General features: G+C 36.3%; 1 pseudogene; it reads left to right on the top strand.

The window, feature by feature from the left end:
- The first annotated feature begins 40,086 nt into the window (after positions 1 to 40,086).
- On the top strand, positions 40,087 to 41,221 carry LOC100756516 (annotated as a pseudogene).
- The last annotated feature ends 30,868 nt before the right edge of the window (positions 41,222 to 72,089 follow it).

Here is a 72,089-nt window from a genome sequence, read left to right as displayed (position 1 = left end):
CATCCAGCTCTCACTAGACAGGACCACCAGATGGAAACTTAACAAAGAAACAATTGGACAGGTAAATGGGAATCACTCTACCTCAATATCCAGCAATTCCTCTCTTGGACATATATCCAAAGAATACACACTCATACAATAAGGACATATGTTCAGTTATGTTCATAGCAACATTATTTGTAATAGCCAGAAACTGGAAACAACCTAGATGCCCCTCAATTGAATAATGGATATATAAAATGTCACAATGGATTACTACTCAGTGGGAAAAAAAACAATGGAATCTTGAAATTCACAGGCAAATGGATAGAACTAGAAGAATCCATCCTCAGTGAGGTAAGACAATCACAAAAAGGTAAACATGGTATGTAATCATTCATTTTTTTATTTTTGGACATAGAGCAAAGGATCACTAGTCTGCAATCCACACTTCAGATGAGCTAGGAAATAGGAGGTTTGCAAGAGACTGTTCCATAGTCCCTCCAAGAAGGGGATGGGGACAAGAAACCCTGACCAAAGTGGGAAACCAGGAGTTGGGAAGAGGAAGAAGGTAGGAAGGAAAGAAGGGGAGGGGGAAGGGGGAAGAGAACAAGAGTGTTGAGACAGAGCAGGAATAGAGGAGGGCAATAAAGGAGATGGCCTCCTTTTACAGGTTTGGAAAGAGGTCTGGCACAGGGAAAATATTAGGGCATTCAAAGGGATAACCCCAACTATGAAGCTAGGCAGTGGTGGAGAAGATGCCATTGAAGCCCTTCCCCTATAATGAGATTGATGCCTACCATGTTTACTATTCCTAGAGACTTCATCTAGTTGCTTTTTGAAGCAGAGACGGGCAACCACAGCTAAGCACTGAACCATACTACTGGATTTCAGTTGTGGAGAGGGAGGAGGGATGAGCAAAGGAGCCAAGACAGGGCTGGAGAGACCTGCAGAAACAGTGGACCTGACCTACTGATAGCATGGAGAACCTAGTGATAAACTTCGGGTACAGCATTGAACCAAACAAAGCCTTCTGAATGTGATTGCCATCTAGGAGGCCAAGACAGTCTATGGGACCTTTAACAGTGGAGCCAGTATTTATCCCTAGAGCACAAATGGACTTTGGGGGCACATTCCCTAAGGAGGGATACTATTGCAGCCCAGAAACAGCGAGGAGGGCCTAAGTCATCCCTCAAAAGATATGGCAGAATTTGAAGGTCCCTGCTGGAGGTTCTCACTATCCCTGTGGTGAAGTTGGGGGGTTACCTGGTAGGAGTTTGTTGTGGAACATGGAAGGATGGGAAGGTAAGGGAATGGAGGGATGAATATGTAAATATGAGTAGTAATTGAAAAATTTAAATAAAAAATTAAAAATTACCTATAAAAAGATACAAGATAACAGAAAGGATACAAAGACAGAATCCATCTTTCTGCTGCGAAAACTCAACCTCAAAGACAGAGGTTACCTCAGAGTAAAGTATTGCAAAAGATTTCCTAATCAAGAAACAAGCTGGTGTAGCAATCCTAATATCTAACAAATTAGATTCAAATGAAAATCAATCAAAAGACACAAAGAAGGGCATTTCATATTCTTCAGAAGAAAAGTACATCAGGGTGAAGTCAGGATTCTGTACATCTCTGCCAAAATACAAAGGCACCCACTTTCCTGAAAATAAAACAAATTATAAAGCTCCGATCAAACATAAAACCTCACAAACCCATATTAGGAGACTTCAACACCCCTCTCTTACAAATAGACAGAACCACCAGACAGAAACTTACCAAAGAAACAAAGGAACTAACACAAGTTATGACCCAATTGGGATAAACAGACATCTATAGAACATTCCATCCAAACACAAAATAATATTCCTGCTTCTAAGCACCATATGTACCTTCTCTAAAATTGCCCACATACTTGTCAGCATAGCAAACCTCAACAGATACAAAAAATGGAATAACCCCCTGTATCTTAACAGACCCACATGCTTTAAAGTTAGAATTCAACATCACAAAATACATAAAACCTCCATACTCATGGAAAACGAATAATGCCCAATTGTATCATTCCTGGGTCAAGGAAGAAATAAAAAAATAAATTAGGGACTTCTTAGAATGTAATGAGAATGAAGACATAGCATACTCAAACTTATGGGACAATTTGAAAGCAGTGCTAGGAGCAAAATTCATAGCAGTAAGTGCCCACATGACGAAACTGGAGACTAGATACACCAGAGAATTAACAGCACAACTAAAATCTCTAGGACAAAAAGAAGCAAATTCACCCCAGAGGGGTAGACACTAATCAAATTGAGAACTGAAATCAATAAAGTAGAAACAAGAAAAACATTACAAAGATTTAATGAAACAAAGAGTTGGTTCTTCATAAAATCAAGAAGATAGACAAACCTGTATCCAACATAACCAAAAGGCAGAGAGAGAGAGATCATCCTAATTAACAAAATCAGAGATGAAGAGGGGTATATAATAACAGACACTGGGGAAATCCAGAGAATCTACAGGTCATATTTTCAGAACCCATGGTCCACTAAATTTGAAAATCTAAGGGAAATTAAGTCAGGAACAGATAAGCAATTTAAATTCACCTATAACCCCTAATGAAATAAAAGCAGTCATCAAACTCCTCCAAACCAAAAACCCCAGGGCCAGATGTGTACAGTGGAGAATTATACCAGAAATTCAAAGAACAGCTAATACCAGTACTCCAAAAATTGTTCCACACAATAGTAGCTGAAGGGATTATGGCAAACTCTCTTTGCAATGCAACAATTACATTGGTACTCAAGCCACACCAGACACAATTAAAAAATATCCCTCATCAATATTGATGCAAATATACGCAACAAAATACTGGCAAAAGGGATTCTAGAACACATCAGTAAAACTCATGTACCATTATCAAGTAGGCTTCATCCCGGAGATGCAGGATTGGTTCAACATATGAAAATCCATCAATGTAATCCACCATATAAACAAACTGAAAAAGAAAAACCACATGAACATTTCACTAGATGCTGAAAAAGCCTTTGACAAAATCCAGCATCCCTTCATGATAAAGATCTTTGAGAGAACAGTAATAACAAGGACATATCTAAATATGATAAAAGCAATATATAGCAAACAAACAGCCAACATCAAACTAAATGGAAAGAAACTCAGGGCAATTCCTCTAAAATCAGGAACAAGATAAGGCTGTCAGTTCTCTCCATATTTCTTCAATATTGTATTTGAAGTTCTAGCTAGAGGAATAAGACAAAAAAAGGATATCAAGGAGATATAAATTGGAAAGGAAAAAGTCATCCTCTCACTATTTGCAGATGATATAATAGTTTAAATAAGTGACACAAAAATTCTACCACGGAACTAGTATAACTGATAAACATCTTCAGCAAAGTGGTAGGGTACAAAATTAATGCAAAAATTAGTAACACTGCTATATACAGATGATTAATGCTCTGATAAAGAAATCAGAGAAACATCACCCTTTCCATAGCCACAAACAACAAAAAAATATCATGGCATAATTCTAACCAAACATGTGAAAGACCTATATAGTAAGAATTTTGAGTCTTTAAAGAAAAAAATTAGAGAAGATATCAGAAAATGGAAAGATCTCCCATGCTCTTAGATAGGTAGGATTAACATAGGATAAATGGCAATCTTGCCAAAAGCAATCTGCAGATTCAATGCAATCCCCATCAAAATCCCAGCACAATTCTTCACAGACCTTGAAAAAAATATTCGCCTTAATATGGAAAATCAAAAAACCCAGCATAGCCAAAACAACCATTTACAATAAAAGAACTTCCAGAGGTATCACCATATATTCATGTTCTATTATAGAGCCGTAGTCCTGAAAGCAGCTTGTTATTGACACTAAAGTAGACAGGTAGAGCAATGAAATCAAGTTGGAAACACTGTTACTAACCAACACACCTTGGATCACCTGATTTTTGACAAATAATCTACAGTTATGTGATGAAAAAAGAAAGCATCTTCAACAAATGGTGTTGGAATAACTGGATTAAGATAGGTAGAAGATTGCAGATAGATCCATATCTATAGCCATACAAAATACTTAAGCCCAAATGGATCAAATACCTCAACATAAATCCATCCACATTGAACCTCTTAGAAGAGAAATTGGGAGGAACCCTTGAATGAAATGGTACAGGAGGCCACTACCTGAATATAACACCAGTAGCACAAACACCGAGATTGACAATTAATCAATATGATCTCTGGAACTGAGAATCTTAAGGCAAAAGGACACAGTCAGCAAGATAAAACAGCAGTGCACAGAATGGGAAAAGATATTCACCAACCCCGTGTCTGACAGGGGGTGATTTCAAAATATACAATGAACTCAAGAAGCCAGCCAGCAAAACAAGAAACAATGCAAATAAAAAGTGGAGTGCAGAACTAAATAGAGAATTCTCCATAGGGTAATCTAAAATGGCTGAAAGACACTTAAGAAAGTGCTCAAAATCCTTAGCCACCAGGGAAAAGCAAATTATAACAACTCTGTGATTCCATCTTACACTGGCCAGAGTAGCTAAAATCAAAACACCAATGACAGTCTATGCTGGAGAAGATGTGGAGAAAGAGTAACACTGCTGTGAGAGTGCAAACCTTTAAATCCACTTTGAAAATCAGTATGGTGGTTTTTCAGTACAATGGGGACCAGTCTTTCTCAAGATCTAGCAATTTCTTTCTTGGGCATATAACCAAAGAATGCATATCCTAACAACAAGGACATATTTTATACTTTGTTCATAGCAGCTTTGTTTGTAATAGCCAGAAACTTGAAGCAATCTAGATGCCCCTCAACTTTAGAATGGATTGAGAATATGTGGTACATTTGCACAATGGAATACTATTCATCAAAAACAAACAATAGATTCTTAAAATTCATATGCAAATGTATGTAACTAGAAGAAACCATCTGAGTGTGGTAACCAAGTCACAGAATTATAAACATGGTAGGTACTCATTCATATATGGATTTTAGACATAGAGCAATGGATTAGCAGCATGCAATCCACACAGCTAGAGGAGCTAGGAAAAAAGGAGGACCCCAATTTTATGGGGGATTGTATAGTCCCCTGAAGAAGGGGAGGAGGGATGAGTAACCCTGAGCAAACTGGAAGCATGGTGGGGTGGGAGAGAAAGGAGGTAGGAAGGGGAGAGGGAAGGAAGTGGAAGAGGGTGGAGAACAGAAGGACTGAGACAAGGGAGGATTAGAGGAGTGCAAGAAAGGAGATGCCTTGATAGAGCAAGATGTTACAGGTTTGGAGACATATCTGGCACAGGTAAAGAGTTAGAGGATCCAAAGGAATGACCCCAACTAAGAAACTGTGCGGTGGTGGAGAGACTGCCTTTGATGCATTTGCCCTTTATTGCGACTGATAACTACCTTGGTTACCATTCCTAGATCCTTCATCCACTAGCTGATCAAAGCAGAGAGGCACCCACAACTAAACACTTAGTCATACTCTTGGAATCCAGTTGTGGAGAGGGAGGAGGGATCAGCAAAGGAGCAAAGATGGGGCTGGAGAAACCACAGAAAAAGTTGACCTAATGAGAGCACTGGACCCTAGGCATAAAGCTGGGAAACCAGCATTGGACTAAACCAAGCCCTCTGAATGTGGGTGCCAGTCTATGATATCTCTTGCAGTGGAGCCAGTATATATTCCCCAGAGTACAAATGGACTGTGGGAGTCCATTGCCTTTGGCTTGATACTATTGCAGCCCAGATACAGGAAGGAGGGCTTAGGCCCTTCCACAAATGATTTGATGGATTTTGATGGCTGCCTATGGAGGGCCTCCTTATCCCTGGGAGAGGGTTGGGATTATGGGATTTGGTGGGGAGTATTCGAGGATGAAAGGGCAAGGGAATGTGGGAACAAATATGTAAATAAGGCTGCTTATAAAATAAAATAATAATAAAAGAAAACATGTTTATCTGCTTACTCTTTGTTTTTTTCTTTATCATATTTATTAATTTATAATAAAAATTGGTCAGTGGCCCAAAGATATATGATAGCTTGAAAATTCTCTGATAATTCCTGGTACTATCTGTAAAAAGCAAATGTGTGTGCTAAGTAATGTTGTTTTCAAAGTTTCTTTAAATCTCAGATAGTCATCAATTTGATGGGGAATGATCTTCTGTGTGTATGTTTGTCTTATTGGTTGATGAATAAAACACTGATTGGCCAGGCAGGTTGATAGGTAGGAATAAGTGTCAAGGAGGATTCTGGGAAGTGTAGGCAGAGCGGAGTCATCATGTAATCCCAGGAAGTGAGATAGCTAGGCAGAAACTGCCCCTAGCTAACCATGGAGGTCTCCAGGTCTGTATAGACAGGCAGGAAGAGACATAGCTGGGGCAGAATCACAATATAAAGAGGAACAAAAGAAAATCTTCCTCTTCTCTGGAGAGATGTCACAGCAAAGGAGTTGCAGGTGTATCGTTCCCATTAAGCCGAGACCATGTGGAAATAATTAGATTAATAGAAATGGGTTAATAATTAAGTCAGAGCTAGCCAAATAAGTAGCCATAGTCACCAATCAACAGTTTCATAGCTAATATAAGTCTTGGGTGTTCACTTGGGGCTGATGTGGCTGTGGTACCAGGCCAGTGGGAAGAGTTCACATTACGTTGTTTAAATATGTTAATACCCATATAAGACACTTATTGATTTATAAAATCTTAAGTAAATATGAAGCACTATCTGAAGTTAAAAATATGTCACTGGGAAAATTTTAGTTTCTAATGTGATGTTTAGTTGCAGGGACTAGGTGAATAAAAAGTTCTTTTGAATTCTTGCGTAGGCCTATAAAAATGTTTGTTATATAAGAGGAAATTGGTTTGTAAAATACTGTAACTTTGCAATCCATTTACTTGTCATTGTTCACAGATTTTAATGTAATTGTTTCTTGTTCAACTACTAATATCAACAAATACAAAACGAATTCTATAACCAGAAAAATTCTAGATTACTGAATTTGCAATTGTTAAACAAATGACCTGGCAGTAACATTAAATAGAAAAGAGATGAACTCATGTTTTAGTTATGGAAATACACAATTCATTCCAAGAATAAAGAACTGCTTTGTATAAGGCACAGATGCCTTCAAAATAGAAGGCTCAAATTATAATAACCTGGCTTTTCTCATTTCCACCATATACTTTTGGGAACTTTTGTAATATTAAAAATATAATAAATGTGGGAAATTCCTATATTATTGCCCTAAGTACTGTCATTGTAGCCTCTTGCTTTGATGTCTCCAAGGCTGCCCTTCTTTTGACTGTGAACAGAGAATATAGCATTCAGTAACCTACATTCACACTTCTCCCTCACAGTAGGATGTAGAGTCAAATAGCACAGAGCTTTCCATCACCACATGTAGCTGTACAAGGAGGGCGATGTGTGCAGAGATTGACAAACAAGGTTGAGTACGTTCTTATTTTTTGATGCAACAAGGTATACAGACCTATGCCCACCTTTCAAAGTGGCACCAGTGGCTGATTATTGTTGGAATTTTTATAACTTAGTTTCAGTTCATTGGGTTAGTTTATGCTCTATTCGGGAAAATGAAAAGCCTAACATCATTAGGCAGATGACCCATTTCTTTAATCCGATTACTGAGAAATTTGTTAATACATATTTCAGATGAATTAAACACAGTTATTGGCCTATTGTGTGAATCAGCTTTTATGTGTTCCAAACATCATCCTACATTATGATTTTATTATAATTGTACTGACCATGACAACCCACAAAACAGAATCTATTGTGTTGTATCAATCCTGGGATTCAAATGTTTTTTACAAATATGCATGGCATGACAAAAGAATTTCACACTAAGATAGTATCTTTGACCAAGGCTAAAGTATATCTGTGATCATATAAGGCTAATTAATCAGATTTTGTGATTGATGACACCAAAATTGGCTATTTAACATGAAACATTATTTAGGCATCATACATGGCTGGGATGTAGACATTACAATTTTTTATAATTATTATTCATTTTGGGTAATTAAGCTGATGGAAAGCAATGAAACTAGAACAAGTATATAAGCTAAAATGAATGATACTGCTTTCTATTCAGCACATTATCATAAATGTAACAGAAACAACAGCATTGACTAAAATCATTATTAAATATCATACTATAAATAACATAATTTCTGTCAAAATAATATATTTCATCTTTGTAACATGAATGATAATTTAGACAGCATGAAAGTTAATGAGTACAGTTATAATACAATAATATTTATTTCTAAATATTAGGCAGCTGATCTAAACAGTAGGTCAATTTATCTGGACAAATTACTGTGCCTATGAATTTCATTCTATTTTATGGGATGCATTTTCAAACCATGTTGTTTAAGAGCTTAGTTGTTCAAGATTTACTTAAAACAATGAAACAAATTCAAAATTAAAACCCATAGTAAAGTTTTTATCTAGTAGTAAATTCCAAAATCTTAAAATAACTTGCTTAATGTGCTGTGTAGACCAAATTGAAGATTGCTAAAATTGTTTCATAGTGACATGTTATATATGCATTCTAGTGTAATGCTTAAAAACTTCCTTTAGAACTTAAATTTTAAAGAAAAATAAAGCACACTTTTATTCCTTTGTATTGAAGTGAGTTGAAGATTTACCCATTAAGAATTTTTGTATTTAACATCATTGTAGGATTGTACAAAATCAAAAATCAAGGGCATATGTAATTAATTTGTATTATTGCTTCTATAATTATTCACATTATGCCTGACAAGATCAAACTGAGCTGCAAAGATATAAGTGAGCTGCTAAAAACAATTTCATATTTAAGCACATCTTTTTGTCATAACAAATCTTACAGCAGAGTACTTTAAAATGACAAATCAAGCCAGGAAGCAAATATAATTATAAGGCCATAAATAAATCAAATTTTGTAAAAAAAATAAGAAAAAAGTATACACTAAGTCTTATGAGTTAAATTCCAAGATACAAATGTACCTCTTATGTGCATTATTTATTTAAATTTTTAATTAACTTAGTACATTTAGAGCCTTCAACCATTTTGCTGACTCTGCCTTCTTTCTGTATCTCTCTGTTTGGATTTACTACCTATCTATTTTCTGCATGGCTATTTTCTAAATCATCTTCTTTTTAACCAATGGTAATAAAACATATTCATATCATATAGAGGGCATCCCATTTCACTAAATAGTTCATGGGCCTAGGGGAATATCTACTACTATTATTCTGAAAACAGAACATACTAAAAAAATGATTCCTAATGACACCATCTTATATCCATAAGTCAGTGGATCACTCAAATTTGATTGTTCTTAATGTAGTCTGTATGTCAGATGTTCTTCCAGGACAAATACTTTTGTAAACATGTAAAAACTCATTATGTAAACTATGAAGAGAGTGAATAACTGTACATATCACTTCTGTTTAAATTTGGGTAAATATCTATTCAAAATGCTAAGTATAAAGTTCTCAATGGTTTTAGTCAAAATAGAGAATAAAATTTACGTGTAGGAATTCATAGGTGATTTTTTTAAAGGCAGCATTCTCACATTCATTGTCCCGAAACATTAGAATAATCAGCTATTGATTTGTATTGATGTTGACCAGGATAAAGGTGATGGGGAAAGCATAAGCTAAATACTAAGGTATCTCTCAATACTGTTGGTGGATTATAAGAAGCTAGAATGCATGTATCACTGGTATATGTATATTATCCATATCATATCACAAGATAAGTTTCTCAGATAAAGGTCATGTTAAAAAAATCTGTGGTTTCCATATACTCAGGCACAGTCAGTGTCCAGTGTTGATAGAAACAAGACAGTAGGACAGTTAAAAAAGAGTTATGAGTTTTGCTTTTCCTAACCACATATGGCTATACATCAAAGCTTAAAGGTTATTGTCTAAAAATATACAGTATCTAGCAGAAAATAAGCATTTTATAGACATTAGTAAATCTCATTTCTGGACACTGATTAATAAACTTTATCATTACTTACATTAATATTTAGTGTTTATTTTTTAATTACTTCAAAATCAAAACAAGCCTGCTTCACATGCCAATCCCTGCTCCCTCTCCCTCTCCCTCTCCTCCTCTCCGGCCCCTCACCAATCCCCCATACCATCCCCCTTCTGCTCCCCAGGGAGAGTAAGGCCCTCCATGGGGATCCCCTAAGTCTGGTATATCATCTTGTATGGCCTAGGCCCTTCCCCATGTGTCCAGGCTGAGAGAGCTTCCAAAGTCTTTTCTTGCACCAGGGATAAATACTGATCTACTACCAGAGGCCCCATAGAGTGCCTAGGCCTTCTCAATGACATCCATGTTCAGGGGTCTGGGTCAGTCTCATGCTGGCCTCCCAGCCATCAGTCTGGGGTCCATGTGCTCCCCCTTGTTCAGGTCAGCTCTTTCTGTGGGTTTCACCAGCCTGGTCTTGACCTCTTTGCTAATCACTCCTACCTCTATATAACTGGGTTCCAGAGTTCAGTTCAGTGTTTAGCTGTGGGTGTCTGCCTCTGCTTCCATCATCCACTGGATGAAGGCTCTAGGATGGCATATAGTCAGGGATCAGTCTCATTATAGGGGAATGACATTTAGGATAGCCTCACCACTATTGCTTAGATTTAGTAGTTGTCATCTTTGTAGATCTTTGGAAATCTCCTTAGTGCCAAATCTCTCCTTGAACATATAATGGCTCCCTCTATTATGGTATCTCTCATCAATGTTTAGTGTTTATAATGTATTCTTTGTACAAATTTTATTTAAATTAGAATGTCTCTTCAGATTGTATAAATTTTTGCCTTTTTTAAAATTAGAAACAATCTTACTTTACATATCAATTCCAGTACCTTCTCCTTTCTTCTCATGCCCCTCACCTCCCACCTCAAATCCCCCATGCATTCCACAGGGAGGGTGAGGCCTTCCATGAGGGATCACCAAGTCATTTGTGACAGGGCCAACCCCGCCCCCATGTCTCTAGGATAAGAGAGTATCTCTCCATGGAGAATGGGCTCCAGAAGTCCACTCGTACACTAGGGATATATCCTGGTTCCACTGCCAAAGGCCCCATAGACTTCCCAGTGCTGCCAGATGACACCCACATCCAGGGGGCAAGTTTGGTCCTATGTTGGTTCTCCAGCTGTCACACTGGGGTCCATGAGTACCCACTTGCTCAGGAAACCTTTTTCTGTGGGATTTTCCATTGTGGTCTTAGCCCTGTTGTTCATCACTCCTCCCTCTCTGAAACTGGATTCCAGGATTTGACTCAGTGCTTAGTCATGGATCTCTGCTTCCTTAAAAATCAATTACTAGATGCAGGCGGTAGGACAGTATTTAAGGAAGTCATTATTTGCATTATAGGGGAAGGGCATTTAAGGTAGCCTCTCCAATATTGCTGAGTTTCCTAGTTTGGGGGCATCCTTGTTGATCTATGTATAATTCCCTAGTGCCAGATTTCTCTTTAAACCTATAGTGGTTCCCTCTATTGATTTATCTGTTACCTTGCTTTCCTTTATTTCTCTCACCACTCAATCTTCTTGATCCCTCATGTACTCTTCCCCACTTTTCTACTCCCCTCCTCTTTCTCTTACCTCCCTCCCCCTATCCCTAATGCTCCCAATTTGTTCAGGGGCTCTTCTCCCTTTCTCTCTGGAGGAGTGGATGGTAGGCTGGTAATCCTTTAATCTGTGTCTAATATCAATATATGAGTGAGAACATACCATGTTTGTCTTTCTGTGACTGGGTTACCTTATTAGGACAGTTTCTTCTAGTTCCATCCATTTGCCTGCAAATATGAAGATTTCATTGTTGTATTCCACTGAGTAGTACTCCATCATGTAAATGTACCACATTTTCTCTATGCATTCTTCAGTTGAGGGGCATCAAGGATGTTTCCAGCTTTTGGCTATTACAAATAAAGCTCCTATGAACATAGTTGAATAGATGTCCCAAATGTATGAATGTGCACCCTTTGGGTATATGCCTAAGAGTGGAATTACTGGATCTTGAGGTAGATGGATTCCCATTTTCCAGAGAAACTGCCATGCAGATTTACAAAGTGGCTGTACAAAATTGCACTTCCAACAGCAATGGAGAAGTGTTATCCTTTCTCCACAATCACTACAGCATAAGCTACCCTGGTGCTTTTGATTTTAGCCATTCTGAGGGGGTAAGATGATATCTCAGCATTGTTTTAATTTGCATTTCCTTGATAGATAAGAATGTTGAACACTTTCTTAAGTGTCTTTCAGCCATTTTAGATTCCTCTATTGAGAATAATCTGTGTAGTTCTGTACCCCACTTTTTAGCTGCATTATTTGGTGTATTGGTGACTAGCTTCTTGAATTCTTTGTATATATTGGAAATCAGCCTCTGTGTGATGTGGGGTTTGGGAAGAACTTTTCCCATTCTGTGTGCTGCCATTTTGTCTTGTTGACTCTCTGTTTTGACTCACAAAATCTTCTCAGTTTCAGGAGGTCCCATTTATTAATTGTCAATCTTAGTGTCTGTGCTACTGCATTATATTCAGGAAGTGCTCTCCTGTGCCAATTAGTTCAATGGTACCTCCCAATTTTTCTTCTAAGAGGTTCAGTGTGGCTGGATTTATGTTGAAGTATCTAATCTGGTTGGACTTCTGTCTTGTGTATGGCAATAAATATGGATCTATCTTCAGACATTTACACACAAGCATCCAGTTATGCCAGCACCATTTGTTGAAGATGCTTTCTTTTTTCCATTGAATAGTTTAATATTGTTTGTCAAAGATGATGTATTCATAAATGTGTTTGTTAATATCAGGGTCTTCAACTGAATTCTATTGGTCTACCTGTCTGTTTTTGTGCCAATACCAAGCAGTTTTCATTACTATAGCTCTCTATTGAAGCTTAAATTTAGGGATGGTGATGCCTCCTAATATTCCTTTACTGTACAAGATTGTTTTGGCTATCCTGGTTCCATTGTTTTTCCATATAAAGTTGAGTATTGTCCTTTTAAGATCTGTGAAGAATTGTACGGGGATTTTGATAGGGATTACATTGAATCTGTAGATTGCTTTTGGCAAGATTTCCATTTTTATGATGTTGATCCTACCTAAGAGATTGGAAGAGCTTTCCATTTTCTGCTATCTTCTTTAATTTCTTTTTTTAATTACAATATTCTTGTAATACAGTCCTTTCATGTGTTGGGTTAAAATTACCCCAAGATATTTTATGTTGTTTGTGGCTATTGTAAATGGTGGAGTTTCTCTGATTTGTTTCTCAGCCACTTTATTGTCTGTATATAGTAGGGCTACTGATATTTTGAGTTAATCTAGTCTCCTACCATTTGCTGAAGGTGTTTGTCAGCTGTAGGAGTTCATTGGTAGAATTCCTGGGATCAATTATATAAACTATCATATCCTTTGCAAATAGTGAGAGTTTGACTTTTTCTTTTCCAATTTGTAACCCCTCGATCTCCTTTTATTATCTTATTGCTCTAGTAAGAACTTCAAGTACAATATTGAAGAGGTATGGAGAAACTGGACAACCTTGTTTTGTTCCTGACCTTGAGTTTCTCTCCATTTAGTTTGATATTGGCTGTCAGTTTGCTGTATATTGCATTTATTTTGTTTAGGTATGTTTCTGTTATCCCTGACTTCTCCAAGTCCTTTATCATGAAAGTGTGTTGAATTTTGTCAAAGGCTTTTTCAGCATCTAGTGAGATGATGATGATGTTTTTCTTTTTCAATTTGTTTATTTGGTGAATTACAATGATGGGTTTTCACATGTTGAACCATCCCTGCATCCCTGAGATGAAGCCTACTTGATCATGGTGAATGATTTTTCTGATGTGTTCTTGGATTCGATTTGCCAGTATTTTATTGAGTATTTTTGCATCAATATCCATGAGATAAATTGGTCTCTAGCTTGCTATCTTAGTTGTTTCTTTGTGTGGTTTGCATATCAAGGTAATTGTAACCTCATAAAAAGATTTTGGCAATGATTCTATTGCTTATATTGTGTGGAACAATTAGAGGAGTATTAATATTAGCTCTTCTTTGAATTTCTGGTAGAATTCTGCACTGAAACCATCTTGCCCTGGGCTTTTTTTGGGGGGAAGATTTTTGATGACTGCTTCTATTTCTTAGGGGTTATAGGTTATAGGCCTATTTACATTGCTCATCTCTTCTTGATTTAAATTTGGTAAGTGACATAAATTCAGAAAATTGACCATTTCCTTTAAATTTTCCCATTTTGTGGAGTACAGACTTTCAAAGTATGACCTGAAGATTCTCTGTATTTCTGCAGTTTCTGTTGCTATGATCCCCTTCTCATTTATGATTTTGTTAATTTGCAATTTCTCTTTCTGCCTTTTGGTTAGATTGGATAAAGGCTTGTCTATTTTTTGGTTTTCTTAATGAACCAACTCTTTGTTTCATTGATTCTTAATATCATTTTCTTTTTTCTACTTTATTGATGTCAGCTCTCAATTTGATTATTTCCTGGTGTCTACTCATCTGTGGTGAGTTTGCTTCTTTTCGTTCTAGAGCTTCTGGGTATTCTGTTGATTCTCTTGTGGCTATTGTTCAGTTTCTTCATGTGAGCACTTAGTGTTCTGCACTTTCCTCTAAGCACTGCTTTCAGACTTTCCCATAGTTTTGGGTGTGTTATGTCTTCATTTTCATGGAACTCGTGGAAGTCTTTGATTTTTTTATTTATTTCTTACTTTACCAAGGAGTGATGCTGTTGAACATTTTCCAATTTTCCTGAGTTTGTAAGGTTTCTGCAATTTGTGATGTTGCTGAATTCTAATTTTAAGTCATGATTTCTGATAAGATAGAGGGGGATAAACCATTTCTCTTGTATCTGTTGAGGTTTGCTTTATTGCTGACTATATGGTTGATCTTAAAGAAGGTTCCATGTGGTACTGAGAAGGTATATTCCTTTTGTTTGGATGGGATGCTCTATAGCTCTCTCTTAAACCCAATTGGGTCACAATTTTGTTAGATCCTTTCTTTGTTAAGTATATGTCTGGTAGTCCTGTCTAGTGGTGAGAGTGGTGCTAAAGTCTCCCAGTATAAGTATATGGTGTTTACTGTGTGATTTGAGTGTTATTATTGTTTCTTTAACTAATGAGTGTGCATTTCTATCTAATGCATAGATGATAAGAATTGAGAGTACATCCTGCTGGATTTTTCTTGTGATGAATATGAAATGACCTTCCTCTCTTTTTATTAATTTTAGTTTGAAGTCTAATTTGTTAGATATTAGGATAACTACACCAGATTGTTTCTTAAGGCCATTTGATTGGAAAATGTTTTCCAAACCCTTAACAAAATCTGAGCTCTAATGTCTGTCTTTGAAGATGTGATGTTTCTTGTATGCATCAGAAGGATGGATGCTGTCTTAATATCCAATCTGTTAGTGTGTGTCTTTTTATAGGTGAGTAAAGACCATTGTTATTAACAGATATTTATGGCCATTGATTGTTGATTCTTGTTTGTTTTGTATTTGATTTTGGTGGTGGCATTGTGTGTGAGTTTTTTCCCTATTTGTTTCTTTTTGTAATGTGAGATTGTCTATTGCCCATATTTTTTTGGGTGTAGTTAACTTCCTTTGGTGGGAGTTTTCCTTCCAGAAGTTTCTGTAGGGATGGATTTGTGGATATGTATTGAATAAATCTGTTTTTTTATGGAATATTTATTTTCTCCATATACGGTAATTGAGATTTGTGCTGGGTATAGTAGTCTGGGCTGGCATCCATGTTCTCCTAGTCTTTACAGAACATCTAACCTGGACCTTTTAGCTCTCAGAGTTTCCATGGAACAGTCAGGTGTAATTCTCATAGATCTGCTTTTTTATGTTATTTGGCCTTTTTCCTTCACTCCTTTTAATATTCTTTCTTTATTCTGTGTATTTGTTGTTTTGATTATCATGTGGCAAGGAGCCGATTTTTTTTTTTTTTTGGTTCAGTCTTTTTTTGTTTGGTAGGCTTCTTATATTTTCATAGACATGTCCTTCTTCAGGTTGGGAAAGTTTTCTTCTATGACTTTGTTGAATATGTTTTCTGCATCTTTGAGTTTGGCTTCTTTGCTTTCTTCAATACCTATTACTCTTAGGTTTAGTCTTTTCATGGTGTCCCATATTTCCTAGATATTTTGTATTAAGCATTTGTTGGATTTAAGCTGGTTTGTTTTGTTTGTTTGTTTGTTTTGGCTGGGTTTTGGTTGTGCATGGCTTTAATCCCAGCACTTGGGAGGCAGAGGCAGGCAGATGGATTTCTGTGAGTTTGAGGCCAGCCTGGTCTACAAAGTGAGTTCCAGAACAACTTCCAAAACTACCGAATAACTCTGTCTTGAAAAAAAAAATTTTGGCCAATGAATCTATTTCCTCTAGCTTATCTTCAGCGCCCAAGATTCTGTCTTCCTTCTCTTGTATTCTGTTCATTATGCTTGCATCTGTAGTTCCTGGTTGTTTACCCAGCCTTTCTTTTCTAGCATTCACACAGTTTGTGCTTTCTTTATTTTCTCTATTTCAGTTTTCAGGTCTTGAAATGTTTGAATTGGTTCCTTCATCTGTTTGATTGTTTTCTCTTGACTTTCTGTAAGAGATTTGTTGGTTTCTTGCATTTTTTTGGTTTGTACTTTCTTCCATTTCTTAAGGGATTTCTTTATACCCTTTTTGAGGGCCTCTATCATTTTCATGAAGTTGATTTTAAGGTTATTCCTCTTCTGTTTTATCTGTATTTGGATGTTCAGATCTTGCTGGTGTGGAATCCCTAGACTCTGGTGGTGTCATATAATTCTTTCTGTTTTTGCATATGTTCCTTTACTGTCATCCTCCCATCTCTTCCCATCCCACCCGTCCAGTGGGTATAGGTGGTATCTCTACCTATTCTGTCTACTGAAGAGTGGAGTGGAAAGACAGGAATGGTGGCCAATGATACTGGCTGCTTTGTTTTGCCTATGGGTCCCTCTGGGGGTAATCAATGGTCCTCTAATATATTCTGTATGTGGCAAATATTGCATTGTTCATTACAAAAGGTAAATCTTGTAATAAATGTTTTATGACTTTAGGTATAAAGATTTGTCTATTTTTTGTTATTTTTGATCTGATTTTATTTGAAGTGATTGATGAAATTTATTTACCTATTCATGTAATAAGAAAATATGATTATCTTTATAATATTTCAAGTTAATTTTCTTTCAAAATTAAAATGAAATGCATGTATAATTACTTGACCTTGTACATATATAGATGGATAATTTTAGAGTTAAGTAGATGTTTCTCACTTTACAATGTATTTTAGTGAATTCCACATATCCATCATATTTTTAATTTTATTTGGTGTCAGATCTATTGGTGATAGTTTTGCTTTTTCTTTCTAACAAATAGAGAAACAATATTATGAAACATCCAGCTTCTTCAGACTGCCTGGAGAGTATCAACTTCCTGCAAGCTAACTTGAAGCACTAAGCAAGTAAACTAAACTGATATTAACATCTCTGTCCCTCCTTAAATTATACTATACAAATCAGGGCAATAAAACAGTAGAATTCCTATAATTGTATGGATAGTAAAAATGAAGTGTTTTTTCCAAATGCCATAGTAAAATAAGTATCTTTGGACCCATCCTTTCTTTACTTATCTAATGTTATTTTACTTATTTTATCCCCAGAATATTTTATTAATATATTTCTAAAGAGTGTATTGTTTAATTATATGTAAGATCAACTGTGAAAGAATAAGTTAGATTTAAATCTGATGTGAGCCAAAAGATGTGTTGCTCTGGGAAGAGATTTTCTGGTAATGTGGAATGAATAAGAGCCCACTTGAAAGATATATTGAAAAGAGATATACAAAATGATGATGAATGTTTATGTCCTACACTTATGGTGTCTTATCTACATGGATACAGTTTCTTAACTAGTCATATAAAGGAGACAGGACAAATAGAAATAATACCTCAAACTATCTTAAGTCCAGGATGCATTTCCCATATAATTATTCTTCTTGTCATGGTCCATATATTTAAATATGAAATTCTTTGATTTAAATATTAGGCTTCGGGATATGTGTCAAGCCTCTTGTTAATTCTCAGCACATACACTTGCCTTTTTATGTGTCCCTTACCCTGATTATTTTGAACAGCTGCCCTGCTCCCTATTCCTGTTTCTTTAACTTGACAAAAAGACAAATGTCAGGCACTGAGACCTTTATGCTTATGCATTTCCAGTGTTGAAATATGCATTCATATTTTTAAGAGAATGCAAGACACACAAAGCCACAAGAGGGTTTTCTTTCCAGATATCCTCTGAAGATAACATATGGTTTTCTCCCGAAAATCAAAGTAGCCACAACAAACGCAGTAGTGACACACCAAGTAAATGACATTTGGAAAAGTACTTAAGAATGACTTTGTTCTTCAAAAAAATTAAACTGTGGTCAGTACCTAAATATCTTACTGAGTATGTTATGTTTTCCTAATTGATACTTAGTGATGGTTATTAGTTAACATGTGTACTTATCAAAAATAATGATAAAAAGTTTTACAACATTATAATATTATCCATCAAGCTCTAGATTATGGGCCCAGCATGCTTCCGGTTTGCCACACCCAGAGCTAAACACTGAGCCAAACTCGTGGAATCCAGTTGCAGAGAGGGAGAATTGATGATCAAAGGGGTCAAGACCAATCTAGAGAAACCCACAGAAACAGCTGACCTGAACAAGGTGGAGCTCATGAACTCCAGACTCATAGCTAGGAAACTAGCATAAGACCTACCTAGACCCTCTGAATGTGGGTGGTAGTTAGGAAGCCTGAGCAATCTATAGGGCCACTGGTAGTGGATCAGTAATTATCCCTAGTATACAAATGGATTTTGGGAGCCCATTCCACATAGAGGGATACTCTCTCAGCTTAGACACATGGGAGAGGGCCTAGGCCCTGCTCCATATGATATGACAGACTTTGAAGACCCTCCTTGAGGAGCAGAAATGGAATGGGGTAGGGAAAAAGCAAGGGGCAGGGGAGGGAGAGGGAACTGGTATTGACATGTAAAACAAGATTGTTTCTAATTTAAATTTAAAAAGTTTATAATATAATGCCCTTAAAATTTTTCTTATTTAGAAGAGAAGTTATTCTAAAAGCACTGGCTGGTTTAATAATTTCCCATGTAAAACAGCGAGCTCATTCCAAGTGACTGTTCCAAGTAAGGTGTGTATTGTAGGAAATTACCAATATGGAGTCAGGTAGAAATATAAGGGTATTTAATAGGGAAAAGCCTTACTTACAGAGCGAACCAGCCAGCCGGTGGTAGTCTGTACAGCAAGAAGCAAAGAAAAACCGAAACCGAAAACCCAGTCCCCCTACTCACTCTGACCACGTCCTCACAAGCCTGCTCAGGTCCCCTGTAGCCAGCCCCTAAGAAGGCGTGGCTACAGCTTCCCCTACAAGTGTGTGTGTGTGTGTGTGTGTACAAAATAATCACATAGAATTACAATTAGAAAGCAAGAGATAAATATGAAAAAATAATTAAGCATGACTCATACTCATTTTGGATATATATATATATATATATATATATATATATATATATTCATGACTATCAGTTCGTCTTATATATTTTTTTTAATTTATTGCAGTGTTGTTTGTAACTTGTCCTCACCTCAACAGATTAATGGGGGTTTATGCATAGTATTTACAGCATAAAAGAAAAAACTAGCTGAATTTCTAAAACCCTATGCCCAAATCAATTTCAGTCTTTCTTGAACTGAATTTGTAAGTATTCTATTACAGAAAATTGGTTCACTTAAGTTATCTATTAAAATTCTGAAACTAATTTGAATAACAATTTTCAAATGAACATGGTTATAACTGTTTTCTGAGAAATTTTAATCTCAAATTTACAGGGATATCACTTCCAAATATTTAATACAATAGGGTTCAAACTATAAAGATTTTCAATCCCTTAAATGATAGAAGATTTCACAGCGACAAAACCAATGCTTGTACCATAGGCAATCTTCTTATAAATACTTTGACAAGTGATGTCACCCTGTAGATTTTCATGAAAGCTTGCTGTAAGAAATTTCATATAATTTTGATTACTGGACTCAGAATATTGATAATCAAGATCTTCCATGGGAGTTTATAGCATTTAAGACTTATGGTAGTCTCTGAACTATTTCAGACCCAGTATTCCTATTGAAAAGCATTTCACCAAGAGGTGCTCTATACTAATCCTCTTTTCTATCTCTGGTTTTCATCTAAACCCACCTTTCTGAAAGGAGAGAAGTGAGAACCTCAGCAACAAAACAGCTTCCCAGTGAAAGGAGAACTCTTACACTGTTGTATATTGCAGTCAGACTTTCTCTGTGTAAATAATTCTGACTCTATAGATATGTTTTAGAAATCCTAACATTCTATGTTTATGAACTATAGGCTTTTCTTGTTTTCATACTAATTATACTGAAACGTTCTAGAATTCATCCATTGCACATGTATTTGTAGCTCTCAAATGAAGCATATCTTTATAAAGCAAGAGAAAGATACTGAATGTATCCAATACCCTATGGTAATTAATTACATGCATGCACCTAATTTTAACAATAGAAAATCATTTAAATATATAGTTATACTTAAGAAATAATAACATTCCAGGCAGTGGTGACACACACCTTTAACCTTTAAATCCAGTACTTGGGAGGCAGATGCAGCATATCTATGTAAGTTACAGGACAGCCTGGTCTACAAAGTGAGTTCTTTGACATCCAGAGATACACAGTGAAACCATTTCTTGAAACTCTAAATAATAATAATAATAATAATAATAATAATAATAATAATAATAATGTATTTAATATGAAGCAATGAATTTGACCACAATCTTTTCAGGACTCTAGTATCTTTTCACCCAGTGTATTGAATGCCTTCCTCTGTAGCACTAGAGATAGCCAAAATGTAGTTGATTCTCTTTTCAATCCCATGGGAATTATAATTTTCCACTCGAACTAAGACTGACAAGACTGGTTCAATCTGTAGAGGGTAGTGGAGGTAATTTAAAGACAGATCTAGGTCAGACAATAAGAGGGATGGAAGCATTCTACTTGCTCTCAGGGATCCCTAACCTGTCATAGAAAAAAATGAATATCATAAGAGATGTCATGGGAAATATATAAAAATGATATGAGGATTGGATTCACCGAGTAACATCTGCTATGTCTTTGAAGTGATGCTGGGATTATGTATGATGAGTAAGTTGTCTTAGGCCTCCAAGCACAGTGTAGCCAATACATTAAATGTATATTGTACTCTACATCCAGCATCAATCACCCAGGAATATATAGCAAGAGAATGAATGAACTCCCCAAATCATACCATACACTAACAATTTTTAGATACATTTTTTTCAGATAAGATACTGTTACCCTAAGTATTACCAGAATAACTCCACAAAATATATGCAAAATAAATAATATGTAGGTATTTTAATATTACTGGGTCAGAAAATAAAATGTTTCTACATTTCAAAATACATGTCACATCAAGGGAAGTCTGGCCTGTTTCTCTTAAATGAGAACATTTCTAAAATTAAAAATTGATGTGAAAATGAGAAGCAAAACAACAAATGAAAAGCCTAGACATGGAAGGATAACATTCCATTTTGTTTTGATTCAGTGTCTGTCTTCATGTGCCATGCTCAGAACACAGGGTTGGAGATGTGGGCATTGCTGAGATATGGAACATTTGCCAAGAATATCTATTCCATTCTGAACATAATAGAAATCAGAAGAAACACTGAGTTTTCCATAATATTCTCTTGACCAATTTTTAAATTCATAATATTAATAAACTTTATAGATTATAAACATGTCATTAGTGGCTTTATTAATAGAGATATTTTGTATATTGTAACCTTATTAATTTATGATAGTTGTCTAAACATCTATTATACATGAATGCAAGGCAATTAAGCATCTATAAATTTGTGGTAAATTATCTGGGTGGTGATGCTGCACACCTTTAAACCCAACACTCTGAGGCAGAGGCAAGTGTTTCTCTGTGAGCCAGTCTGGTCTACAGAGTGAGATTCAGAACAAGATCCAAGTTACACTGAGAAACCCTGTCTTGAACAATTCTCCCCAAAATTGTGTAAATATATGGAATACCATTTATACCAAGTAAGTTATAACTTCTATCTAAAGCCTAAAAGAGGATAGCCATGCAATGATATGGCTTACAATATCATTTTATAATTCTCATAGTTTTTTGCTAGTATGAATCATAGAAATTCAACTAGCTATAAGATTACAAGTAATCCTTTATGAAAGAATATGTTAGCAAGAGGAGATCAGTGCTGCTATATGCTCATGGATCTGTGAACACCTGAAAGGTAAGAATCTACTCTTAGCTGGTCAGTGGTGGCACACACCTTTAATCTCAGCACTCAGGAGGCAGAGTCAGACAGATTTCTGTGAGTTCGAGACCAGCCTGGTTTACACAGTGAGTTCCAGGACAGCCTCCAAAGCCACAGAGAAACCCTGTTTTGAAAAGGACAAAAAATAAAAATGAGTCTATTCTTGCCAGCTTACACACATAACAAAGGAAAATGATAGAAATAACCATATTCAGTATTTCAAGGAGTTTGAAATCCAGTTTGGAAGAGGTCAAAGATAACTTGATTAATGAGTAAACTAGCACAGTTTCATTCTGACTTCTCCAAACATATGGGCCTGTAATGTGGCAAATGCAGCTGCCATAAAAGCAGGTTTTCATTATTTAAAAAGAAGAGCTACTTGGGAATGTTACAGAACTGAAATTATGAAAGCCTGTTTTTTAGAACCTAATTCTCTCTGGAAGCAAAGGCTGAATTAATGAGACAGTTAAACAAGCAGAGTTTGAAAAAGGGACTTCCATTTAAAAAGTGTCTATGCTAACAAGGAATGCAGAAAGTTCAAATAATGATCAATTGGCCACCTGTCATATGTCGTTATTGACTCCTAGAAGTGAAGTGGTTTTGAAAAGTTGCACCTGCATTAAAACTTAATTTTAATGTTTATCAGGCAGTTAGACTAAAGCAATCATTATAAACATGAATGGAACCGTAGCTAATGATCAAATTGAAGCTTCAGTATCAAGCCCAAGCATAGTAAAACCTATACTTATATCAAAGATTCTTACAATTATAATGAGAATTGTGACCCAGTTCCCTTTAATCTGTGTTGATTATTTTATTATTATTTGCCAGACTTTGAATGGGCTTTGTTTTAAAAGCTCATGCTATAATCACATGATAGCAATAACTACATTCTGACCAGAAGACAGCATCTCTGTAATAATCAATATAAGACCAAGACATCTGTATCCTTACTCAGAGGAGGTAAATGATCTCCAGACCCCATGACTTTCTGAGCAGATATTGGCAGTGGATACTTGCTGCATGGAGAGGAAACCTTCATACTGAGGATCTGCTACCTGATGGGCTTCCCATACCCCTGACAATGGTCACACATCTATGGGCATCCCAGGATCCCAGGAGCACTTAGTTATTAAGCAATCAGTTATTAAGGGAAAAAAGTGTTGGAGGAGTTGTGATCAGAAATAAAGGATAGAGTCGGAATGGGCCCTGCGGTTAATACATACATGAACCTCTTAAAGTTAAACTATATACAGATAATAATGTAATGGGGAAGAAATCAGAGAAACATCACCCTTTACAATATCCACAAACAACATAAAATATCTTGGGGTAACACTAACCAAATAAGTGAAAGACCTGTACAGCAAGAACTTTGAGTCTTTAAAGAAAGAAATTAAAGGAGAAAGCAGAAAATGGAAAGATCTCCCATGTTCTTTGATAAGTAGGATCAACAAAGTAAAAATGGCAGTCTTGCCAAAAGCAGTCTACAGATTTATCTCAATCCCCATAAAAATCCTAACACATTTCTTCACAGAACTTGAAAGAACAAGACTCAACTGCATATGGAAAAAACAAAAACCCAGGATAGCCAAAACAACCTTGTACAATAAAGGAACTTGTGGAGGCATCAACATCACTGACTTCAAGCTCTATTATAGAGCCATAGTCCTGAAAACAGCTTGGTATTGGGATGAAAATAGACAGACCACTGGAATCTAATTGAAAAGCCTGATATTAACCCACACACCTATGAACACCTGGTTTTTGACAAAGAAGCTAAATCTGTACAATGGAAAAAAGAAGCATCTTCAACAAATGTTGCTGGCACAACTGGATTCGGATATGCAGACGATTGCAGATAGATCCATATCTATCACCATGCACAAAACTTAAAGTTCAAAGATCTCAACATAAATCCAGCCACAATGAATCTTCTAAAAGAGAAAGTGGGATATACCCTTGAGTGCATTGGTACAGGAAACCACGTCCTGAACATAACACCAGTAGCACAGACATTGAGATCTACAATTAATACAAGGGTCCTTCTGAAACTGAGAAGCTTCTGTAAGGCAAAGGGCACAGTCAGTAAGACCAAATGCCAGCCCACAGAATGGGAAAAGATCTTCACCAACCTCACATTTAACAGAGGACTGATTTCCAAAATATACAAAGAACTCAAGAAGCTAGCCAACAAAACACCAATCAATGAAATTGAAAAGTAGGGTGATGGGGAAAGTACTTCTGTGTATGTTTATCTTATTGATTATTAAATAAAATACTGTTTGTCCAATGAAATGGCAAGTTAGGCAGGGCTTTGAGTCAAAGAGGATACTGGGAAATGTAGTTGATAAGTGATGATCCAGGCAGAAAGTGATATAGCAAGGAGAGTCAGATTTAAAGAAGGAGATACCAGAAGCGTCTCTCTTTTCCGCTTGGCTCCTGCTCCAGCGGCATGATGTGATCCACCGGCAAGGAGGGAGGCCAATAAGGTATCCGATAAGATAAGTCTTATAACATATATAGATTTATGATAGTTAAGACTGAGCTAGCAGATGAAGAATCCTAGTCATTGGCCAAGCAGCATTGAACCTAATATAAGTTTCTGTGTATTCGTTTGGCAGCTGGCGTAAAGCTCACATGTGGTGGTGGGGCTCAGGCAGCTTTTGGCAGAAACATTTATTGTAACAGTAGGGTGCAGAACTAAATAGAGAATTCTAAACAAATAATCTGAAATGACTGACAGACATTTAAGAAAGTGTTCAAAATCCTTAGTCATCAGAGAAATGCAACTCAAAACAACAGTGAGATCCCATCTTACACTGGCCAGAATGGCTAAAATCAAAAACACCAATAACAGTCTATGCTGGAGAGGATGTGGAGAAAGGGGAATGCTCCTCAACTGCCGGTGGAAGTGCCAACTCATACACCTGCTTTGGAAATCGGCATGGTGGTTGCTCAGAAAAATTGGAATGAGTCTACCAAAAGAACCAGCAATTCCTCTCTTGGGCACATACCCAAAAGAAGCACATTTACACAAAAAGGACATCTGTTCAGCCATGTTCATAGCAGCATTGCTTGTAAAAGCCAGAACCTGGAAGCAACCTAGATGCCCCTCAACTGAAGAATGGATAATAAAAATGTGGTACATTTACACAATGGAGTACTGCTCAGCAGAAAAAAAATTAATGGAATCTTGAAATTCACAGACAAATTGATGGAACTAGAATAAACTATCCTGAGTGAGGTAACCCAGTCACAAAAAAGGAAAACATGGTATGTACTCACTCTTATATTAATTTTAGACATTGAGCATAGAATTACCACCGTATCATCCTCATCACCAAAGGAACTAGGAAACAAGAAGGACTCTAAGAGAAAAATGCATGTACCCTTGAGAATGGGAAGGGACAGATCTCCTGAGCTAATTGGGAGCATGAGGGTAGGGAACAGGGAGCTGCCAGAATGAGAGGAGGAGAAGAGAAGGGGAGGGGAGGAAATAGAGGAGCTGAAAGGTTGAGTCAGGGAAGAATACAGGAGAGCAGGATAAAAGATAGAATAACAGAGGGCGACATTATGGGTATGGGGAGAGATCTGGCACTAGGGAGATATCCAGATGACACCAACTGACAAACTAGGCAATGGTGGAGAGTCTATTCTAAATGCCCTTCACCTATAATGAGACTGATGACTACTTTTTATGACATCCTATGGCCCTCATCCAGTGGTTGATGGAGGCAGAGGTAGACACCCACAGCTATACAATGAACTGAACTCTGGAACCCATTTGCTGAGAAGGAGAATTGAAGATCAAATGGGTTGGGACCAGGCTGGTGAAACCCACAGAAACAGCTGACCTGAACAAGGTGGAGCACATGGAACCCAGACTGCTGTCTGAGAGGCCAGCACTGGAATGATACTGACCCCTGAACATGGGTGTCAATTAAGAGGTCTTGGCACTCTATGGGGCCCTTGGTAGTGGATCAGTATTTTTCCCTGGTGTAAGAAGGGACTTTGAGAACCCATCCTACATGAAGGAATGCTCTCTAGACCTGGACACGTGGGTGAGGGCCCAGGCTCAGCCCATGATGATGTGCTGGGGATCCCCATGGAGGGCCATACCCTCCTTTGGTAGCATAGGGAAAATGGGGTGGGTAACAGTGGGGGTTGGGGGGAGGGTAGGTAGATGGAGAAGTGATTGACATGTGAAAGAATCTTGTTCCCAATTTTTACCAATATATTTTTTTAAAAAAATATGCTCATATTATCTGATCTTTTAGAAAAGGGAAAAAACACTCAGAGGGTATTATAGGATTCCACTTCGATTTAACTCGTTGCATACTAGATGAGACCACATTTAGGCAGTTGATGCTTGCCTACAAATCTAAAGTTAATAGAAACAGTAAGATCAGGAGTTTAAGCTTACTCTATTTTAACCCCCCCCCAAAATGGCTAAACCTTTAAGATCATGCAAAATTTAAATACTGTTTTCGTTATGTTAGTATTTCATTCTCTGTACATATATTGATATAGATATATAGATATAGATATAAATTATTTTTCATTATGGTTTAAAAATCATCCATGTTTATGGGCTGGTTTTACAAATGACTTTATGTGATTGAAAAGCTTGAAGACATCTAATCAATTTATTCCAATCCCTTTGATGAAAATGCAGTAATTATTAATTACCCTCTAATGCGAATATAACCCTTTTCATTAGTTTGCTAGAGAAGGCATAATTTGGTTCCTAATTCTTTGGCTGACTTAAAATATTTCTAAAATCAAAGTCCATAAAATTTTGATGCCAATAAACCAATAAGTGTTTTTCATATTAAAAATGAAATTAATAATTCTGATTCATTCCACAAATATAAAAATTCTAGATATTTTCCCCCAAACTGACATTTTGGTGCGTGTGTGTTTTGTGGTATCTGTAGTGTTTGTGTGTGTGTGTGTGTGTGTGTGTGTGTGTGTGTGTGTGTGTGTGTGTGTGTGTTTGTGAGAGAGAGAGAGAGAGAGAAAGAGAGAGAGAGAGAGAGAGAGACAGTGTGTGTCTGTGTGTGCACGCGCGCGCGTGCGTGCGTGCGTGCATGTGTGTGTGTGTGTGTGTGTGTGTATGTTCAGGACAGCACAGGAGTGCTTGGTGTGAATAGACAGGTGCACACACGTGCAGGCCAAAGCCAAGCACTGGGTGAGTTGCTTTCCATCTCATATGCTTGAGTTGAGATGAAACCTTTCATTAAACTTGCTTTTTAATTTGCTTAGATTAACTGGCTAGTGAGCACATGGGAGTTCCTTTCTCTGCCCTTCAGTGCTAGTGTTAAACAGCCACTCGCAACTACACTTCAGACTGCTGGAGTCTGACCTATTTCAGTCCCATTCAGTCCCCAACAGTAGACATAAAATGAAGGATCTAAGAAAATAGAATGACTATTTGTAGATTACTAATAGATTCCGCTGATTATCGTTAAAATGATTCCTTATTAATATTTGTATGAATAATTAAGTGATTGCAATTGAAATATTAAATAACATAAAACATAATAATGCTTCAAAATGCTCAATAATACCCCACAGTAATTATTTCACTGCCTTGAAAAATTAGCATAAGTTAAAATAACAATAGTCTATTTTTGTATATGTATATATTAGCTGTCAGCTTTTCTGTACTGGGTTCCATACTGTGGACACTCCAAGGCCAAAGTCAATGTGCTTTTTCTCTGGAGGTCTTTAGGAGAAGCTGTGTCCTTGTTCTCTTTGCCTGTGAAAAGGAATATTCATACAGTCTCACAGGACTCTGCCAGCTGTATTCTTCCTGTCCACTGCTTGGAAAATATTGTTTCTTACATGCTTCTGCATACCTTTGTTTTTTTTTTTACTTTTTCCATTCTCACTCAGCATCATGGTCAGCTTTTGCTCATATTTTGGTCCCTGACTTCCATCTCTTTCTGCTCTTTCCAGCCAATTGCCTTTGTGTTTATCAGTTCTCTTTGCTTCCTTTCCCAGCTCTTAGGGTATTGAGCCCACCTGGAAAATTCAAATTAAATTAATAATCTTTAGTGTATTGTTTTTGACTTTTTTTAAACAACAATGTCATAGGTCTCTGTTTATTAACTTTTATTGAATAAACCCAAGAGGGGAACTACAATTTTAGAACTTTATTGAAAGCACTGATCTCTTTAATTTTATTAAAATCTGTGATAAATGAAGGTAGATGAGGAGGCTAGTATATTACATATCAAATCAGAAATGCAAAACGTAAAACAAATATAGTAAAAGTATATTTTTGTAAAATAATCATGCTTTTTAAATGTATTCATTTAGTGTTTATGTGTGCTTCTATGTGTGTGTGCACATGTATGTGTGTGGGAATGTATGCAGGAAGAAATGCAAATATGCATATTATGGTATACCTGTGGAAATCAGAGGACAATCTGTAGAATTTTATGATTGACTTCATCCAACATGTAGGTTGAAAGGATTAAAAGTAGATAATAATTGCTGGTGGTTAACAGGTTACCCACTCTAAAATCATATATTAATATAATGAAAATTAAGAGAATTCTTGTTTTCTGAAGACAATGATCTTTTGGATATCTGAAAATTATAATATATGTATAATATATACATATATATTTCTAATACAAGACAGGTTAAGCTGTAGAAAGCACCATCTGTCCATCAATTTTGTTATATCATCTACCTACCTCAAAAGTTACAATAAAAATACAAATTATAAATACACACAGACACACACATAGACACACACACACACACACACACACAGAGACACACACACACACACAGCTTCCTATTTTCTCCTTTCTCATTCTCAGGCATGTTAGCAATTCCCTGTCATAAAGGTGAGTTTCTCTTTCCTGGTTTCCATGGTACATGTTCAAACTCAGCAACAAATTTTATCTCCAAGAGTACAGTTTCCAAGGAAACTGAATGGAACAAAACCAAAATCCCCCCCCCCCCCAGTCATCAACACATTAAGTTTCTCTAAGTGGTACCTTTCTTAATTATATAATTTTGACAATAGTAAAAAGATGGGATTAAGATAGGCTTTTACCAATATGTTTTTACATCTTTACCAGTTAACTAATATAAACATTAACTGTTAAAAACTATCAAAATTGGCCTTTCAGCCTCTGCTTGAAATGAGTTTGGGCTTTGCTTGTGGCCCTACTCCCACCATGTCCCACTCCTTAGATCTCTCTGGGCCTTACATTCTAATGATAAATATTTCCACCAAACTACCAGAGCCCTGCCGCCATGTGGGAGCCCAAAATAATAAACACAGACTTATATTAGGTACAACACTGCTGGCCAATATTTAGGATATCGTATCTGCTATCTCTGTCCTAAGTATCAATCATAATTATTAATCTATATATTTTATGAATACTTACCTGATTAAGAATGCTGATAGCATGCATCCTCTCTTGTTGGGCTCACATGGTGGTTCCCAGAGAAGAGAGAAGGAAGAGAGCAATTTCCTGCTTTTTCCTGCTTATATTCTGAGTTTGCTGCCATGTCACTTCCTGCCTGAATCACAAGACTTGTCTTACTACATTTTCCAGAATCCTCCTCGACTTCTAATCCCACCAGTCTTGCTTCCCTACTGGCCAACAGTATTTTATTTATCAACCAACAAGAAAAACATATACACAGAAGTACCCCCACCATCACCTCCTCTTTTCTGTCTAATTAAAAAGAAGACCTTTAGCAGTAAAATAGTAAAATATATAACAACAGTTATCAAGTAAGAACTATAGGTACAATATTTAGTTCATTAACATTTAGCAAGATTAAAGAAAATATTCTATCATCTATCCTTTCTCTGTGAGGCTAAGGTCTTATGTGTAACTTACATTTTATAGTAATTAAAGAAAACTATAACCATAACTATCTGTCTTCAACTCCATCAAAGACAACAGAAGGATAAAGTATGAACTCTAGAACCTACTGAGACATCTCACTGCCAGGAAAATATAGTAAGAGAAGTCTTGTAATCTAGTGTTAACAATCTAAAGAAAGCCAAGAAAAAAGAAACAATTCAAACAGCTCAATGCTTGAAAGCTGAAATAGAAAAAAAAATCAAGAAAACACAGAAGAAGGGAATATGAAAATAGAAAAACTGGGTAAATGATCACAAACTACAAATGTAAGTATAACTAATAGAATACAAGATATGGAAGAGAGAATCTAAGGTGTTGAAGACTCACTAGAGGAAATACAATCATAGACCAAAGAAAATCTCAAGTCCAACAAATCTCCAACACAAAATACCCCGGAAATATGGGGCACCTTGAAAAGGCCAAAACTAAGTATAGTAGGTATAGAGGAAGGTGAAGAAATTCAGCTCAAATATGCAGAAAACATATTCAACAAAATTATAGGAGAAAGCTTCCCCAACCTAAAGAAGTATATGAATATGAAAGTACTAGAAGCTTAGAAAAACACCAAATAGACTGGACCACAAAAATAAGTCTCCTCACCATATAATAATCAAAACACCAAACTTATAGACTAAAAAAAAAAAAAATACTAAGAGCAGAAAAAGAAAAAGGCCAAGTAACATAGAAAGGCAGACCTATCCAAATTACACCTGATTTCTCAATGGAAACTTTGAAATACAGAAGGTCCTGGACAGATGATCTACAAACACTAAGGGAACATGGATGCCAGCCCAGAGTACTATACCCAGCAAAGATTTCAATCACTATAAATGGAGAAAAGAAAATATTCCATGAAAAAACCAGATTTAAAAATACATATCTAAATATTCAGCCCCACAGAAAATATTGGAAGTAAAATTCCAACTCAACAAAGATAACTATACCCACAAAAATATAGGCAACAAATAATCCCACTTTACCAAACAACAAAAGAAAAAAGGGAGGGAAAATCCACACACAAAAACAACACCACCAACAAAGACAAAACAAACAAGAATCAACTATCAATGGTCATTAATATCTGTAAATAACAAAAGTCTTAAAGTACTCAAGAACCTAGTCACCAAAACACCAAACAACAAAATTAAAAGATGGAGTGCAGACCATAATAGAGAATTCTCAACAGAGGAAAACAAAATGGCTGAAAGCACTTGAGAAAGTGCTCAACTTCCTTGGCCAGCCGGAAAATGCAACTCAAAACCACTCTGAGATACCATCTTACTCCTGTCAGAATGGCTAAAATCAATAACACCAAAGACAATCTATGATGGAGAGGATGTGGAGAAAGAGGAACTCTCCTACATTGCTGGTGGGAGTGCAAACTTGTACAGCCACTTTGGAAATCAGTATGGCAGTTTCTCAGGAAAATCGGAATCAGTCTATCTCAAGATACAGCGATCCCTCTCTTCGGCATATACCCAAAGAATGCACACTCATACAATAAGGACATATGTTCAAATATGTTCATAGCAGCATTTTTGTAACAGCCAGAACCTGGAAAGAACCTAGATGCCCCTCAACTGAAGGATGGATAGAGAAAATGTGGTATATTTACACAATGAAGTACTACTCAGCAGAAAAATACAATGGAATCTTGAAATTCACAGGCAAAGGGATGGAACTAGAAGAAACCTTTTTGAGTGAGTTAACCCGGTCACAAAAAGATAAACATGGTATATACTTACTCATTTTTTATTTTAAGACATAGAGCAAAGAATCACTAGCCTACATTCCACACTGTCAGAGGAGCTAGGAAATAAGGAGAACCCCAAGAGAAGATTGCATAGTCCTTCGAAGAAGGGGATGGGGACAAATACCCCTGACCAAATTGGAGCCTACGGGCATGGAGAGGAAGAAGAGTCTTCATCTAGTGGGTGTTTGAATCAGAAACAGACACTCATAGCTAAGCACTGAAACATACTACTGGAATTCATTTGTGGAGAGGGAGGAGGGTTGAGTAAAGGAGCCAAGATGGGGCTGGAGAGACCTGCAGAAACAGTGGACCTGACCTACTGATAGAATGGACACCCTAGTCACAAAGCTGGGGAAACAGCATTCGACCAAACCAAACCTTCTGAATGTGAGTACCAGCTAGGAGCCCAAGACAGTCTATCGCTCCTCTGACAGCGGATCCAGACTTTATCCCTAGAACACAAATAGACTTTGGAAGCCCATTCCCTATAGAGGGAAGCCCATATTGCATGCCAGATACAGCAAGGAGGGTCTAGATCCTCTCCCAAACAATGTGACAGACTTTGAAGGTCCTTGGTAGATGGCCTCATTATCCTTGTTGAGGAGTCAGGGGGTTGGCTGGGAAACATGGGAGGAGGGAAGGGTGAGGGAATATGGGATGGATATGTAAATATGAGTAATTAAAAATAATAAATAATTAAAAAAGAAAAATGGGAAAAATACTTATAAAGAGACAGGCTAACAAAATGGATACAAAGAAAGAAGCCATCCATCTTTTGCATACAAGAAACATATCTCAATATCAAACACAGATATTACCTCAGAGTAAATGGTTGGGAAAGAATTTCCAATTAATGGATCCAAGAAACAAGCTGGTGTAGCAATCCTAATATCTAAAAATTAGACTTCAAACTAAAATCAATAAAAGGAGATAAAAAAGGGCATTTCATATTCATCACAGAAAAATTCCATCAAGGTGAATTCTCAATTCTAAACATCTATACCCCAAATACAAAGGCACACACATTAAAAAAAAATACCAAAGCTCAAATAACTCATAAAACTTCACAGACTTATAATGGTAGAATTTAACACCCCACTCTCAATACTAAGGAGGACCACCAGACAGAAACTTAACAAACATATAAAGGGAACTAACAGAAGTTATGGCCCATTTGGGATTAACAGACATCTATAGAGCAACCCATCCAAACACAAAAGAATTTACCTTCTCTTCAGCATGACATGGAACCTCTTCTAAAATCTACCACATACTCAGCAACAGAGCAAACCTTAACAGATAGAAAAAAATTGAAATAACTCCATATATCCTATTGGATTACCATGATTTAAAAGTTAGATTTCACCAAAACACAAATTACAGAAAACATACAAACTCATGGAAATTGAACAGTGCAAAATTTCACCATTACTGAGTAAAGGAAGAAATAAAAAAGAAATAAAATACTTACTAGAATATAATGAGAATGAAGACACAACATACTCAAACTTATGGAACACTTTAAAAGCAGTGCTAAGAGGAAAGTTCATAGCACTAAACACCCATATTTAAGAAACTGGAGAATAGGCACACTAGAGAATTAATAGCACAACTGAAAGCTCTAGAACAAAAACAAGCAAACTCACCCTGGAGGCGTAGATGCCAGGAAATAATCAAATTGAGGGCTGAAATCAATAAAGTAGAAACTAGAAAAACAATATAAAGAATGATTGAAACAAAGAGTTGGCTCTTTGACAAAATCAAGAAGACAGACAAACCTTTATCCAAACTAACCAAAAGGCAGAGAGAGAACATGCAAATTAACAAAATCAGAAATGAAAAGGGGGACATAACAACAGACACTAGGGAATTCCAGAGAATCATCAGGTACACTTTGAAAACCTGTACTCCACAAACTTTGAAAACTAAAGGAAGTAGATGATTTTCTGGATAGGTATTACTCACCAAAATTAAATCAAGAACAGATAAGCAATTTAAGCAGACTTATAAACACTAATGAAATAGAAGTAGTCATCAAAAGTCTCCCAACCAAAAAAGGCCTAGGGCCAGATGGTTTCAGTGTAGAATTTTAACAGAAATTCAAAGAAGTGTTAATACCAATACTTTTCAAATTATTCCATGAAACAGAAGTATAAGGGACATTGCCAAAATCTTTTTACCAGACTACAATTATCTTGGTACCCAAGACACATGTATGAACGAGAACAAAATCCCTCATGAATGTTGATGCCAAAATAATCAATAAAATACTGGCAAATTGAATCCAAGGACATATCAGAAAAATCATCCACCATAATCAAGTAGGCTTTATCCCAGGGATGTAGGGATTTTTCAACATACAAAAATCCATCAATGTAATCCACCATATAAATAAACTGGAAAAGAAAAAAATATATATGTTCATCTAACTAGATGCTGAAAAAGCCTTTGACAAAATACAACACAACTTCAAGATAAAGTTCTTGGTGAGATCAGGAATAACAGGAACATACCTAAACACAATAAAAGCAGTATACAGCAAACCACAGCCAACATTAAAATAAATGGAGAAAAATTCATCACAATTCCTCTAAAATCAGGAAAAAGACAAAACTGCGCACTCTCTCTATATCTCTTCAGTATTGTACTCAAGGTCCTAGCTATTGGAAGGCAGCAAAAGAGAATCAAAGGAATACAAATTGGAAAGGTAAAAGTTAAAGTCTCTCTATTTGCAAATGATATGATAGTTTACATAAGTGACCTGAAAAACTCTACAAAGGAACTTCTACAATTGATAAACCCCTTCCGCAAAATGGCAGCATACAAGATTGACTTTAAAAAAATCAACAGCCCTACAACATAAAGACAAAAAATGATCAGAGAAAAAAATGAGAGAAACATCACAATTTACAATAGCAAAAAACAATATAAAATATCTTGAGGTCATGCTAACCAAGCAAGTGAAAGACTTGTATGGCAAGAAATTTTAGTCTTTAAAAGATGAAATTAAAGAAGATACAAAAAAATGGAAGGATGTGACAGACTTTGATTGTCTCTAGTGCTTTTTCATCTCTTGAAATATGGACCTATATTGTCACTCCTTTGACCAAGGAGAGGTTTTCAAATTTGACAAATAAGGAATATAGATGTTCGTAATGGGATTCACTAGCTTTTGCTAAACATGAATCTCTCAAGGTTTATATAAAAATCTCAGCAATCTTGATAGAAGATAAAAGGGCATGTGGGCAGGTATCCAGCTGACAGACATAATTGTTCCAGGGATTGTTAACAAAGGGTAATGAAATCTGGTCCATCTTACCTAAACCTTTCAGAGCTCTTGTCTAGTACTTAACACTTGTAAGGGGAAATAACCTTTAAATTCTGAAACAGCATTAAAGACTCAAAATCATATTTTTTTAAAAAAATCATTATTAAAATCTATTATAAAAACATTCATGTTATATCTTCTGAAATTATCAAGTATTTTATGAATAGTTTCATCTTACAGACTTGCCATTATTACAGAAATTAGAATTATTGACAAATATAGTATTTGCTAATGTTAAGTAAGTTTGAAAAGCACCATAACTCTATTTATGGAATGAAAACAGATCTGTGATGCTGTAGAGTCAGGGCATGCACAATGTAGTTTTAGAAATTACATGTTTTAGTATGTGTCACTAGGTAAATTTTTTTATGGGACGTAAATTGAACTCATTATCTCATGCAATCTAGTATAGACCTATATTTCCAATTTTCAATAAATCTTTACTTAATTTTCTAATTTTATTTACCTGATCTGCTAAATAAATCATTCTTCTGAATTATATTATCTTTATAATAAGTGTAATAGGAAAAATGCTTTAAAATGAAAATATCATCAAATTTATATATGATTTTATTTATTATATAGTAAGGATCTGATAGTGCTCCCCAATAGACCAAACTATAATTTATCATCATAAAATAATTAGGTATTTTAAAGCACATACATTGTAAATCTACTGATGACTATGGATTTTAGATATTTCCAATGATATTTCAGGTCTTATTTCAGTTTACTAGTAAACTCTCTGTAGTTCCTGAAAGCCAGCAGAATATTTGAACTATTTTTGTTATCCACTTTGTGATGTCTTTGGTCTTCTTTAATATGCCTCTGCTGGCTAAGTTTTCTTTTAATGACAACTTGACACAGGCTAGGGTCATTTTGGAAAAGGGCAACTCAATTTAGAAAGTAGCATATTGGCTTATGGGCAAGCCTATGAAACATTTTTTTGATTGATGCTTGAGTTTGGTAGTCCTATCCCACACAGGATTGTACCTCCTTTGGATGGGTGGTCTTGGGTAGTATAAGGAAGTAGACTGAACAAACAATGGGAAGTAAGTCAGTCCTAAGCTCCTGTTCTTTCTACAAGTTACTGTTTTTAGTCCTTGTCATAGTTTTTTCCTTTGATGGAATTAAAAGATGTTAAGGTCCTCTTCGAGCTGCTTTAGATTGTGGTGGTATAGCACAGAAATAACAACCATAATTAAGAAACTGCACCAATATTTTATATTAAGTTTTGAAATCTATTTTCTAATTTTTAAAATATGTGATCAATATATTAGCAGTGGCAGAAACTGTGTTATTCTGACACTATCACTGTTCACCTTATAAATTAATAAAATGCAGGAATTTCAGTAGAATTAATATATATATATATATATATATATATATATATATAATAACATTTATCACTGGTTGGGCTAAAACAGTGTAGTGCAGTGTGAAATTAATAGAACTATAGGTATGACATATAATGCCCCATATCATTTTTTATTTATATAAAAGTAAGTTCAGATTATATTGTTTTATGAATTATATATTAGCATTAAAACCTAGAATTGTTCATAAATAGTTTGTGATAACAGTAATCTACTCTTCAAGAATAAAAATGATATTTCTTTAGCTTTTCTTTATGCTTTCAGCATGTTTGTTTTGTAACATTGTAGTGTCTGTGTTTCACCAGAGAAAACCTTATAGCATCAGATAGAGTGCATGTGAAAGTGATAAATATAAAATATCTGAAGAAATTATGGTTTCTTGTGTACGCAAATGTGTTTCCAAAAATCATACGCTGTTTTATCCTTTTGTTTTTAGATTCATTCTTTGAATTTTTATGAATTTTTTACATAGTGTTGTGTTCATATCTACCCTAAACCTAATCCCATCCCAGCATTTTCCAAGGGCCTTCATCAATGTATCCCTTTTCCAACTGCATGGTTTTGTTTGTTTTGAAAAACACAGAATCCAATAATTGCATCTCATATGATTACAGGTAAGAACTCATCCCCTGAGAAAATGAAACATATCAGGGGTCTCACCTAAAAGAAATTGAATCTCCCTCCCTCACTACTCAGAGGCACTTTTAACGCATTGGCTTGATCTTGTTTATATCTTCTCCAAGTAACTTTAACTTCTGTGAGTTCTACTGCACAACGGCCATGTTACCACATAAAAATTTTCCCAACATTCTGGCACTAACATTATTTCGGGCCCCCTCTTCAATAGTATGGCATGTGACTTGGTAAGGTTATTGATATAGATGCCCCATCTAGAAGACTTAGTACTCAGAGGCACAAACTCATGATTTGAAAAATTACAAATCCCAACTCAAAACAATGACAATCAGAACAAGGTTGAAAGTAGAAACCATCAAAAAAACTATGGATCTATGTACACATATCTAGAAGGCAGTTCTCCAGCATAAGCTTTCACAAAGAATTATAAGCAACTAAAGAATGCTGAAAGCAGGATACAATAATCTTCCCCAGAGAAGAGACAACCTACTGGCTACCCAAAACCAAATGGCCTGTTCTGCAAACATACATATATGCAGTTGGTGAACAGGTGGATTTGTGTATTTAGAAACACACACACACACACACACACACACACACACACACACACACACACACGATAGATAAATAGACACACATATATACACTCATAAAACACACATGAGTTAGAATAATTATAATGTCAAATTTCCAATATATACTTATAAAAACAAAAGTAAAATCAGTAGGCTCTTACATAGGGCGTAAGAGTTCCCTTGCCATGGATTTGACCATGTTAACTGTAATAGGCATGAATTCCATCCTGTGGAGAAGATGTCCAATCAAATCAAGACAGTGGTTTATCACCCCTTTAAGAGTCTTGCTTCTGTTGCACTAGAGGCCACATCTTGCCTGCAAGTCAATTTTGCAGTAAACAATGTCTATCCGTTGAAAAGACTACTGAAGTTGGTCTCCTTCATCAGATTTCATAACATCTCCCTCAGCACCATGAAAGCTAGCCAGAAGGACCAAGTTTCCTGGTCAATTCTATGTCTTAGAACGAAAATATGTAGCAGCTTCAACAATAGGGTTTTACCAACTATTTATTGTGGGCAACCAAGGACATTGGCAATAGGTTTTTTTCATCTCTGAATTTTCCAATGTTGTATACTCAAAGAAAAATGTATTAAAATTCAGAATATATCTCATTTCAAGTTTTAGTAGTACTGCAAAATGGGCAACAATCTGACAAAGAAAATAGCCTGAATTTGGTTCTTCCAGGGAACAATCTTGCTTCTATAGAATGTAGAAATTTAACTTTTCATTTAATTTTAAATAAATTCATTAAGAAAAACATAATTTTAAGCCTTGTAGCATATGAAACCATGACTATTATTGCCTGCTATATAACAAGAAAGAAAGGACCCATCCTTTCCCAAGCAACTGCCATGAAAAGTATTTGTTAGAAAAAAAGAAAAAAAAAACTAAGTCCCCAAAAAGTGTTTTAGAGGCTCACAACTGAGACTGACTGTAATTTATGAAATAGCAGAACTTAAAACACAGCCTATGGATAATACTAGATTTATAAAATTATGCTATATTACTTTTCTATTTGTATGAGCTCAATATTTAAGTGTTTTGACATATTGAACCTGTTTGCATTTCCTAGGCTATTGATAGTCTTGGTACAGTCATATTAAAATATATTTTTAATAAAAGGAAAAAGTAAGCTGATTCAGCTGAAGGTGTTACAGGAAGGAGCTTAGGTTAGCTGTTATCCACTGAGAAGATATTTATAAGCCAAGATGGGATGGATTAGAGATATATTAAGGAGACAGAAATAAAGGATAAATAGAAATATGTCAGAAGGGAAAATAAAAGAGAGAGAGAGAGGGAGAGAGAGAGAGAGAGACAGAGAGAGAGAGAGAGAGAGAGAGAGAGAGAGAGTAGACTTTCTTCTAGGAAATCAGGAATGAAAAGTTCAGTAGGGTTAACATTACTCTTCTTCCTTGGACTTCAGTATTGTTAAATGGAATTAGTTGTGAGAGACTGGAATTTATAGCTGATAAATTGAGTTTTCATTTTGAATAATTGATATGTTTTTGGTGACTTGGTCAATGTACACTGCTTCTAGAGCTCACTGCATGAAGAACTGGTGTTCACTATGTAAAGCCTAGGGCGCCTAGGTGCATGATAAGCTGACCTTTAAAACCATTGGCTGGCTGTTTTCCCACTTTTTTTTTCTTTAAAAGATGCTTGCTGTTTGATAATAAAGGAGTTCCTGATTGATTAGGATCCCTGCTGTATCTAATTGTCTCTGGTAGGCAGGGAATGGGCTAGCAGTGCACTTACTCTTCCTCTGACCCAGCTCAACCTTTCCTGGTTGGGCTAAGACACTGCACTTACCCATTCAGCTTCATGTTTTCTCTTTCTCTTTCAAAAAGAAAAAGAAAAGAGAAACAAACTAGAAAAAGTAAACCAACAAATAATACAAAATTTTAAAAAATCTCACACACAAATGAAAAGCACACACATTCTGTTTTGTATTGGTCGGTTCAACTACTGTTTGGGCATAGAGCCTGAGCTAGCGTTTGATTGATATACTCAGTAACAATCCACTGTACAGATCCCTGCCGCTTCCGAGTCCTTGGTGTTTCTGTTTCCAGCTCTCTGCAATCATGAAGGATGTGCCGGCCTTCTTACAGCAGAGCCAGAGCTCCGGGCCAGTCCAGACCTCCGTTTGGCACCTTTTGGAGTAGTTGTACAAGAAGTTGTGGCATCAGCTCACACTTCAGGTGCTTGATTTCGTTCAGGTCCCGTGCTTTGCCCAAGGAGATGGACTCATTAAGCTTTATGAAGACTTCATCAGTGAATTTGAACACAGGGTAATCCTTTGTCCCTGGTAGAAATAATTCTTCATGTGGTTACACAGATGACTGATCTTAATTGGCTCTTACTTTTCTGGAAAAGACTTGTGAGAAGTTAAAAAGTAGTGATGAAGCAGTGATCTTGTATAAAATAGCTATCAGCTATCGGAGCTCTAAAATTAAACATCGGGGATCTACAGACTACAAAGGAAACCACTGAAGATGTGGAATAGATGCTCAACAATCTCCCTTGTGTGACATCAGTTCACAGCCGTTTCTATGATCTCTCCAGTAAGTACTATCAGACAATCGGAAACCACGCATCCTACTATAAAGACGCTCTATGGTTTCTGGGCTGTGTTGACATTAAGGATCTGCCAGTGTCAGAGCAACAGGAGAAAGCCTTCATATTGGGGCTTGCTGGACTTCTTGGCAAGGGAGTTTTTAACTTTGGAGACCTTCTCATGAACCCTGTACTGGAGTCACTGAGGAGCACTGACCAACAGTGGATGATCCACACTCTGTATGCTTTCAATATTGGTGATACAGATAGGTTCGAGACCCTGATGTCTGCGTGGGGCCAGCAGCCTGACTTAGCAGCCAACGAGGCCCAATTTCTGAGGAAGATGCAGTTGTTGTGCCTTATGGAGATGACTTTCACAAGACCTGCCAACCACAGACAATTCACTTTTGAAGAAATTGCCAAAAGTGCCAAAATCACTGTGAACAAGGTGGAGTTGCTGGTGATGAAGGCACTCTCTCCATGGGGCTGGTGAGAGGCAGCATAGAGGAGGTGGACAAGCAGGTTCACATAACCTGGGAGCATCCTCATGTGCTGGATTTGTAGCAGATCAAGGGGATGAAGGACTGTCTGGAACTCTGGTGCACTGATGTGAAGAGCATGGAGATGCTGGTGGAAAACCAGGCTCAAGACATCCTCACCTAGTGTCCCATGTCCTACAGACCCTGTCTCACCTTGCAAGGCATTTCTGTGGCCCCTGAAACCATCAGCAGAGATCTGTATTGAATTGGGATGGAGTTTGGTATCCTGAAAAGAATAGGAACTGTTCTTGCTGTAAAAGCAGACATCTTTCATTGAAGAGGGTTTGGTTACTTGTAGAAGGCAGTCCTGTGTTGGGTAGGCTCCACACAAATCCACTTGAGTGGACCTTTTCCAACGTTGTCTGAGAATGCCCCTATAATAAATGTCTTTGCTTTTTCTGATGGAAAAAAAAAAGAAACATTCCACTGGAGAATACTAAATTTCCTTTCCCTAGTAGGTTTCATTTGTAAATAGCCTGTTGTTTAAAGATGAAACTAAATGCCCACTTCCCCTTCTCCTTGCTGCAACTTTGTCTGAGGTAAACCTTTATAATTCTTGTACATGCTATCATAGTCTGTGTGAGTTGTGTCTCCAATAACATTCTACCTGAATCAGAGAAGCTGCTTCCTACAGAAGTCAATTAATACAGAGACTAAAAACTAGAAAATGTACAGTAGTGAGAAACTTTGAATCATTCAGAAATACAATTTATGGTACATCTCCAACAAACTCCTCCATCAAGTCTCAGGGATCTATGTAGAAGTGGAGATTAAAAGATCATAAGAGCCAGGGTGGAGATTCTATTTTATAGACAGTCTAAAAAATATGTCATCCAAACACAGAATTTTCTGTTTCTATACAAGAAAAGGAGAGAAGTTCTTTTTAAATAGACTCAGATATCCTTTCTAAATCTATTTAAACAGATATTTAATGTCACCTGGACAGACAGTCTTGTTGATACTCAGAAATACATTCATGCATCATATTTGATCACCTGGATCTAAAGTTTTAAAATGAAACTATTTGATCACTGTTTTCTGAATCATAAATCAAGTTCATACTGCTCTTAAGTGTAAGTGGTTGTCTAGTATTTTATATATAGGGGACTAGGGTAGAAGCAAGAAACATCATTGTTTTTTACTGGACAAAACAATAATTGGCTCTTCCAAATGCAGTCATCTGAATTTGTATTTTCTGGGACTAATATATGTTTTTCCACTAAGTATATTTAATATATAATTTCTAACAAATCTAATTCAATGCATTAATCTAACTGCAGAAAATACCTGGATATTTCAAATTTGACCACTTACTCACAAGCTCAAAATTTTTGAAAAGAAAAAAAATTTGTTTCATGTAAAACTCCAAAATGCTATTGCCTGGTTCTTTCACACCTGCAAACCTGTGGTAATCTGTAATGAATAGTTAAGTTCTCACATTGTGATATTAAATCATAGCTTATGAACCAGTTTTATATGTTTTCAAAACTAGGCTCTGTGCTTTAAAATTTTATTTTTGTAAGGAGCATGAATTTAAGAATGAAATAAAGAGATGAAAGAGATATTTGTAGGCTTTTTTGATATGGTCTCTGGCAGTGTAGTTCCAATATGAAACTTGTCAGAACTTTACTTAAATTTATACAATGCTACTGTGAGCTGGGCTAAAAAAGCACTCATTTGAACATCCACTCCTTTGCTTTTATTTGCTTTGCTTTGCTTTTCCTTTCTTTTCAACTGGCTTACAAAGGAGTAGGTATTCTTATAGTATTATCTTTTGTTTGTTTTGTTTGTTTGTTTGTTTAGTTTTGAAACAGTGTTTCTCTGTGTAATGTTATGGCTATCTTGGAACTCACTTTGTAGACAAGGATGGCATCTAACTCACTGACAGAGCCTGCATCTGCCTCCCAAGTGCTGGGAATAAAGGCCTGTGCCACCACAACACTAAGGTATTTGCGTACCTACATAGTTATTTTGAAAAGCTCCCTAATTCTCAAACTCCCCCAATTCCCTTCCTATCATCCACAGCACTAGCACTTCTACTTTTATATCACAAGTATTCTGATGTTATCGTATTCATTGTCTCCAAACATACCAATTCATGTAGCTTCCAAAATATATTAAGTTTTATTGTACAACCTCTTTTCATTAGATGTATAATCTGACCAAGATTAAGCATTAAGAACACATCTACCTAACAATTCTCAGAATGCAGAGTAGAAGATACCAGTAGAACTAGTTAAAAGTGTTGCATCATCCAAAGATGTACAGAGAAAACTTATTCACTGACACTAAAAGTCTAGGATTCAGCAAGCAATTTCAAGTTAAATTTACTGATATCTTACCAAACATTTTTTGAACTATTACAATATTAACACTTTTAGTTTAAAATCTGTAATTTTATATAAACTATTCAGTCAAAACTATGCTCTAGAAAAGCATATGTATTAGTACAAACACAGTGATGAGAATGTAATTATAGTCATTTAATTTTTTTAATATTGGTTATTTGTTCCATGACTGTTAAGTTCCAGTGTATCTTTAATTTCCTATTGAGTGTTATAATCAGTTTAATATTTGCCCACAAAAGTATCCCTTTAATAACTGCCAGAGCCTATATATTATACTGTTCTACAAATATCATTTGCAGGTGGAAGTAATATTGTTTATCAACTACCATTTCAACTTTGGTATTATTTTTTTGTGTGTGTGTAGGCAATAAAATCAGGCAGGAAGCTAACTCTGGAAGAAACTGACCAAGAGGCACATATACATAAGACAAAGAACAATAGGTGGTAGAAGTCTTTCCATTTGTGCTGGCTCAGTGTCCTAAATTTGGAAGTAAAGTAACAGAGGTCATTGACTGGTGGTTAAGATGAATCATAGTGGTTTGCCTCAGTCAATCTAATCTGGTGTAGAGGCCTAAAACTTGGAAAAGAACAGTAGCTGGCAATGGACTCTTTCAAAATCTGATCAACACACATCTGGAAGATTATACAAAGTATTATGCATGGGAAATTTTAAATTAAGGCCCACTTAAATTATAAATATGCTTGACCTTAGACATCTACTTATTATGACAGTCTGTTTTCTAGATAAATGATATTATGAGAAAAACCCTGAAAATTTTCTTAAACTCCCCTCCTCTTCTCCTCCTCTCATCCTGCCAGCTCCCTCTTCCCTACCCTCATGCTCCCAATTAGTTCATGAGATCCTGGCCCTTCCCATTCTCCTGGGACATTGCATTTTTCTCTTAGAGTCCTTCTTGTTCCCTAGTTCCTTTGGTGAAGAGGATTGTAGGTTGGTAATCCTTTGCTCTATGTCTAAAATTTATATATGAGTGAGTATATACCATGTTTTCCTTTTTGTGACTGGGTTTTTCCTTTTTGTGACTCAGGATGGTTTATTCTACTTCCATCCATTTGCTGGCATATTTCAAGATTCCATTTTTCTTTCTGCTGAGTACCAATCCATTGTGTAAATGTACCACATTTTCTCTATCCATTCTTCAGTTCAGGGGCATTTAGGTTGCTTCCAGGTTCTGGCTATTACAAACAATGCTGCTATGAACATGGTTGAACATATGTCCTTGTTGTATGAACGGCATTTTTTTTGGGGGGGGTATATGTCTAAGAGAGGAATTGCTGGATCTTGAGGTAGACTGATTCCCATTTTAATGAGCTACCACCATACTGATTTTCAAAGTGGTCTTACAAGTTTGCTCTCTGGACAGATGGAGGAGTGTTCCTTTTTCTCCACATCCTCTACAGCATAGATTGTATTGGTGTTTTTTTTATTTTAGCCATTCTGGCCAGTGTAAGATGGTATCTCATTGTTGATTTTAGTTGCATTACTCTGATGGCTAAGGATTTTGATCACTTTCTTAAATGTCTTTCAGCTATTTTAGATTCTTCTGTTGAGATTTGTATATTTAGTACTGCACCCCAATTTTTAATTTCATTGATTGGTGTTTTGGTGGCTAGCTTCTTGAGGTCTTTGTATATTTTGGAAATCAGTCCTCTGTGAGATGTGGGGTAAGTGAAGATCTTTTCCCAATCTGTGAGCTGTTGTTTTTTGTCTTACTGACTGTGTCCTGTGCCTTACTGAAGCTTCTCAGTTTCAGGAAGTCCCATTTATTAATTGTAGTTCTCAATGTCTGTGCTACTAGTGTTGTGTTCAAGAAGCAGTCTCCTGTGCCAATACGTTCAAGGGTATCTCCCACTTTCTGTTCTAGAAAATTCAGTGTGGTTGCATCTATGTTGAGACCTATGATTCATTTGGATTAAGATTTGTGTATGGCGACACATATGGATCTATCTGCAGTCCTCTGCATGTCCTAATCCAGTTGTGGCAGTACCATTTGTTTAAGATGCTTTTTTCCATTGTATGGATTTAGCATCTTTGTCAAAAATAAGGTGATCACAGGTATGTGGTTTAATATCAGGATTTTCAATTCAATTCCATTGGTCTATCTATTTTTGTGTCTATTTGAAGTCAGAGATGGTGATGTCTCCAGAAGTTCCTTTATTGTACAGGGCTGTTTTAGCTATCCTGGGTTTTTTGTTTTTCCATATAAAGTTGACTGTTTGTGTTTCAACGTCTGTGAAGAACTGTGTTGGGATTTTGATGGGGATTGTGTTGAATTTATAGATTGCTCTTGGCAACATTGCAATTTTTTTCCAACTTTTTTTTATTTGAATTAGAAACAGGATTGTTTTACATGACAATCCCATTTCCCTTCTCCCACCTGTCCTTCCCTACCCGACCCTCCCCCCAATTAAAACCTTATCTGTCACATATCTTTTCTGCTTTCCCTGGATGGTGAGGCCTTCCATAGGGTGTCATCAGAGTCTTTCATTTCCTTTGGGGTAGGGCCTAGTCCCACCCCCATGTGTCTTGACTCAGGGAGTATTCCTCTATATGGACTAGGCTCCCAAAGTCCACACCTATGCTAGGGATAAATGCTGGGCTTCTACAGGAGGTTCCATAGATTTCTGAGGTTTCCTCACTGAAACCCATGTTCCTTGGCTCTGGATCAGTCCCATGCTGGTATTCCAGCTATCAGACTGGGGAGCAAGTGTTCTGGGATGTTCAGGTCAGCTGTTTCTTTGTGTTCACCAGCGTGGTTTGGACCTCTGTGCTCTTCACTGGTCCTTCTCTGCATCTGGGTTCCATTTCAGATTGGTGATTAGTTATGGGTGTCTGCTTCTACTTCCAGCAGCTGCTGGATGAAGGCATATAAGTCAGTCATCAATCTCATAATCAGGGGAGGGCATCTAAGGTAGCCTCTCCTCTGTTGCTTTGATTGTTAGCTGGTGTCTTCTTAGTAGATCTCCAAACATTTCCCTAGTGCCTGAATTCTCTGTAAACCAAAAATGTCTCCCTCTATTATGGTATCTCCATTCTTGTTATCATGTATTCTTCCTCTGACTCATACTTTCTGCTCCCTCATGTCCTTGGCATCCCTCTTCCTCTACCCTCCTCATTCTCCTAGCTCCCTCCCACCTCTTCCCGTGTTCCGAATTTGCTCAGCAGGTCTTGAACCTCTCCCTTTTCCAGGAGACCATATATGTCTCTCTTAGGGACCTCCATGTTTATTCGCTTCTTTGGCAGTGTGGATTGTAGGCTGGTAATCCTTACTCTATGTCTAAAATCGGCATATGAGTGAGTACATACCATGTTTGTCTTTTTGCGATTGGGTTACCTTGCTCAAAATGGTTTCTTCTAGATCCATCCATTTTCCTGCAAATTTCAAGATTCCATTATTTCCTGGTGTCCACTCCTCCATGGTGTAAGACTAAAGCAATCTAAAGCATTCAGTTGTTCTGTCAATTCTCTAGTGTGGCTATTCTCCAGTTTCTTCCTGTGGGTACTTAGTGCTATGAACTTTCCACTTAGCACTGCTTTCAGAGTGTCTCATAAGTTTGGTTATGCTATGTCTATATTCTCCTTAAATTCTAGGACATCTTTAATTTCTTTTTTATTTATTCCTCATCCCAGGAATGGTGCTATTGGGTGTTATTCAATTTCCATGAGTTTGTAGGTTTTCTGCAATTTGTATTGCTGTTGAATTCTAATCTTAAAGTGTGGTGGTCTGATAAGCTACAGGGAGTATTTCAATTTTTTTTCTATCTGTGGAGGTTTGCTATGCTTCCAAGTATGTGGTCAATTTTAAAGAAGGTTCCATGTGGCACTGAGAAGACGGTATATTCCTTTGTGTTTGGATGCAATGTTCTATAGATGTCTGTTAATCCCAATAGGGTCATAACTTCTGTTAGATCCTTTGTTTCTTTGTTAAGTTTCTGTCTGGTGGTCCTGTCTAGTGGTACAAGTGGGGTGTTGAAGTCTCCAACTATGAGTGTGTGTGGTTTTATGTGTGGTTTGAGCATTAGTAATGTTTCTTTTACAAATGTGGGTGTCTTCGTATTTGGAGCATAGATGTTCAGGACTGAGACTTCATCTTGATGCACTTTTCCTGTGTTGAGCATTAAATGCCCTTCTTCATCTCTTTTGATTGATTTTAGTTTGAAGTCTAATTTGTTAGATAATAGGATTGCTACACCAGCTTGTTTCTTGGGTCCATTTTATTGGAAAATCTTTTCCCAACTCTTTACTCTGAGGTAATGCCTGACTCTGAATTTGAGATTTGTTTCTTTTATACATCAGAAAGCTAGATTCTGTCCTCATACCATTTTGTTAGCCTTTGTCTTTTTATAAGCAGTTTAAAACCATTGACATTGAACAATATTAATGTACATTGATTGTTGGCTCTTGTTTGTTTTTGGATTTATTGTTGGTAGTGTCATTGTGTGTATTTCGCCCTCCTGTTTCTTTTTGTGTTTGGTAAAATTGGATTATCTATTGCCTATGTTTTTGTGAGTGTAGTTATCTTCGTTGGGTTGGAGTTTTCCCTCCATAACTTTCTGTAGTGCTGGATTTGTGGATATTTATTGTTTAAATCTGGTTTTGTCATGGAATATCTTGTTTTCTCCATCGATAGTGATTGAAAGCTTTGCTGGGTACAGTAGTCTTTGTTGGCATCCATGTTCCCTTAGTGTTTGTAGGACATCTATCCAGGACCTTCTGGCTTTCAAAATTTCCATTGAGAAGTCAGAAGTCTGATATGTATGCCTTTATATGTTACTTGACCTTTTTCCTTTGCTGCTCTTAATATTTTCTCTTTATTCTGTAAGTTTGTTGTTTTGATCATTATGTGGTGATGGGAGTTCTTTTTGTGGTCCTGTTTATTTGGTGTTCTGTAAGCTTCTTGTACTTTCATAGGCATATCCTTCTGTAGGTTTGGGAAGTTTTCTTCTTTGATTCTGTTGAATATGTCTTCTGTACCTTTGAACTGTAGTTCTTCACCTTCTATTCATATTATTCTTGGATTTGGCCTTTTCAAGGTGTCCTGTATTTCCTGGACATTTTGTCTTAGAGATTTGTTGGACTTGAGATTTTCTTTGGTTGATGACTCTATATTCTCTAGCAAGTCTTCAACAACTGAGATTCTCCCTTCCATATCTTGTATTCTTTTGGTTATACTCACATCCTTAGATCCTGATACTTTATCCAGCCTTTCTATTTCCAGCATCCCCTCATTCTGCATTTTCTTTATTGTTTCTATTTCAGCTTTCATGCCTTGAACTGTTTCGAGTGCTTCCTTCACTTGTTTATTTTTTTCCTTTAGATTCTTTAAGAGATTTACTTATTTCTTGAATTTTTTGTGTGTTTTTTCTTCTATTTCTTTAAGGGATTTTCTTATTTCCTCTTTAAGGGTCTCGAATATCTTCATAAAGTAGATTTTTAGGTCTGTCTCTTCTTCTTCCTCTTTGTAGTGCTGGTGTGGAGTTGCTAGATTCTGGTGGTGCCATATTGGACTTCCTGTTGTTGAGTGTGTTCTTATTCTGCCTTCTTCCCATCTCTTTTTCCAGTGGGTGAAGCTTGGGTCTCTCTATCTTCTCTTGCATCCTGGTTGTGTGTGGGTGACATGACTTCAATGTCTGCAGCTATGGATGGTCTTGCCTCTTTTTGTAGTCTCCTTACTAAAGAGAGGTTGGGCCCTCAGAGGGGGAAGGAAGTGTGAGTATTTCCTGACACAGGGAGGTTCTCCCTCTCTGGGTGGGTCCACTCTATGCAGGCACAGGCCCAGAGAGATCCTGGTGGTTTTGATTTTAGCTAATCTGACAGGTGCAAAATGGCATCTCAGAGTTGGGTGTTTTTTTGCAGATTTTTTTATTTGAATTAGAAATAATATTGTTTTACATGTCAATCCCAGTTCCCTCTCCCTCCTCTCCTCCCCTACAACCTCATCATCTAAAATCCTACCTATCACATAGCGTTTCTGCTCCCCAGGGATGGTGAGGCCTTCTATAGGGGGTCATCAGAGCCTATCATATATTTTGGGATAGGGCCTAGGTCCACACCCATGTGTCTTGGCTCAGGGAGTATCTCTGTATGTGGGATGGGCTCCCAAAGTACATACCTATGCTAGGGTTAAGTACTGATCAACTACATGAAGTCCCATAGATTTCAGAGGTCTCCTCATTGACACCCAAATTCATGGGGTCTGGATCAGTCCCATGCTGGTTTCCCAGCTATCAGTCTGGGGAACTGTCTGGGGAACCTGACATTGTTCAGGTCAGCTATTTCTGTGGGTTTCACCAGCCTGGTCTGTTCCCCTTTTCTCATCACTCGTCCTTCTCTGCAACTGGATTCCAGTTCAGTTCAGTGATTAGATGTGTGCTTCTACTTCTACCAGCTGATGGCATATAAATCAGTCATCAATCTCAGTATCAGGGGAGGGCATTTAAGGTAGCCTCTCTTCTGATATTTACATTGTTATTTTGTTTCATCTTTATAGATCTCCAGACATCTCTCTAGTGCCTGATTTCTCTTTAAACCTAAAAAAAAAGGTCTCCTCACCACATAATTATCAGAGTTGTTCTGATTTGCATTTCCATAATGGCTAAGCATGTTGAGCACTTTCTTTAGTGTCTTTCAGCCATTTTAGATTCCTCTATTGAGAACTCACTATGTAGTTCTCTACCCATCTGACAGAGGGCTGATTTCTAAAATATACAAAGAACTCAAGAATCCAGTCCCTGGAACACCAAATAACCCAATTAAAAGGCAGGACACAATTTCTTCTTGTGCCTTTTTACTATGGAATATTCCTTTATACTATGTGAATATATGTTGCTGTGATTGGTTTAATAAAACAAGCTGACTGGCCAATAGCTTAACAGGATAATGTTAGGTGGGAAAGCCAAACTTCGTATAACTGGATGAGGAAGGGCAGAGTAAGGGGGCTTTCCAGCAGATGCAGAGAATTCACAATGGGCATGCCATACTGAGAAAAGTTACTAGGTCACACTGAGAAAAGCTTACATTAAAAATATGGGTTAATTTGAATATAGGAGTTAGCTAGTAACAAACTTAAGCTATCAGGTGAGCAATTATAATTCATATTTAGCCTGTGAGTTTGTTATTTTGGACCAGGTCACTGGCAGAGGAAACATCCATTTACAATTCTTGCCACAATCATATATGTAAATAATAAAGAATGAATAAAAATATAGCATGTTCTGATCATAAATGTGGATGATATTGGCCTTAAGATTAAAAGGAACTGTTGTATACAATTTGGTAGTCACTTGATTAACAGTAAGGAAAGATGGGATAAAAATCAAATACAAAGAGGAAAATTTAACACTCAATCAAAACCATTAGAAAATATACAGGTAAGCTTGGTGTTGCAGATAATATTTGACTAAAGAAAGGAAGGCTACACACAAATGCCTTCAGATGGTGACTAGCTATGATAGCCATAATAAAATTCACAGAGAAAACTGAAAAGTTTAGAGGAGAATAGAGAACATTTTGTATTATTTTCCTGTCAGAGAAAGAAGCTAAGATTTAGTAGAGGATGTTTACATTGAAAGATCTGCAAAACTTCTTCATAAATACAGTTAAGAAAATACCCTCCATAAAATGTCCTTCTACATAGGAAACAAGAAACAACAAAACAATTCAATTGCATATTTTTGATTATAAGTATTTCTGTTATACCTTGTACCAGTTAGACATGTGAGAGAAATACCTAATTCTTTTATTCCATGCCAAATTTTATGCTCTGATTCTGTCTATTTTTATTTTACTCCGGAAATAGTTTGTTTTACATTGAATTTCTGAAGGTTGTTTTTTTGTAATTTATGCTAGTTATTACTGATTCTACCTGAGCCCACAAGTAACTATGAATTTAGCTAGGAAGTAGAAGCTCTTATTTTTTTAAATGGAAAGATTACTTTGCATAGAGAAGATAATGTCAAAAATAAAAAACTAATATAGTAAAGATCCTCAAAAATCATAAATGGTTTTTAATGATCAAAATAATGTGAGAAAGAAACAAATATATACTGTAGCATGAAAAATAAAAGACCCAGTGACAGATATTGGGGCTCAAACTTCAAACTGAAGGTCAGAAAAAACTGTATTGGGGCACTAGCTCTTGCTACTATCTGATCCAGCTGCCTCTCCTCAGTATCAACATAGAATGTCTTTTTATACACAATGTGACTGGAAAAAGAATGCTCAATACTGAGAACTTGCTCCTGTCTTATACACCTTCCTAATTCTGGGATTAAAGGCTTATGATCCCAGGTGCTGAGGTCATCTCTGTGTGAACTTTTTCTCTTTAAGATTGGATCAATCAGCTGGGGGGTGTTTGTGCACACATTTAATCCCAGCACTCAGGAGGGAGAAAAAAGGAGGATCTCTGTGAGTTCAAGACCAGCCTGGTCTACAAGAGCAAGTTCCAGGACAGCCTTCAAAGCCACAGAGAAACTCTGTCTCAAAAAACAAAAATAAATAAGTAAATAAATGATTGGATCCATCTTGTGCAGATCTGTGTGGCCTTGGAGTCACAGAGATCTGTCTTCCTCTTAATCCTGAATCCTAGGATTAAAGGTGTGTACCACCACCTCCTAACTTCTGGCTTCTGGTATTAAAGGCATGCTCCTTGCTTCTATGGCTTATGGCTGACTTTGCTTTCTGAATCCTCAGTCAAGCTTTAATAAATCAGAAATATTATATCGTCATATATACAGTACAAGAAAAGCCTGTAATATTATTGTTTATACTAAATAAATCATCTCATTTTATATTACTCACATTACATAAAAATACAGTGATAGTTTTCTTCATTTTAGCTAAACTAAGAAATAATTTGCTATTTTAATATAAGAAAATATTATGATGTCCATAATAAAAGGACAACACTGTATACTATATGTGTTTATTTTTAGCATATGAGGTAGGATCAATATTCATGTGAGCTACCAGTTTAAGGGATACAATATTATTCTATTTTCAAATATCATCATATTTTATACTGACTTAGAATGAGAAAGCAAGTGAAGAAGTTTAATATCTACATTTCTTTTAGTTGCTAGGTTATCATAATTACACAGTGAAACCTAGGATCTTGGTAGATATACTTCTCTCGACTATAATAGGTGTGTATGTAAAAACATTTATATAGTAGAAAAATATGTTCTAATATATAAATCTTCCCTAAATATCCCATTTAATTTCTACCCTTATTCATGTTGTATCAGAAACTCAAGTTTTGATGCAAATGTGTTTAGATTATGTTAAAATGACTAGTGATTCTTAAAGCAGCTTTTTTTGTATTCTATTTTTGTTGTTTCTCAGTTATCCATTCCTCCCAGTTCTAATAGTCCTCAAAGCAACAGTATAAAACAAGTGATGTTATATTTTATATGATTTGTATACATAATAAAAATAAACAAATGTAAAGAAGGTCATGAGACACCCTGGGCCATGCTACTTCAGGGACCATCCTAGTCTTAGTGGTCTTTGATGCCACCTAGGGCCATGGAGGTAAATGGAACTAGGTTGCAGCTGAGGGCCATGTCTGAGTACATGGTCCTACCACAGACTGGGTCTGTGTTGATGTCCATGGCCTGTGTTATCACCAAGGCCACAAGAATATCCAGGATCTGGGCCACCACCTGTGGCCATGTTGGGGTCCAATGGATGTGCAACTGCTCATCAAAGGGCATGCACTGCCATCTGAGACCAGAGTATAATTGGGGATGAGCTGCTACCCAGGGCCTTGTCTGGGTCTATGGCCCTAACACCACCAGGCCCACTTTAGTTTCTGGGGCTCCTTTAACCACAAATGGCTTAACAGACATACCTGGATTCCGGAAAGTCACCTGAAGCCATGTTGGTAGATGAGGGTCAGGCTGCCACTAGGGCCATACAGACTAGAGTGGCCTGAACTCCCACCTGGGACCACTGTGAAGTCTGGCCTGAGCTATCCTAGACTGCCTAGAACACAGGTATCATCTAAGCCTTTTTTTTTTCCAAGACAGGGTTTCTCTGTGGCTTTGGAGGCTGTCCTGGAACTAGCTCTTGTAGACCAGGCTGGTCTCGAACTCACAGAGATCCACCCACCTCTGCCTCCTGAGTTCTGGGATTAAAGGCATGTGACACCAATGCCCGGCCATCTAAGGCTTTTGTGATTAAAACAATACAAAGGGGAGTTTCAAGTGATGGTATAAGCATTGATGGTATAACAGAAGCCAGAGGCCTTGAGCCTGACGAACAACATATTATACAAACATCATTTGAATGTAAAGCTGTTTGGACAAAAGGGTATACTCCATAATACACACAGTTCCCAATGGCCCTAAGAGATGATGGAGAGGTAGGAAAGATTGAGGGAAGAAGTGTTTTTGTTGTTGTTTGCTTGCTTTCTTAAAAAAATATTTAATTGATAAACTTCTTTGTATTTTTTACTTTTATTTTATTTTTGTAATTTTTTTAAAGTTTTCTTTTTGGGGGGAATCTACCATTTTCATTTGAAAGGAGTGAGAAATGAATGGGATTGGCATGCAAGATGTGAAATTCCCAAAGAATCAATTCAAAATTATATCTAGAAAAGTTCAATAAAGTGACTTAAAAGAGATAAAGAAATACAAATGAAAGGGAATAATGACACTAAACAGTAACCAACAGTGACGTATAAGTATCACAGAGTGAAGAAAATAAAGCAACTAATAAATATTCTACCTCTTAATTGTGGGCAAGGACAAATGTGTTGAATAAAATTATAATTGATAGATAGAATTATTAGTAATAAGCCACAAGTGCTATAAAAAGAATCATCCTTCATAAAAGAGTTGGATCTGCAATAAATTATGGGACAAAGCATTAGGTAGGTTGTTGAATACTATATTCATTTAGTAGAATGACAGATTCTTTAGTGTCTAGGGCCTCTCCAGCTTCAATTTCTTCATTATGCTATTATACCTGGCATGGATTTTTTTACTATCAAATGTGTCTTAAGTCCAATCACACAGATGTTGGTTACCCCAGGCTATCAGTGTCAGTATTAAGCAATTGGGCATACCGTGTACATTTCATATTTACTATTGTACTCCAAAGGATGTAATCTTGGTAGGAGTGTTGAGTACTTTTCTCCCCCAGCAACCTACATGGCAACATTTTGTAAGAGAGCTAGCTAGCCATCTGCCAGGAGACTTTCAAGACAATACAATCTGGATTACTCCCAAGTCTGGTGACTAAAGTTTTGTAGTGCCTTAAGCAATAAAGTTTACTCTCAAACTTTGGAAGGCAATCAAAAGGAATGGTAATAGTGATTACTACTTTCAAGTCTTTGGACTTCCTGAGCAGCAACTCAAAGGAAAACATCAGACTCCTGGCAGTGTGATCCTTTTTGGTTTGGTTGTTTTGTTTGTTACTTTGTTTCTTTGATTCAAGTTAATGTAGAGAAACACAATTTTCAAAAAAGAAGAAATAAATAACATCGGGGAATATCTTTTAAAATCAATAAATAAGTGAATAAGTTGATTTAGTTATTTTACATTCCAGCTGCAGTTTGCCCTCCCTCTTCTCATTCCAGTCCCTCCCATACCTGCACCCATTCTGTTCCTAGCCCAAATCGAATCCTTCTCCATCTCTGCTTAAAAATGGGCAGATGTCTCATGAATATCAATAAAACTTGGCATATCAAGGTGCTATAAGTCTAAGCACCTGCCCATGTTCAATCATTATATAGGGACAGTTGCTCACCTATATTCATACCAGCTTTATTTGAAATAACCAGAATCTGGAGACAACCTGAATGTCCGTTATCTGAAGAATGAATAAAGAAAATGTGTTACATTTACACAACAGAGTATTACTCAGCTGTTAAAAAATGAGGACAACGGGAAAACTGAAAGCAAATGAATGGGACTAGAAAAAGTCATCCTGAGTAAGATAACCCAGACATAGAAAGACAAACATGGTAAAAGCATAATTGATGAAAAAGGGATAACTACGGAGGACTAATTTCTAAATGAGTCATGTATAATTCAAGAAGTATGTGCTACATTCAGAGAGCAGTATTGAAGAGGAGGTAAAGGTTTTCAGAGCCCAGGGAGGACTAATTTTAAATAGTATCATCTGGATATTAAAAGTATGCCAAACACTTGAACTCTCAAGAAATGTACAAGACCTCTCAACATTCCACCACAGATGAGGGGAGCGTTCTAAAGACACCATCCCTATTAAAGCATCAAGAAGATCACTTATGTTGATGGAGTAAGAATTAGTTTTCTTTATTGATGGTCTTCGAGATAGGATGTCCATGACCCAGTGGTCAGTACACACACTGTGCATAATAGAAACATTAATTTGTTTCAGTAGGTTACACATACATGTGAGAAGAATATGAAATTTTATCATTTTTTATTTGAATTAGAAACAAGATTGATTTACATGACAATCACACTTGCCTTAATTGAAGGATATTGAAGGAGCAGCAGATTTTATCAAATGCATTGAAATAGTCAGAAATTCTCTACTCCAATTTTCCAGAAAAAATTTCAGAGTTTGATATAAAATGAGGAGATATAAAATAAATAACAAATTGAAATCAGTTTTTGGAGATGTTCAAAATTTCGACAAGATTTGGGAGATGCAGTAGAAAAGTCAACATAGGCATGTAAGATACTTGTAATAGAAATTTCCTGGTAAAATCTAAGGAAAATTTATTTTATTGAATATTTACATGATTTACTCTGTAATGAATGAATGCTTACAGTTATTGGTATAGAAAAGTTTTATTAATATGATAAATTACTAGAGTTTTTCAACAAAAAGTTAATTTTTTCATCTTAAGGTAAATAATAAATCCTAATTCATTTGTTAATTTAGCAATATATATATATATATATATATATATATATATATATATATAAATTTTTCTACAAGATGAGGGCTTCCATGGGGAATCATCAAAGTCTGCAACATCATTTGGGAGAGGGTCTAGACCCTCCTCATGTATCTGTGCTAAGAGACTACCCTCCATGGGGAATGGGCTCCCAAATCCATTTGTACAATAGGGATACTAGTTCCACTGTCAGAAGTGACATAGACTGATTATTGGGTCAAATTCTTTTTTTGTTTTCATTTTTAAGTAATTTTTATTTAAATTAGAAACAAGCTTGTTTTTCCTCTAAATCGCACTTCCCCCTCCCTCCTCTTCTCCCCTGTCCCTCATCAACACCATATCCCATCCTCCTTTTGCTCCCCAGAGAATGTAAGGCTTTCCAAGAGAGATCATCAAAGTCTGTCATATCATTTGGAGCATGTCCTAGACCCTCTCACAGATGTCTAGGTTGAGAGAGCATTGGTCTGTGTGGAGGGGGATCTCAAAGTCCATTCCTGGGCTAGGGATAAATACTGATCCACTACCAGAGGCCCCATAGATTAACTAGACCTCCAAACCAACATCCTTGTTCAGGGGAGCAGGAGCAGTCCTATGCTGGTTTCCAGTCTATTCAGTCAGGGATTCGTGAGTTCCCCTTGTTCAGGTCAGCTGTTTTTGTGGGTTTCTCCAACCTAGTCTTGACCCCTTTGCTCATCATTCCTCCCTCTCTGCAACTGGAATCCAGATTTTAGCTCAGTGTTTAGCTGTGGGTGTCTGCTTCTGCTTCCATTAGCTCCTGGATGAAGGCTCTAGTATGGCAAATATGGTAGTCATCAAACTCATTATCAGAGAAGGGCATTTAAGTTAGCCTAGATTGTTAGTTGGTGTAATCCTTGTTGATCTCTGGACATTTCCCTAGTTTAAAGATTTCTCTTTAAACCTATAATGGCTCCCTCTATTATGGTATCTCTTTTCTTGCTCTCCTCTATTCTTCCCTGACTTGATCTTCTTGCTCTCTTGTCCACCTCTCCCCTCCTCTTCTCCCCTTCTCTTTCTACTAACTCCCTCTCCCATCCTCCCATGCTCCGAATTAGCTCAGGAGATCTTGTTATGTTCAGGAAGTGGTATTCTGTACCAATTCATTGGAAGGTAACACCTACTTTCTCTTCTAAGATGTTCAGTTTGGCTTTATTTATGTTGAGGTTTTTGATCTATTTGGACTTAAGTTTTGTGTATGGTGATAGATATGGATCTATCTGCATTCCCTTACATGCCAGCATCCACACATGCCAGCACCACTTGTTGAAGATGCTTTCTTTTTCCACTGTATACTTTTAGCTTATTTGTCAAAATAAGCTGTTTTTTTAAAGTCGATTTTGTGTAAAACATAGTTAATTTGGTTGGCATTTTTATACATATCACTTTACCTCTTGTGTTTTCTCTCTACCTTCTCATGTTATTACATTCCATCTCGAACATGTCTTCTTCTACCACTAATTATCTATTTCTATCCTTCATAAAATCCCACAAACAGAAGAAAGGGATCATTTGTATTCCAAAAGTACAGCAACCAGATTCCCTTGTTCAAATTTCACTCTAATATGTACTAGTACTCTGACAATTCTCCTATTATATTTTGTCATATAAATTATTATTTATCTTTAAATCTGGATATTGCATAAAAGGAAAGAATAATATTTCAATTTTTGGTTTATCTTCTGCTTAAATAACAATTTCAATTTTCCTACAAATGACATAATTTCACAATTTTATTTTTTATTAAAGCAGAATAAAACATTATACACACACCCACACAATCTGTATATTTTCCTTTTCTGCCAATCTTTTAATGGACACTTAGACCCAATATTTTGTGTCTCCTCAAATATCTATTCACTTATGTCACTTTGAGGCTAAACTTGTACTGGTAGAAATAGTCCTTTTTGTGTGTATGCAGTCTAATCATTCTCTAAAAAACATATAATTTATACTAAAAATATATTAAGTACCTTGTAAGCCTGTGTCTTTTGATATGCAGATGGAGATAAGAAATTTGCCCGAGTCTGTATGTTCAGTGATGTGGTTTAAAGTACTGGAGGAAATAGAGCAGAAAGAATTCAAGTCTATGGAAAACTCTTTTATTTTTCCTTTAAATATACACAAACACAAGATTGAGCTAATCATGAATTGTTACATCAGCCACTGCTATTATCATGATTAACTATCATTAAAGCTATCACTAAAATGAATGAGCTCCTAGTCAATGGGGGCACTATTTTCTTTTTGTTAAATGACAAGGAAGAAATCAATTTGAAATAATATGTTTCCTTATTTGTAAGTGCAAGCAAGGACATTTACACAATATTTCATACCTCAAACTAATTATAATTACACTAAATACTATTTTAAGACCAGATATTGTCACTATTCTACACTGTCATCATTTCCTTTTCTAGATTTCTTTCTTTATTCTTCAGGACTTGCTCATTTTGACTCTTGGTTATGTCATTTTTAAATATTTTCACTCAATTGATTTTCTGAGCCTCTATTTTTACACATTTAGTTTTACATAAAATAGGCAATAGATGCATATCATTCACATGAAACAATATACTATTAATTTTTACAGTCTTCTTAAACCCTTATGACATAAAAGAGTGACCATATAGATCAGCATTGTATTTTCTGTAATGTTTTATTTGCTACAGAATTTGAAGATGCATTGATCGATTGTACTGTCTATTTTTTGGTCTAAAATTGCAGTTATATTTGTTTGTTCCCGATTTTGCTTTCTTAAAAAAATTTCAATAATGAGTGTTTGTGATGTTTACTACTTTACTAAATATGAATGAGAAGGCAGCACACAATGCATAAATGTTTTCTGTCTTCTTACCCTTATTGGAAAAAAAATGCAGCTCTACCCACTTCAGCTCTCATATCTACTCCTGCTGTTAGATCCCCGGAAAAACTCAGGTATCCGGGGTCCCAGGCCACGACCATGGACACCCCAATCACCAGGCAGATTTGAGAGCTTGATGCAAACTGCATGAGGCTTTATTGTTTTTTAACGAGCTAACCCCATGTTAGCTCGGGTCTTTCACCCACCCGCCATGGCGGATGGCTAGCAAAGACCCCTCGAACCGGCTGCCAAGCGATCTTGTAGAGCAGCATAAGGGGAGTGTCAAGGGGTATGCACAGGCTCAGGATTGGTATGCCTCCAGGGTTGGAGGGCTTACCCTGTGTTGATTGGCCAATTGGTTGTTATGGCACATAGGCCCTCCCAGGGAGGATGCTATGCTCTGCATGTCATTGCTGTGCACTTATCCGTAAAGCACACCCAGAGCCATAAAGCATAGCACCACCAGCTAACTTCTGATTGGTTCCTTGCCATGACACAGGCACCTAACCTCTAGTGACCAAGGCAAGGTCATAGCAAGCACATGTTACTGTCATGGCTGCTGAAATGGGGGGGCTGGTTCCTTCACTGCACAATGCTCAGCATTTAACAGAACTTGTTGTAGTTCTCCTTCTGAGAAGCAAGAGTCTGGGTGGCTCGTGGCTACTCCATTAAAAAGCAAAGAATGAACAGAAAGTGGTCATCTAGGATTTTACAACCTCCAAAATATTCCATAAGCTCCCCAAACAATGTCATACTGAGAACCAAATGTATAAACATATGAAACAATGAGAGCATTTTACTGTCAAACCACAATAGTGTGCCCCTGACATCCATGGGCTCATGGCAACTCATCACAGAATATTCACTGGTTCTGACTTCAAAAGTCTTCACAGCCATTAGTAGTTTCAACACTGTGCATATTTGATACAACTTCAGAACAATGTATCTTATGAGAACAGTATAAAGTCAAAACAAACTACATACTTCTAATACACAATAACAAAATATAAATGTTCTTTTGAAGGAAACAAATGAGAATATATCCAGGAATAACCAGACTAAAGTAAGGCCAAAATCTAACAGGGAAACAACCAAACCACATAACTCAACATTTTGCATATATGACTCATGTTGGAAATTCCTTGGCTCCAACGGGATTTAGGTAACACTGCACCACCAACTTACTTGATTATTGTTTATACAAGGTTTTTCTTGGGCTACTCCAGTCTATTTTTTCAAGTTTCCTCATAGATGTTTCATGGTTCTCGGATTTCCATTAAATCGATATTTTCATTGCTATGGATATTTTATTTTCCACAGTTCTACAAAGTTCCCTCTATGGCATTCCTAGCAAAGGTTCTTACTGTGACCATGCCACTCATTTCCTGGTTTCAGTTGATTTCTGGGATCATGGTGTAATACTGCATGATTCCTCATTGGTGGAAATGTCAAACCTGCAAAAACAATTATCTGTTGTATTACACCACTGAATACTACTTATGGTTGGAAAGGAACCTGGACCTCAGCCTCACACCCTTATCTGAGTCTTATCAGTGATTGTTTCTCTAGGTCTTAAAAACTAAATCTTCAAAATCACTATATTTGGCACTTGCTTTATAGCAGTTTTTTTTTTCTTTTCCTTGTTGAATTTTCACTTAGGCATTTCTCCTCTCACCTAAATTTCGAGTTTTGCAAATTGAAGTTTTTAACCTATTAGATCATTTCTTTGGGAGGATTTCCTATTGTCTCAATGAAGGGAATCTGGCCCCTTAACCATGAAAATGGATTTGTCATCTGTTTATCCTTGTCCACAATTTTAAACTTGCTTGTCAGGCCAGAAAACATCAATTATGAAATTTTGGGGCACAAACTTCACATCAATTCCAGGAGATTGACTCTCCCATTGTCGTTCAGATGACAGCTGATTAACTCCAGATGCCTGTCCTTGGTGGGGAATGGTTCCTAGTTTGTGGAACAATAGACCTAGACCCCTAGGTGGAGGCACACCCATCATGCCAGCTCGTGAAAAGTAGAATGTCAGGGGGTTCATAAGTGCAATCTGAGTGCAATCAAATATTAAAGTTAATATTTTATATCAGCTTCATATATGATAATAAATATCTTCTGCTATCACCCCACTGTTGGAAAGCTATTTAAGAGGATGCTTGAATAAACCATGGACTCCAGGCTCCAGCATGGACTGAGAGCCCTCCTGAGATGACAAGAATTCTCTGCCTTGTCTTTAAGCCATTGGGTAGCTGGGCTTTCCTGTTCCACACTCATGGATGGACCCAGTGCTGTTCAAGTGGTGCTGATTGCAGCCCCAAAGACATTAGTCCAGAATAGATGGCCTCTGTATTGTGGGACTGATACAGGCCAGACCCTGGAAATTGCGCAAGCAACTTTCTTTACAAAACCACAGTTTCCTATTAGTTCATTCATTCTCAATGTAGATCTGAATAAGAACATTGCTTGGTAACCATATTACAGATGGAAAGCTATCCTGTCTTGGAATGGCTCTGCCAAAAGAAAAATTGTTGTCGAGTACCTTAAAAATATTTTTAAAACTCACTCATGATTTTAGACATGGGAAGCATTGTTTAAATTTAACTTCAATGAATTTTAGTAGAGTTCCTAATAGAGACATTGTTTCTCTGTGAAATGGTCTATGCTTAATCTGCATCTTCTATTTTCTGATGTTCCAAACTCACATCAGGACTAGCTAGTAATCTCTCTTTACATCATTTGAGGCTTTATCTAGCAGAAAGTTTCAAGCTCTTTCACATTTATAATGAAAACCTTTGCCAGAAACCCAAGAACTGAATGATCAGTTTTACAATAGCAATAGCCCTACTTACAAAAACAAATTTTTTATTAGTTACCTGTCTTTGTACTGAGAAAAAAATACTTTTTTGTTAAATAAATTATTGTTAAATAAATGTAATAGTGGAAGGGTGTATTTTCAATTACATTTTCTTTAAAATAGTGCCTGTCTTGGCAGTGGAGGCATGGTAACTGGAAAGGAGGATGACTGATTACCTGTATTGGTAATCAGGAAGCACAGTGTATTTATTTTAAAACTATTTGATGGAATTACAGTATTTAACTTTTCTCTTCAGCCATATTATACTCATTATTATACCACATTCAATTATTTTATTTTAATTTTGAAATGACCAAGTTCATAATTTATATTTTAATTTATTGAATGCCCTCTCAGAATCAAAATTTGCTCTCTCTTTTTTCTGTCATTTTCCATCCATCCTTTTCTCATTTTCTTTCCTAATTTCTCCTTCCTTCTCCTTCATTTCCCATCCCTTCCTTCTTTGCTTTCTCCATCCACAACATTGTTCTTAATTTTATTTCTGTCATGTCATTCACTGTAATATTAACTTGCCATCTTAGGTTTGTTTCACTGTTGATTGTTTTTACAATGTCGTCTCAGAGTATCTGTGATTTTATTATATTACATAAATTACAGATTTCTAATTTCCTCTCAATTAGAAGACAAAAATTAACTCTAGTATTTTTCAAAGATAAAAAAAACCAAATCTAAACTGATATAAGCAAAATATATATATGTACATAATTACAGAAAAGTCAAATTTCTCACTTTATTAACTACATCTACACATGGCGTGAATCTGACCTACATTTTCAGCTATGATAATTAACTAGTATTTCTTTATTAATCTTCTTTTTCTTCAGTAATAAAGCCATTACTTTTGATTATTTTTGTCAACATTTATATCTTTTATATACATATATATTGTATATAATGGCATATTTTATACAATATTTTGTATATCTCATCAGGTATGATATTGTGAAGTAATGTTTCAAAAATGGTAATTACAACTAGGAGATGACCCAGGTAATATTACATCATTTACTTTGGAGCCAGTAGGTACATTGTTTGGCTTCACATTATTAGGGCCAATTGAGCTTGCAAGAAAAGAAAAATTGGTAATATTTCATTAATAGCCTTTCATTCCTCTGCAATAGGTAACCATCTGTTAGAAAATGTGTACCTTATGTTAGGACAGATATTAAAAACAGATCATAAAACCTTTGAGTAAGACTACTATATCTACAATGATAGCTGTGTTACCAGCATGGGAATGATCCAGATGCCAGGAATGTGCGTTTCAGGGAGGAGACCTTGGAAAGCTACAGGACCTCCTGTAGAGTTCAATACTTATCCCTATCATAAGGTGTGGACTTTGGGAGCCCATTCCACATAAAGGGAAACTCTCTGAGCCGAGACACTCGTGCGTGGGCCTAGGCCCTATCCCAAAGGATATGATACACTCTGATGAACCCCTATGGAAGGTCTCACCCTCCCTGGGGAGCAGAAAGAATATGTGATAGGTAGGGTATTAGTTGGGGGGGTGGTAGGGGAAGAGGGGAGAGAGTGGGAACTGGGATTGACATGTAAAACAATCTTGTTTCTAATTCAAATAAAAAATAAAATATATAAAAAATAAATTATAATATCATCTACAAAACTGGGCAGTTTTATCATTAATGAAAATCTGCTGGATTGGAACTGGTCAATTTAAATTATTATAACACCAATTATCAAAGATCACTGACAATTTCTTAGAGACTAAATTTTGTTTCTTTATCTTTACTTCTGTAATTTTCTAATGACTTCCTGGAATTAACCAAATTTTTAATCATATTTTGAAACATTCAACAAGTTAAACAAAAAGTGAATACATGTGCCAAAATTATAATTTATTATTAAGAAAGGTTAAAATTCTTTTGATCAGTATATGATATCTGAATAAATATGTATTTCCACCCTCAGTATTCAACTATTGCAATTATAATCCTATTCATTAGACAAAGTAAATATTATATTTCTAGACTATTTCAAACAGGTACTAATTCATTAATATCACCGACAAATGTTACTTAAATAATGGTATATTTTGGTTTGCTCTAATTCAGTTTTCCACCCTGAAAATGTAAATAATGATTCAGAAATATACAATTCAGAAATATACAGAAATATACAAGGGAAAATGGGCTTTCTGAAAGCCATGAATACATAAGACACAACCATATAAAGACAACAACGATTATGAAAAGCTAGTATTATTTGCCCTTATTGGAATGCATGTATTTTTTTCTATGTGAGTGATACCTTGAGATGTTTCACTTATTTGATATTGCCCACTATAATATAATTCATACTGCCTTCTACCCTTCCAAGCAGTAAGAATAGTGAATAATATATTTCTGTGTCTATCTTTAAGTGATAAAATTTATATTTACCATATAATCTCTCTCTAATCAGATGGCACAAATGAAGTTAACTAGGTGTTTGAAAAACTACTATATTATTAAATTGTTTTATATCTTTTAAAATGTATCATATCTATTCAATTTGATACATTATTGCTTTTGGGAAAGAAGCAGAAATCTAAAATTATAGGAGATTAAAGTCTATAAATATATAGTTATACTTACCATGATTCAGGATTAAGGTTTAGGTGCTGATAGGAAATCGTCTTGGAGTTTCTATTGATGCAAAAAGACTCTATGACTATGGCATAAATAAAACATTTAATTGGACTGGCTCAATTAGAGTTCATAAGTTCAGTCCATTATTATTATGGTGGACATTGCAGCATGCAGGCAGATGTGGTGCTGGGGAAACACATGGGAGTTTTACATCTTTCAGCCAATAGGAAATGATCTCAGTGTCAAACTGAGGGAAGCTTGAGCAAAAGAGACTTCAAAGCTGCCCCAAAGTGACACACATTCAACAAGAATATACTTATTCCCCAAGGCCACAATTCCTAGTAGTGCTACTTCTTTTGGGGACCAATTCTTTTCAAACCACCACATTCTTCTCACTGGGTGCCAAAAGCTTGGAGTCATATTATTATGCAAAAATTCATCCAGTCCAACTTCCCCACAGTCTATCAGAATCTCAAGAATATCTAAACATCTAAAGTTCAAAATCTCTTCTGAGATTCATGCAACCTTTTAAATGTAATCATTTATAAAATAAAAATAAATACAGATCACATACCTCCAGCACATAATGCACAGGACATACATTGTTATTCCAAAACATCTGGAGCATAGTGAGGAAATAGTGGACCAAAGCAAGACCATACAAACAACTGGGCAAAGTTCAAACTTTGCATATCCATGTCTTATGTCAAAACACTCTTCAGATCTCTAACTTCGTTGGACATTGTTGACTACAACATTCTTCTTTCTCTTGGGATGGTTCTACTCCTGGATATTAGCTATAGTCTTGTTGTAAATTCCATTTGTTACGTTTAGCTAACTCTCTTGTATCCCTGATCTCTGAAGTGGTTTTATTGTGAAAGTTTGTTGGGAAAATTTTGCAAAGTGGGTCTGTGGGAAATCCCATGGCAGAGGGTAAACAAGCCATCAGGCAGAGCTTATTTCTCATCCAGTATATTTGGGGTTCTGAATGTTTATTGCTTTTTTATATTTCTTATACTTTTGGTTGGAAAAATCATCTTCTATGATTTTGTTAAACACATTTTTGGGAGTTTGAGGTGAGTTTCTTCTCCTTCCTCTATTCCTATTATTCTTTTTTATTTTTATTTAATTAAGAATCAATACCAATCTTACTTTACATATCAATCCCTGTTCCCTCTCCATCCCATCCTCTCATGACCCCCACCAACACCCCCATCCCACTGTGCCATCGACTCCCCAGATAGGGTGAAGCCTTCCATAGGGGATTATCAAAGACTTTCACATTATTTGGGGCATGGCCTAGGCCCTCCCCTGTGTATCTAGGCTAAGAGAGTAGTCTTCCATGGGGAATGTGATTCCAAAGTCCATTTGTGTGCTAGGGGTAGATAATGGTTCCACTGCCAGAGGTCCCATAGACCTCTCAGGCCCCCTAACTGACACCAACATATAGGAGCTTTGGTTCTGTCCAATACTGGTTTCCCAGCTGTCCCGCTGGGGTTCATGAGCTCCCACTTGGTCAGGTCAGCTGTTTCTGTGAATTTCCACAGCATGGTCTTGACCCCTTTGCATATCTCTACTTCCTCTCTACAACTGTATTCCAATTATTCTTAGGTTTGGATTTTACATAGTGTCTCAAATTTCCTGAATGGTTTGTGTCAAGAGAGTATTGGCCTTAATCATTTCTTTTATTGTATCTTTAATGCCTAAGAATATCTTTTTCAGATCTAGTATTCTTTTATTGAAGCTTGCCACTGTAGTTCCTGTTAAAATTCCTAACTTATTTTAAACAGAATTCCCTCTATTGGTTTATTTTTCTTTATTGGATTACCCTTTTCTTATCTCGAATAGTTTTTGTTGAGAGCTGCAGAGTACCGTGCCTACAAGATGGTGCCAGTTTCTGCCTTCTGCCAGCCCGACTGCGTGTGCTCTCGGTAATAAACAACTCCTTATTAGGAGAGAGGCCACGTATCCTTCTAAATCTGCTTGGTGACAACCTATCTTAGTGTGCCACCTGGGCATAGATGATTGGTAGTTGCTGGATATATTAAGCCCAGCCTTCCTGGGTTTGGGGCCACTCCCTGTAAATCAAGTTTCCCGAGTAAAACTGTGAGAAGAAGATTCCTCTGTGTTGCATTGTTCTTGCCGGTCAAGGGTGGTCGCGACAAGTTTTGCTCATTTTCTCAACAGTTTGTGTTTTCTTGTATTTCTTTAAGGTAATTATTCACATCCTCCAATATTTATTCGTTTATTCCTGGATTTCTTTTAGGGAACCATGTATTTCCTTTTGAAAGATATCTACTTTCTTCATATAGTTGGTTATAATGTCATTATTTCTTGTGCTTCAGCTGTGTTGGAAAATTCAGAGTATGCTCTGGTAGAATATTTTAGATCAAGTGAGGGCATATTTCTCTTGCTGTTACAATTTGTGTGTGTGTGTGTGTGTGTGTGTGTGTGTTTCTTGGCACTTAGCCGTCTGGGTTTGGAATGATATGTATGTATGTATGTATGGATTATGTATGTATGTACGTATGTATAAATGTACATAGATATCTAGTTGCTTATTTTGGATTTGTCTGTGTTTGGTGGATGTTTTGTTCTTTGGTATTGGTTTCCTCTATGAATTTTTGGATAGTGTGATGGCTGTTTGCTGCCTATTCTCTTGGCATGTTCAGCTTTTGTGTTCATAGGGAATACCTGCCTGTTCAGAAGCTAGGATGCTGAAAGGGGTTGGGGAAGGAAGTTTGGAAGAGGTCTTAGTCACATACTGGAGAAGGGGTCATATAGGACAGGGAGACCTGTCCTATAATAGGAATTTCCCTATTAAAAAGTTGTTAATAAGACTGGGGGGATTGGTTCTCAGGAAAAGAGAATAGTTGTAGGTCTGCTTTCAGTCTTCGTGTTGCCCTGGAATGTTAACCCTTGGGATATGAGGGGGTGGGTGCTAGATTTTGGGTCAAGGACAAATTGTCAAGCACAGAGAAGAAATTTAGGTGAGTATCTGAGGGATTGATTCATGGGAGGTGGTAGAAAGAGAGCAAGAAAGTGTTTCATGGGTGTTCTGTTGCAGTTATGAGGGCGAAGCTGCAGGATTGGAATTGAGTCATCAGAGAGACAGGACAATATCAGAGATCAACCTATCTGATTTTATGTTAGACATGCTATGTGATTGAGCATGGAGGGCCTGGTGGATTTGGGGGCAGAGTTAGAGGCATAAGTGGGATGAGGAAAGTTAGGAGGGAATGGTTTTTGGGATTCACAGGAGATAAGGCAAGTGGGGAATGAAGGTAACAGTTAGTGTTCTGTTGACGCAGTAGGGAAAGCACAGAAAGACTTGTTTGGGGGCAACAGAGATACCAAAAATCATCTGTGGGCATCCTACACAGTTTTCTCAAGACAATTTTGGTTTTGAACATAACTTGTAAATAAATAGAACTACTCCTGTAATAAAAAGATATAGCCAAAGGAAAAATTAACAGACATTATGATTGTCTTCAGTAATGTAGCCACTGATGAATTGCCTGTGTTCCAGTAAATAAACTCATTCATGTTCATGTGAGAAACCAAAACTAAACTTATGTTAAGCTATGTGGAAAAATGAGAGAGTTACTTATTGTAAATAAGAAATATTTCCCTGGGAGAGATTTAGGGGTTAGAACTGATAATGAGAGGTAAGAATATCCAAGTTCAATATGCACATGCATACAATTATGAAAGAAGTATATTAACAAAAATTTAAAAGCTACCAAAGACAAATGATAACTCTTATTTTAGTTGTTTTATGACAATATTAATTTGCAATCATACAGAGTCAGGTATTTTGATCATAGGTCAGAAACATAATATGTTGTAAAGAAATATGAATACTTTTTTGTAGTTAAACAACCTCAAATTCCTATTATAAATTCAACAGTGTTTACATTCCTACCACATGACTGATATTCACAATGTCGGTTTATTTAGCATGAGATTGACATTAGTAAGTGTATTATTATAGAGCTGTATTAATTGTTTATGATTGTGCTATCCATTTTTGACTGGCCAATCCTGATTTCTGTGGTGATATCATATTTTCTCCAAACAGTATCAGAAATATTATACCTATATATAATCAGTAACAATGCTTGGAAATAGAATTGTCAAAATGATAATATTTGATTTCTTTAAGCAAGTTATATCCACAGGCTATATTTTCCCTTTTGTATGTTTCCTTGTTCTTTCTGACTTAAACATCAAATATATCATGACAAGTCTATCTAAGTAAACTGATTCTCTCAGTTAGTCCTGTGAATCACAGGGTTTGTCTCCATTCTCTACCTCTTCAATGAGATGACTGCATTTTCCTATTATATATTGTTTCATAATTAAATATTTTTGAGAGTTTCTACAAAACAAATGTCATTCATTTTATAGATTCCTACTTATGGAGATTAGCAATAAACTTTGCTTTTGCATATATATATATATATATATATATATATATATATATGTTTTCTCTCTCTTTCAAAATAGCATTTGAAAAATACAAAAATGAGAAATCACACAGACACACAAACACACACTTTTCAGTTAGAAAGTAAAAATATCTGTTAAACAACCACACAGACTTAGACAAAATATATTATTGTCATTTTATAAGGTGTAGTGTATATTGTCAAAATCTGCACCCACTGCAAAGGAACAAAGTTGTGACTTCTACATAACTGCCTTATTTTGATTGTTTAAAAATGTTCCACATCATTCCTTGATATCCTTACATAGTTGTTTTTAACCCAATATTCTATTTATGATTTAACATAACTATAACTGGAAAAATTAATGTATTGATTCATTGCATTATCTTCTACTATGTAAGAATATACTATTTAGTCTCTCTATAAATTAATTTGCTCATTTCCATTTTTCTCTTACCTTAACCAACAGTGTTACCTCTGTTCTTGGAATTTTGCTTGGCTCTCTGTTTTATTTATTTATTCTCCATTTTGTTTTGATTTACTGGAGAAAAATCCCAGAGACTTACATACTCATTAATGCTACTCTAACCTTTAAAATCCAAACTAAATGTTCAGAATTAAATTTAGTAATTCTCTCACATTTTCATCTGAATGTACTCTACTTCAAAGAATTTTAAACCCAATAATTTGATGCACTTTTGAAGATATAATAAACTATCACTAGGTACAAATATTTGGATATGGTTCACATTTTATTTCTCATCTTTTGTTCTTTAAACATCATATTAGAAATCCTCTTAACAATAGAGGAGAGAAATAAAAGAGATAACATAGTAGAGGTAGCCATTATAGGTTTAAGATAAATCTGGCACTAGGGAAATGTCCATAGTTCTACAAGGATGACACCAACAAACAGTATAAGGAATAGTAGAGAGGCTACCTTAAATGCCATTCCCCTATAATGAAATTGATGACTACCTTATATGCCATCCTAGAGCCCTTCATCCTGTAGCTGATGGAAACAGAAGCAGACACCCACAGCTGAACAGTGAACTAAACTCCTGGAATCCAATTGCAGAGAGGGAGGAGTGATGATCAAAGGGGTCAAGACCAGGCTTCAGAAACACACAGAAACAGCTGACCTGAACAAAGGGAAGCTCATGGACCCAGACTGATAGCTGGGAAACCAGTATGGGACTGTCCCAGACCCCTGATCATGTTGTCAGTTAGGAAGTCTGGACAATCTATGGGGCTCCTGACAGTGGATCAGTATTTATCCCTAATATACGATTGGGCTTTGGGAGCCCATTTCACAAAGAGGAATACTCTCTCAGTCTAGACACACCATGGAGGGCATTGGCCCTGCTCTGAATGATACGATAGACTCTGAAGATCTCCCATGGAAGGCCTCACGTTCCCTGAGGAGCAGAAAGGGGCTACCAGAGTGGGTTTGTGGGCATGGGGTGCTGGGGGAGGGAGGGAGAGGAATCTTGGATTTACAGGGAAAACAAGCTTGTTTGTCATTTAAATTTAAAAAATCTGAGAGAAAGAGAAGACCAAAATAAAAAGAAATCTTAACAATCTTAAGCCTGTTATGACAGATATCAGAATTTGTTACACCCAACAGAAATTGTTAATATTGAAACATTGATAAGTGTGTTAGATATGATCATATACTTGGGTAGCACCAATAAGAGGGAGTGGCTATAAAGTGCTGGTTGTCACTGGAAAGCAGCCTCAGAGAATTGGAGGACCTGAGTCCATCTGAATTTCTAATAATATTTTGTACTTCTAGCATTTTATTTTATTTTTATTGCAAAAATGCTATCATTCATCAGCAAACCACTGATTTTTAAAACTACAGTGACTGATATTAAATTGGTTATTTCATACTTTTTCCATTCCCCTTTTCCTGTTTTCTTTGTATTTTTTTTTTTGAAAAAAATAAAAAGGAACTACATATTTGATCATCAGTTGAGCTCAACATTCCAGGTTGGAATTTACATTTTGAAGAATGACTTTGCAGTGTACCATTTGCCATGCTCTTCTAGTGTAATATCTAGGCATAATTAAATATCCATTTGTTATAATTTTCCACATATTAGTTCCTTTAAATGTTCACATGCTATACTAGTTCTTTGCTTTTACAAAAATTCAGTAACGTACATTGACTCTTCTGAATTTTTTTCATAATCTTTGATCTCAAAAATGCCTTTTCTTAGCAAAGTGAAAAATTCTATCACATTATTTAAATGTATTCATATGAATTTTGACATTGTTATTGTTCTCTTTTATTTTGTAGTAAACATTCTCGATTGCGGTGATAAAGCTTGGACTGAATGCAAGATAAAGAAGAAATTAGCTGTCATTTGTTTGACCTCTCTTGTGAGAACAGGTACCTTAAGTTCCTGCCTGTTTCTTCCACAATTTTTATAATTGTATATGACCTTGATACAAGATATAACTATGATCAAAGTCCAATCTTCATTTGAGGAAAATTATAGAATTGTACTCCTGAATACATGGATGGGTTTTGTAAATTCACATTAGCAGATTCTTTTTAAGTGGGACATTTCTGATATGGTCCCTAAGGGTGTAGGATTCTTCTACCAGGTAAAAATGTATGTCAAGAGTCTCTGAAATAAGCCTACTCTTGCAATTGTTGAAATTTGAATGAGAGTTGAAACAAGGTGAACATAGGAATAGAAAAACAGCAAAGTTGGAAAAGAGCTAACTTCCCTGGAGATTCCATATTGACAATCCATGTGACTTAAAAATCTGATGGCTCTGCAATTATAAAACAGGGCCCTTAGGGACAAAACTCCCCTGTCCTGGCAGGATTTATGTTTTGAATGATTTAACTGGGACATCTTCTAAATACTATGTGAAACTAGGTTGAAACTAATGGGTATTAGCTACACTTATTTTA

Source organism: Cricetulus griseus (genome assembly GCF_003668045.3).
Source record: "Cricetulus griseus strain 17A/GY chromosome 1 unlocalized genomic scaffold, alternate assembly CriGri-PICRH-1.0 chr1_1, whole genome shotgun sequence".
Classification (NCBI taxonomy): Eukaryota; Metazoa; Chordata; class Mammalia; order Rodentia; family Cricetidae; genus Cricetulus; species Cricetulus griseus.
This window is presented reverse-complemented; position numbering and strand designations above follow the sequence as displayed.